Raw genomic sequence first — 72,089 nt, 5'->3', positions numbered from 1 at the left:
TAGGCCGACTGTCGCCCCTCCTTGCCTGAATAAAGGTAACCTACTTCTGTTGAGGTCGTCTCTCCTTTACTGCCTCAGCCCAACTATACCTTATATATACAGAGAAAGAATTATAAAATAATGAAAATATAAAACATGAACATTGGGGAGTTTGAGAGAAATGTGAATAGATGTCCTATTTTTGCTACTTTTATATAAGTATAACAAAATTTGGATAAAATGTTGCAAATAAGTTGAGTGTATGAAAGGTATGTAAAATTTAATAACAAGTCATAGCATTGTTTGAAGTAAATTGAATATTATTTGTTTCTTATTAAATGCTCTATTATATAATTTTCCATGACATTAAGGCTCCTGACATTGCACAGGGCAGTGATCAAGACCATCCCCAAGGATAAGAAATGCAAAAAGGCAAACTGGTTGTCTGAGGAGACCTTACAAATAGCTGAGAAAAGAAGATAAGCCAAGGTAAAGGAGAAAAGGAAAGATATACCCATTTGAATGCAGAGTTCCAAAGAATAGCAAGGAGAGATAAGAAAGCCTTCTTCAGTGATCAGTGCAAAGAAATAGAGGAAAACAATAGCATGAAAAAGACTAGAGATCTCTTCAAGAAAATTAGAGATACCAAGGAAAATTTCATGAAAAGATGGTCACAATAAAGGACAGAAATGGTATGGATCTAACAGAAGCAGAAGATATTAAGAAGAAGTGGCAACAATGCACAGAAGAACTGTACAAAAAAATCTTCATACCCAGATAATCATGATCATGTGATCACTCACCTAGAGCCAGACATCATGGACTGTGAAGTCAAGTGGGCTTTAGGAAGCATCACTGTGAACAAAGCTAGTGAAGGTGATGGAATTCCAGTTGAGCTATTTCAAATCCTAAAGGATGATGCTGTGAAAGGGCTGTACTCAATATGCCAGTAAATTTGGAAAACTCAGCAGTGGCCACAGGACTGGAAAAGGTTAGTTTTCATTCCAATCCCAAAGAAAGGTAATGCCAAAGAATGCTCAAACTACCACAAAATTGCACACATCTCACATGTTAGTAAAGTAATGCTCAAAATTCTCCAAGCCAGGTTTCAACAGTACGTGAACCATGAACTTCCAGATGTTCAAGCTGGATTTAGAAAAGGCAGAGGAACCAGAGATCAAATTACCAACATCTGTTGGATCATCAAGAAAGAGAGTTCCAGAAAAACATTTACTTCTGCTTTATTGACTGAACCAAATTCTTTGACTATGTAGATCACAACAAATTTGGAAAATCCTTATAGAGATGGGAATACCAGACCACCTGACCTGCCTCCTGAGAAATCTCTATACAGGTCAAGAAGCAACAGTTAGAACTAGACATGGAAAAACAGACTCTTTCCAGATTAGGAAAATAGTACATCAAGGCTTTATATTGTTACCCTGCTTATTTAACTTATATGCAGAATACATTGTGTGAAATGCTGGGCTGGATGATGCACAAGATGGAATCACTATAGCTGGAAGAAATATCAATAACCTCAGATATGCAGAAGACACCACCCTTATGGCAGAAAGTGAAGAAGAACTAAAAAACTTCTTGATAAAAGTGAAAGAGGAGAGTGAAAAAGTTGGCTTAAAACTCAACATTCAGAAAACTATGGTCATGGCATCCAGTCCCATCACTTCATGGCAAATTTATGGGGTAACAATGAAAACAGTGACAGACTTTATTTTCTTGGGCTCCAAAATCACTGCAATGGTGAGTGCAGCCATGAAATTAAAAGACACTTGCTCCTTGGAAGAAAAGCTATGACCAACTTAGACAGCATATTAAAAAGCAGTAACATTACTTTACCAACAAAGGTCCATTTAGTCAAAGCTATGATTTTTCCAGTAGTCATGTACGGATATGAGAATTTGACTATAAAGAAAGCTGAGCCCTGAAGAATTGATGCTTCTGAACTCTGGTGGTGGAGAAGACTCTTGAGAGTCCCTTGGACCTCAAGGAGACCCAACCAGTCCATCCTAAAGGAAATCAGTCCTAAATATTCATTGGAAAGACTGATGTTGAAGCTGAAACTCCAATACTTTGGCCACCTTATGTAAAGAAGTGACTCATTGGAAAAGACCCTGATGCTGGGAAAGATTGTAGGTGGGAGGAGAAGGGGATGAAGGAGGATTATATGTTTGGATGCCATCACTGACTCAATGGACATGAGTTTGAGTAAGCTCTGGGAGTTGGTGATGGACAGGGAAGCCTGGCATGCTGCTATCCATGGGGTTAGAATGGATATTCATATGATATCATATTATATGATATCATATCATATCATTTAGGTATCGTCTCTGACAGCTCGTCTTATGTTTTAGTTACCTATAATAATGTCTCAGGTCAGCTGTAGTGTATTGTTAGCTGCTCAGTCATGTTGTACTCTTTGTGACTCCCATGGACAGGTCCCCTTCCCAGGGCATCTTCCCAATCCAGGAACTGAACCCAGTTCTCCTGCAATGCAGGCAGATTCTTGGTGAGATATCACATCAAATATCTTCTTCCTTATTTGTTAAATGAGTTTCTGTGTTTATCTGAGTGTGTATTGCAAGGAGGATTGATACTGAATACCCCACAAACTTAGCATAGAACACTGCAAATAAGGCTAAAGAACTGAGGACCTGAATGTTCAATTTTGTTCAGTTATAGCAGGGTGAAAAGTTTTGAACTATTCATTGAAGCAATATGAAATATGTTTCTGTTAAACTCAACTTTAATCTTACAGAGGATCTTGATTTTATAAATTAATAAAATTTTATATTTATTAATTTATAAATTAATTTATTAATTATAAATTAGTAACAATAAAAATATTAATTACCAATTATAATTTTCTTAGGCATCACTATTATTAATACCACCTGCATAAACAGTCAGATAAGCATATTGTAATATTATATTTGTATATAGAAAAAGTTACTCCAAATGAATCCACCCATTGATAATAGATATGTCAGGGATGGGTTTATTTTTATTAGAAATGATGTCTACTCTTAATACTTACAATACAATACAGCAATGTAATGCATGAAAATCAACAGTTAAAATCCATGCATACATGCTCAATCACGTCAGTCATATCCCACTCTTTGAGATACCAAGAACCATAGCTTTCCAGGCTCCTCTGTCCTCGGGATTTTCCTAGCAAGAACACTGCAGTGGATTGCCATGCCCTCTCCAGAGGATCTTCCCAACCCAAAGATCAGACTCTTGTGTCTCTTGCATCATCTGTTTGGCAGGTGGATTCTTTACAGTTGAGAAACTGGGAAGTTGAATATAAATAGATTATTTTTAGGTTAAGAAATAAATATGAGTTTTTAGATTTAAAATGAAGGCAAATAACTGATGCAGAATTGAGTGATGATGCAGAAAATAATACCACATTGAGAACAGTGGGAAAAAAAAAAAAGATGCTGTAAGAATGTTGCAAATGTACTGCAGCAGAGAAAAATACAGCTATTTGTTATACAAAAATTCCATAGTAATAAAATTAATGATATTCATTAAATTTAAATGTATATATAGTGAATTTGATGTTTTTCTTTCATCAATTAAAAGCAAATCTGTTCGCTTGAAATAAAAATCTAAACAACTTTTTTTAAAAGAACCTGAGCTTGTAACTTTGACCAGCTTATATTCTTGCGCAAAAAGAAATTCGGTTTTAAATGAAGAAATGGTGAAATAAACTTGCTGAAATTTTGTTAGGAATGATGAGGAACAGACTAAATGTTGGACAAAACATTAAATATCTTCAGTTAGCTAACAAACAATTAATTGCAGGATATAAGAGTTTTCTAACATCTAAGATTAGTTGGTCAAAATTCAGGAACTTGCACAGACTTTTTTCTAGCATTAAATCAGCCAGATAATGTGGTTAAATGAGACACTGCCCAGCAAGTACCTTGAGTTGTCTCAAGGATTTCCAAATTTATGAAAAAGTAATATAAATTTGCTTTTTTATTTTGAAATACAAAATTTGTGCCATAGTAGTCTTTACATATGTTACCTGTCAAGGAATTTTAGATAGATAAAACAAAATTTGTTTCTATCTTGACAGATGGTACTCTTTCTGTTAGGCTAAAAATGAGAATTTATTGGGATTTCAAAACAAGATATTAACATTCTTCTTCCAGTTTTATTCTCCACTGTGATATATTTTGAATATATTTGTGCTCAGTTATCTGCATCAGACTCTTAGAAAAGTGTAATGGACATAGTTGCTTAAATCTTTCAGTGTGTATATGCAAATGTTATGAATCATCACCAGTTTATGGAAGTTTAGAGATAAATAGAAGACAATGAATTTAATGATCTTGTATTCTTTGTCAATGCACATTTGTTGTCATTGAAGAGTTTTACAAAGAGTTGCTTGCTCTGTGAATTCTAATTCAAAATTTCCTTGAAACAAAAGGAATGCTTGCCAAATATTCAACAATCAAGACAAAAAAAATCAATGTGATTTGTTTTCTCACCAATATCACTTTGCATACAGCTGAGCTCCAAAAAGAGGAAAGGCCTATTTGAGACCTAGATAAATAATTTGAAAATTTTTGTTCAGGAAGGAAACATTCAGAATATAAATCAATAATAATGATTTATTTTATTAATTTAGATTTGTATGCAGATTTTAATTTTAAATGAAATAACTCTTTAATTGTAATTAGCAACATTATGTTAATTTTTAATCACGATATACTTAGGATTTTGATTCAGTTCATACACTTTATGTCAACATTTTTTTTAATTCAGTGTTTATGATACTAAGCTGACATGAGTTCGTGTCCAAGAGGTGTAGTTTAGAAACTGATATACTTTTGTCTCACAGTCAAATCCATTCTTCTAAAAAAAAAAAAAAAGCATTCTTATCAAAATGAGTATGAAAACTAAAGGAAAATAATTGTTGGTACTTTTATCAGGCATTAAAAGTATGCTTGGAACAACTTGGGTATATGAATCTATTTTTATAACTGTAAATTTTATAAAATATATATACAGATCAAGATTTCCAGAAAAAAATTTAGTATCTGAAAGGAGATGTGATATATGTGTAAAATATACATCAGTAGCTTTCTATGACCTAAACATAAAGAAAAGAATTCAAAATATCACAGATATTTAAAACTGGGTGCATAGCAAAATGACATATAAATGACATGTGTAGCTCCCTCTGTATTTTTAATCAATGGCACTGTTCTAGACCATGCTCAAACTAAGAGAATTATTCTAGCTAGTATACTCTAAAGAAGCTTTCTCGAAACTAAGTGATACCATCATTTTAAATTATTCCTGCCCTGTTGAATGGGGTTGTAACAATATTGCCTCTGTTTAATTTAAAGAGATCATCTTTATTTATTTGTAGTAAGTGAGCTTGTGGGTATGGTACTACAGAATTTCCTATAACTGGTTTGGTTATTTTAAAAAGTATATACCTCTTTTACCTTCACTAACTGTATATGAGATTGGTTATGATTAAAAGTCAACATAAATATCTGTCTTTGAAAAACTAAAAATATAGTTTTAAGAAAACAATATGAAATAGTGTTTGTTCCTGGTTCTTAAAAGAAACTGAGAATTCTGCATTTGCAAAATGAAAAGTGTTCTGGTATATTTTTTATTAATAGTAGGTAGATAAAAATAAGCATAGCAAGGAGAGATAAGAAAGCCTTCCTCAGCGATTGATGCAAAGAAATAGAGGAAAACAACAGAATGGGAAAGACTAGAGATCTCTTTAAGAAAATTAGAGATGCCAAGGGAACATTTCATGCAAAGATGGGCTCGATAAAGGACAGAAATGGTATGGACCTAACATAAGCAGAAGATATTAAGAAGAGGTGGCAAGAATACACAGAAGAACTGTACAATAAAGATCTTCACGACCCAGATAATCACGATGGTGTGATCACTCACCTAGAGCCAGACATCCTGGAATGTGAAGTCAAGTGGGCCTTAGAAAGCATCACTATGAACAAAGCTAGTGGGGGTGATGGAATTCCAGTTGAGCTATTTCAAATCCTGAAAGATAATGCTATGAAAGTGCTGCACTCAATATGCCAGCAAATTTGGAAAACTCAGCAGTGGCCACAGGACTGGAAAAATCAGTTTTCATTCCAATACCAAAGAAAGGCAATGCAAAAAAAATGCTCAAACTACTGCACAATTGCACTCATCTCACATGCTAGTAAAGTAATGCTCAAAATTCTCCAAGCCAGGCTTCTGTAATATGTGAACCGTGAACTTCCAGATGTTCAAGCTGGTTTTAGAAAAGGCAGAGGAACCAGAGATCAAATTGCCAAAATCCACTGGATCATCGAAAAAGCAAGAGAGTTCCAGAAAAACATCTATTTCTGCTTTATTGACTATGCCAAATCCTTTGACTGTGTGGATCATAATAAACTGTGGAAACTTCTGAAAGAGATGGAATACCAGACCACCTGACCTGCTTCTTGAGAAATCTATGTGCAGGTCAGGAAGCAGCAGTTAGAACAGGACATGGACCAACAGAATGGTTCCAAATAGGAAAAGGAGGACGTCAAGGCTGTATATTGTCACCCTGCTTATTTAACTTATATGCAGAGTACATCATGAGAAACGCTGGGCTAGAGGAAGTACAAGCTGGAATCAGGATTGCCAGGAGAAATACCAATAACCTCAGATATGCAGATGACACCACCCTTATGTCAGAAAGTGAAGAGGAGCTAAAAAACCTCTTGATGAAAGTGAAAGAGGAGAGTGAAAAAGTTGGCTTAAAGCTCAACATTCAGAAAACTAAGATCATGGCATCTGGTCCCATCACTTCATGGGAAATAGATGGGGAAACAGGGGAAACAGTTTCAGATTTCAATTTTTTGGGGTTCCACAATCACTGCAAGTGGTGATTGCAGCCATGAAATTAAAAGACACTTACTTCTTGAAAGGAAAGTTATGACCAACCTAGGTAGCATATTAAAAAGCAGAGACATTACTTTGCCAACAAAAGTCCGTTTAGTCAAGGCTATGGTTTTTCCAGTGGTCATGTATGGATGTGAGAGTTAGTCTGTGAAGGAAGCTGAGCACCGAAGAAGTGATGCTTTTGAACTGTGGTGTTGGAGGAGACTCTTGAGAGTCCCTTGGACTGCAAAGAGATCCAGCCAGTCCATCCTAGGGGAGATCAGTCCTGGGTGTTCATTGGAAGGACTGATGCTGAAGCTGAAACTCCAATACTTTGGCCACCTGATGTGAAGAGTTGACTCATTGGAAAAGATCCTGATGCTGGGAGGGATTTGGGGCAGCAGGAGAAGGGGATAACAGAGGATGAGATGGCTGGATGGCATCGCCAACTTGATGGACATGGGTTTGAGTAAACTCCAGGAGTTGGTGATGGACAGGGAGGCCTGGCGTGCTGCAATTCATGGGGTCGCAAAGCGTCAGACACGACTGAGAGACTGAACTGAACTGAACTGAAGTTTTAACTGTTCCTAAGAACAGTATGTGGCAGCTAAAACTATAACATTATTTAAATCTAAAAGATACAGATAGAATACCACTGAGTAAATTTTTGCATAAAAATGTATACAAAGAAAATATTACATGAAGATGTATTTTTCTATTTAATGGTTTAATGTTACCTTGTTTTTCACATTTGCATATAGTACTGTCACAAAAGTGACAGTGAGTTGGCAGACAGGCACAATAAGAAGTCAAGGAAGCATGTTTCCATAACACAGAAGATTCAGTGGAACTGGGACCAGATTGGTACTCTGTGTCAGGAGAAATTTTTCTAACTTAATGTTGTCATGAGGGTACTTTACCTGCTTAGGTAAAACTTAAGTGATATTTTTTTATCTTATTCAAGATATTAATTTACTCATATTTAAGCCTATTTATCTATCTTTGACTCCTCTGAACTATTTTGGAGACCTTTTGCCTGTTTGACCACTGTAAATTATCATTGTTAACAGTCCCAGAATTTCTGCAGTATTTTTTGGACATATTCACCAGGCAGTGGCTTAGAGGGTAAAGCATCTGCCTGCAGTGTGGGAGACCCAGGTTCGATCCCTGGGTGGGGAAGATCCCCTGGAGCAGGAAATGGCAAGCAACTCCAGTACTCTTGCCTGGAAAATCCCATGGATGGAGGAGCGTGTTAGACTACAGTCCATGGGGTTGCAAAGAGTCGGACACGACTGAGTGACTTCACTTCCACTTTCTTTCACCAGGCAGGACTTGATTTTATCAGTTTCTTAGTATTTAGATGGTGGGATGGTAAGAAGGGAGGGGCTTCCCAGATGGCACTAGTGGTAAAGAACCCACCTGCCAATGTAGGAGAGGATGTAAGAGATGCTAAGTGGATCCCTGGGTCAATCCCTAGGTTGGGAAGATCCCCTGGAGGAGAGCATGGCAATACACTTCAGTATTTTTGCCTGGAGAATCCCACAGCCAGAGGAGCCTGGAGGGTTACAATCCAAAGGGTCACAGAGTTGGGTGGACTGACGGAAGCGACTTGGCATATGCATGGTAAGAAGGGAACCAATAACATAGGATTTAAATAGCTTGTATTGGATTCAAATACATGGTGAGAGGATACTCTTTGTACTCTAAGGGGAAACAGTCAATAAGATCACTCATTAGTGGCCTTTTATTTCTGTATACATTTTAACATAAGGTCAGTTTTACACAGTTTTTAAAACAATAACTGGTTCTAAGACTTTTAGCATTCAAAGGTAATTAGAAACTCAATGAGTCATTTTTCAAGTAGAAAATAGCCACATATATTTCAATTCCAAACAATTTAGGCAAAACAAACAAAAAAACTCTATGCTTAATTTTGTACTTTCTATGGAAAGAATCTCAATTTAATAGATTGTCTGCTAAATACTATCTGATTACCGTTTTTTTTTTTTTTTTTTTTTACGAAGGGACTATATCTAACAAGATACAATCCTTTACCTATCAGAAAGTCTATAAGTGTTGGCAAGCATATTAATAGGAAATATTTTGAAAATAAAAAATGCACCCTAAATATGAAACAGAATATATTACTTCATTTTTTTATTTTTTGTTTAAGTTACTGAGAATAAGCTGATGATGTGGATGCAGACAGTTTTGTTTGAAGACTAGGGGAGAAATAGTGCCGCATAACTGACTAACATATCCACTGCTATATATAACAGAGTTGAAATCTGAGGGAGCACCTATTTTTCATTCTCTTTGGAAAACACTTATATTTAATTACTAATTCTTATCATTTCAATAAGATCTTTCCTATTTGGAGTTCAAGGGCTAATGTCTCTGACATCTCTTCCAAAAGAACAAATAGAGGATTCCCTGCTTTTTGAAAATTTGCTTTGTGACACTGCTTTTATGAGAGACCTACAGTAGTACCCATTTTAAATGTGAAGAGAATGTTCAGAGAGAGGAAATCAAATTGTTTTGTTTTGCAGTGAGCCTTTTTAATTTGAGGGTCCAGGGTTCAAGTGTCTGTTCGGGCGCAGTCCTAGGCTTTTGGTATCCAGCTCTGACTCCACCTCTGCATGTATTTCCGTGGAGGAAATGTGTAAGTGACTCTCATGCAAACGCCGAGCTGAATACATGCGACCTCTACTTTAGATAGGAGGGAGCTAACGTTTCAGAAGAATCTTAGGGCACATGGCTTTGTACCAGAACAAACAAGTTTTTGTTTTGCAGTGAGCCTTTACAGAGGCTTCAGCCACTCGGAGGATCAGCCAGAGGTCAGTTCACTTCAGTTCAGTGACTCAGTCGTGTTTGAAATCTGCGACCCCATGGACTGCAGCACATCAGGCTTCCCTGTCCACCACCAACTCCCGAAGCTTTCTCAAACTCATGTCCATTGAGTCCGTGATGCCATCCAACCATCTCATCCTCTGTTGTCCCCTCCTCCTCTTGCCTTCAATCTTTCCCAGCATCAGGGTCTTTCTTTTCCAGTGAGTCAGTTCTTCGCCTCAGGTGGCCGAAGTACTGGAGTTTCATTTCAGCATCAGTTCTTCCAATGAAGAGCAGCGCCAGCCAGAGTAGCGCCACCAAGCTCCTTCCCTGGGAACTACACTTAGCATCGTAGCATCAAGCTTTAATAGCTTTGAACTATGCCTGAGCATCTGTGCTTTGTCTTGATTAATTTTGTGCATCCTTAGCAAGTTGTGTCCTAAAGTAACTTCTTCCTTGCTGTACGTCATTTTGCCTTTGAAAGATTTCATTAAAAGACTTTACTTTCAGATAGTGGCGAAACCTCTGTTGAGGCTTTAGTTTCTACAAGGGTTGTTAGAGGATCTTGAGAAAAGCTGCCCTTTCATGCTGATAATAAAATGAGATTGTTATATGAGTCTCTTGTAGTATTTGGCCTTCTCTAATTAAAATAGGGTAGGCTCTGTCTAGAAAGTTAATATTTGCAAGTCCACAATATGGCATCAGAAAGTTGAATGATTTGAAGTCATTGTTATTAAAGTCAGTGAAAATATCTTAAGCCATATGAGTTTGAAAATCTCTGAGGGCTTTACTAATTTTAGTTTTAGAATTACATCATTTATTCTACCTATCCTGAATATTAGGTGTAGAATAGACAGTGGATCTTTTCAAAAAATGATGAGTATTTATAAAGCTATTTAATGACAACTGCATGAAAATGGATATCTCTGTCACTGCAGAGATAGTTAGAATTACTAGTATTGCCAGAGTCAAAACTCTTCAGCAAGGAAAAGATTCAATCCATGCTGTGATTATGAAACATTGGCCAGGAAAAAGAGGTGTAGTTACATGTAACCATGAGGGAATACTCAAAGGAAACATGAGCTTTAGGTTCATGTCCATGTCTTAAATTTATAATTTTACCAACATTTACAGGAGACATGGACCAAAAACATCATCAGCAATTTTAGTGAAGTTTTATGCACAGTGGTGATTGAGTGGAATAGCCAATTTGTTCTCCTAGTATCAAATAATCATATAAAATTTTGGCAAGTTTCCTTTCAAACTTCTCTAGCACTATTAAGTGACCATCTTGAAAATGCCAACAACAATTATACTTGTGTAATTTGAAAACAGGTATTTCCCAGTGTCTCCTTCTGATGGTAGAGTTAATCACTAGGATTCTCTAACTGCAGTTTTGAAACTTTCCAAAAACTTGGTCTCTTGAGTTATGGGGGCATGTTTATGAGTATGAGTGAGGGTTATTTGCCTGGACATGAAGTTTAGCCTTCCTTTAGTCTTCATATATTTATTTCTATATATTTATTTCACATGCGTTGGCCTAGTAAATATATTTGAATAAAGTAATTTTTTTTATTTTCTTAATTTATGACCTTTCTAGTACTCCTCATATTTTGCAGAGTTCTGTTTCTGTTGACTATCAAACTACCTTTGCCTGAAGAACTTCCTTTAATGAGTATTTTGGTGCCAGTCAATAAGCAGTGGATTCTCCATTTTTTTTCTGGGAAAAATACAAATTATCTCCTCATTTTTGAATGACATTTTCACTGGATGGAATTCTGGAGTTGACAAGTATTTTTTTCTAACACTTTAAAATGTCCTTTCATTATCTCGTAACTTTCTTAGATTTTGGAAACAAGTCAGCTGCAATTATTTACTCTTGTTCTGTCTGTGAAATTGCCTTTAAAATAATTCTGTCAAAACATCCCACCCTAGCCTTCTCCCACAGAGTCCAAAAGTCTGTTCTGTACATCTGGGTCTCTTTTTCTGTTTTGTGTATAGGGTTATCATTACCATCTTTCTAAATTCCATATATATGTGTTAGTATACTGTAATGGTCTTTATCTTTCTGGCTTACTTCACTCTGTATAATGGGCTCCAGTTTCATGCATCTCATTAGAACTGATTCAAATGAATTCTTTTTAACGGCTGAGTAATATTCCATGGTGTGTATGTACCACGGCTTCCTTATCCATTCATCTACTGATGGGCATCTAGGTTGCTTCCATGTCCTGGCTATTACAAAAACCACTACAATATTGTAAAGCAATTAGTCTCCAACTAATAAAAATAAATGAAAAAAAATAGAAAAATAAAAAATTCTGTCTTTAAAAAAAAAATCTGTCTGCCTTTTGTATTTCCTCTCTATTTTTTGGTTGGCAGTTTGAATATGGTATGTTTAGGCATGAGATTGGTTGAATATGGTATGTTTAGGCATGAGATTGGTTGGTTGGTTGGTTCGTTTGAGCTCATTCCACTTGATGTTCTTTGAGTTCCTTGAAACTATGGTTTAACATCTACATTAATTTGGAAAATTCTCAGGTTGTTACTTCTAAAATTTCTTCTATCCTATTTGATCTCTGTTCTCTGTCTGGGATTGTAATTACACATATGTTAGAATATTTCATGTATTTTCACAGCTATTTGATCTTTGTTTCTCTTTATTTCTTTGCTAATCTTTATTTCTCCTTGTGTTTCAAAATGGTAACTTTCTTTGACTTTTGTTCATGTTGATGATTATTATGTTTGCTATGTTAAATCTACTCATGGGTCTATTGAAAGCAATCTCCATTTCTAATTACTCTTCCTGTTTTCTAACAATTCTGTTTCCCTGTATTTTCCATCTCTCTGCACAGATTTTTCATCTTATTATACATAGCATTTATCTTTCTACTATAATATTTAATATAGTTTTCATCACAATTTTGTTATTTTCTTCAAAAAATAGTTCCACATTGTGTTGAGTTCATCTTAGTTCAATTCTGTTGTAGTTTTTCTCTGTTGATGATGTTTGCATATGTGTGTTTTCTTGGGTCTTGATGTCCGTTAGGTTTTTATTGGGTAGGACATTAGACTTTGAAGGTTATACAGTTTTTGTCTGTTTTTAAGTGTGGGAGCAGCATTTTTTCAGGTTTTCACAACCTAAGTAAAAGCTGGAAGCACCTACAGTCTCCTTAGGAAGAAGTTCAACCCAATTTTCTCTAATAGTTGATTTCTAATAAAGTATTTACTAAGTTGAAGAACCCATTTTTTCTTAAAAGTATTATAAAAAAATTATGGACTACTTTTCTTGGCCCCAGCTAATCAACATGTGCAGTTAAGTTAGATGAAGTCCACCATAGAAAAGATTTGCCTCTGATAAAGGATCATGCTTTTAGGTCAAAATGAGATATGTCATGGTATATTGTGTCTGTTAGTTTCACATTATAATTATTTTGTGACTTATCAACAACCAAGATAAAATCTTGATTTTCTATAAATCTTTCCAATAGATATATTTAAAACATAAGGATTTCTCAGGTCAAGACTAATTAGATGTAAGTTTCTTCTTAAGTTTCTTCACTTATTAATGAAAAATTTGTAACTGAATTTAAAGTATTGCAATGATAAATTAAAATTGTGAGGGAGAGAATTAATAGGAAAAAAGCCTGTTTGCTGAGAAGTCCTTAGTTGCATCTGCTCCTGCAAGATGGGTAAGTTTTTTGTCCTTAAATCAAGAGAAAGGCTCTGGTAAGCTGCTGATCCTTAATTATCTCCATAAGGATGAGTTCAGTTCAGTCCAGTTCAATCGCTCAGTCGTGTCCGGCTCTTTGCGACCCCATGAATCACAGTGCACCAGGCCTCCCTGTCCATCACCAGCTCCTGGAGTTTACTCAAACTCATGTCCATCGAGTTGGTGATGCCATCCAACCATCTCATCCTCTGTCGTCCCCTTCTCCTCCTGCCCCCAATCCCTCCCAGCATCAGGGACTTTTCCAATGAGTCAACTCTTTGTATGAGGTGGCCAAAGTATTGGAGTTTCAGCTTCAGCATCAGTCCTTCCAATGAACACCCAGGACTGATCTCCTTTAGGATGGACTGGTTGGATCTCCTTGCAGTCCAAGGGACTCTCAAGAGTCTTCTCCAACACCACAGTTCAAAAGCATCAATTTTTCGGCACTCAGCTTTCTTCACAGTCCAACTCTCACATCCATACATGACCACTGGAAAAACCATAGCCTTGACCAGACGGATGAGTTAGACTTGACTAAATTGATTTTTGTATACATATATGTGTGTGTTTATGTATTTTTATATGTGTGTGTGTGCGTATGCATACATATATTGATATATATGTGTTTTAAGGATCACCTCAGTTTTAAGATTTCTCAATGTTAATCCCTATTTGGATTTTAAAAAATCACACAGAACTTTGAAGTCCTCAGTGTCCTTATTTAGAACTTGGGAAATTTAGGAAGATTCCACAGTAAACATCTGAAGCACAGTTATGTATCCTTGACTATCTTTATACAGTAGTTCTGTTGTCAGTGCTATAAATGAAAAAAACCTCTTTTGGTTTAGGTATTAAATATGTATAACACTTGTTTATAGACTGGTAAGATAGCGTGTTTGAGCACAGAATGTAGAGTTACTTATTTTTTCTGCAATTATAACATTTGTCTATACAAAACTCCTTGCTTATTTCATTTATAGAAAGTTACTCAGATGTATATATTTGCTTGCATTTATTCCTTTGAATGTGATTGTTTTGCCATCATGTATTTTTAATTTATATAAATATGTATACAATGTTTTATATATATATGTCTGTATAATACTATTGCTCCATTTTTTTACTCACTATAATTTAAAGTTCCATTTGAGTTGCTGCATGTATCTAATTATTCTTCTGATTATTGCACAGTAATCTGTGATGTGGAAATATCACATTTTGTATATCCACAGATCCAGTTATAGAAACCCAGGCTATCACTTCTTTTTCACCATCACACAATATTGTTGTGAGAAACATCCATTCCTATATATGTCCCTTTATTTATCTATGTGAGAATTATTAGTGAATGTAAACTGCTGTTAGCATTATTAGCTCATACTATATAGGGATATTTAATTTGGCCAAACACCAACATATGCTCTTCAAAATGGCTGAATCCTTTACTTTCTCATCACCAATAAACAACCTTTTCCACTTACATCTGTACTAGCACCTAGAATATCGAACTTTCAATATTTAGCCAACTTAATAGACATAAAATATCTCTTTAAATTTGCTTTACTCTGCTTACCAGTGATCTGGAGAATCTCTTCATATTCCAATTAGCCTTTTGGATTCTCTCTTCCGTAACTAGAATTTTGTGCATAATATTCAATATTTGCCCATAAAGTTCTCAAGGAAAGTATTATTTTATGCTTACTGGATTGCAAAAGTCTCTTTCATTTTCTACAAATAATTGATGTTTAGATTTAGATACTGCAAATATTTTTCCACAATGTGTGCTAAGTCTGTAAACTTTATACATCTGGTAACTTACTGAAGGTGATATCAGTTTTATATAATTATTATTAATTATTTTTCTGAGTTTATATTTAAAACTTAAAGTTCTTTTTTGCAAACTTTAACAAACTATCCTATTTTTATCCTATTTAACAAACTATCCTAAATTAAAAAAATATTATAGTAACATTTATATTTAGAAGGCGTTTAGGTTGTTACTTCTTATGATTTGATTCACCCACTTTGCATGTGCTGTTAGATTGGAGGTTTAAATTCTTTCCAGCTTTTCCAATACAACTTATTAAATTACCTGTAATTTTGCAATGATTTAATCACTTTTATCACACTGTTTCTTAGCTAAATATTTATTTGTTCTATTGGTCTTTGTGTGGTTTTATTGTTTTGCAATAGAGAAATTCCTCTCCCTCCTCTTATTCTTCTGCTGATCTTTTTGTTTGATTAACAAATTTGTATATGGGCATTTATATTTCCACTACATTTTAGAATGTATTGTGTACATACTGTTAAAAAATAAAATAGAATTTTGATTTTCGTAAGTATTATTAACTTTACACAATCCTTCAAGCAAGGCTTCAATAGTATGTGAATCGAGAACTTCCAGATGTACCAGCTGGATTTAGAAAAGCCAGAGAATCCAGAGATAGAATTGCCAACATCCGCTGGATCATAAACAACACAAGAGAATTCCAGAAAAATACCTACTTCTGCTTCATTGACTATGCTAAAGCCTTTGATTGTGTGGATGCCAACAAACTGTGGGGAGTTTTGAAAGAGAGAGGAGTATCAGACCACCTTACTTGCCTACTGACAAAACCGGTATGCAGGTTAAGAGACAACAGCTAGAATCAGACATGAAACAATGGACTGGTTCAAAATTGGGAAAGTATATTGTCACACTGCCTATTTAACTTATATGCAGAGAACATCATGTGAAATGCTGGGCTGGATGAAGCACAAGTTGGAATCATGATTGCCAGGAGAAATATCAATAATCTCAGATATGCAAATGATACCAACATAATGGCAGAAATCAAGGAAGAACTAAAGAGTCTCTTGATAAAGGTGAAAGAGGAGAGTGAAAATTCTGGCTTAAAACTCAGCATTCAGAAAACTAAAATCATGGCATCTAGTCCCATCACGTTATGGCAAATAGGGGGGAAATAAAGGAAACAGTGACAGACTTTATTTTCTTGAGCTCTAAAATTACTGTGGACAGTAACTGTAGCCATGCAATTAAAAGGAGCCATGCTCCTTGGAAGAAAAGTTATGACAAACCTAGACAACATGTTAAAAAGCAGAGCTGTCACTTTACCAGCAAAGTCTATATATTATATATATTTGACTATATTGCATATAGTCAAAGCTATGGTTAATCCACATCCATACAGACAGATGTGAAAGTTGGACCGTAGATAAGGCTGAGCACCAGAGAATTGATGCTTTTGAACTGTGGTTCTGGAGACGTCCTTGCTGTCCAAGGAATTCTCAAGAGTCATCAAACGAATCAATCCTAAAGAGAATCAATTCTGAATATTCATTGGAAGGACTGATGCTGAAACTTAAGCTCCAATACTTTGGCCAGCTAATGCAGAAAGCCGACTTATTGGAAAAGTCCCTGAGGACAGGAGGAGAAGGGGGCAACAGAAGATGAGATGGTTGGATGGCATCATCGACTCAATGAACATGAGTTTGAGCAAACTCTGGGAGGTAATGAAGGACAGAGAAGACTGGTGTGCTGCAATTTATAGGGTCTCAAAGAGTCAGACACGACTGAGCAACCAAACACCACCAACAACCTTTATGTATTAAACACTTGTTATGTCCTGTTTGTTTTAATTGTCCCATTATTCAGAGCATATGCCATGAGTTTTATTAGTTTTAAGTCTTTCTCTTTAAATAGTTTATATACTTATTGTTTAACACTTAGGTAGTCTATAGTTTTTGTTACCATAAATTCATAATTATATAGAGAAATCCTGTTGAATTTATAAGCTGATTCTGTATCTGATGAACTCATTGAACTCTCTTATTAGTTTTAATAGTTTTTCCATTGATTTCTCTAGATTGTCTGCATATAATGACAGTTAATTATTCCTCTTTATCAGTATTGTTAGTGATCAAAGAGTGGGCTTTCTTTTGCTATTTTTATTGTTGCTTTTTGTTTTGCTTTACTTTTCTTTTGTTTCATTTTCCTAACTCAAAGTGAAAACACATGGAATTTCTCTATTGCCACTTAAACTTTTTGTTACATTAGTAAAGCTTATTTGGGTAGCATATTAGATTGAGGATCACAACAAAATCGAGTAGAAAGTACAGAAATTTCCCTGTCTCCACATACACACATCTCTAACCTGGAACATTCCACGTTGGAGTGTACAGTGTTATAAACAATAAACTTACCCAAAGTCTGTAGTTTTGATCAGGGTTTACTCTTAGTGGTGTACAGCCATGTGTTTTGAGAAATGTATAATGATAAGAGTCTGCCATTATAGTATCATAAAAAAAATATTTTCACTGGGCAGAATTCCCCTATTCTTTGTCAGTTTATCCCTCCATTCCCCTTAGCCTCTGACAGTCATTATTATTAATTTTTTTATTACTGTCCACATAAAATCATCTTTCCAGAATGCCATATTGTTGAAGTCAAAAACTCTATAGCCTTTTCAGGTGGACTTCTTTCACTTAGTAATATGCTTTTAAGTGATATGTGTTTTCATGTATTTGTAGCACATTTCTTTTTAGCATTGATAATATTCCATTGCCTGGATGTACAATAGTTTAATCACTCACCTACTGAATGATATGTTAGTTACTTCAAAGTTTTGGCATTTGGGAATAAAGCTTCTAGAGATATCTATGTGCCTTTTTTGCATGGACATAGATTTTCAGATCCTTTGACTACATGTAGATCTTCTTTGATTTATAATGGGGTTACATTTTTAGTAAACCTTTCATAAGTTGAAAATATGAGTTGAAATACATTTAATATATCTAATCAATGGAACATCACAGCTTAGCTAGCTTATCTTAAAGTGCTTAGAATACTTATATTAGCCTGCAGTTGGGAAAAGTAATCTAACAGAAAGATTTTTTAAAAAGCAAAGTATTGAGTATCTCATGTAATTTATTGAATACTATACTGAAGTGAAAAATAGAATGGTTGTCAGTGTCTTGGTTGTTTGCCCTCCTGATTGTGTGTCTGACTGGGATCTACAGCTCATTACTGTCACCCGGCACCATGAGAGAGTTTTATAGCAAATAAAATAAAAATAAATAAAATAAATATAAATAAATAAATAAATAGCCCAGGAAAAGATCAAAAAGCAAAATTAAAAGTATGGTTTCTACTGAATGTCTTTCATTTTGGCATCATTGTAAAATATAGAAATCGTAAGCTGAACCACTTTAAGGAACACAAGAGCTGAATAGTATACTAGAAAGTTTAATTTTGAAGAAAACTGGCAAACAGTCTAGTAAAGTGGCTATACTCTTTTCTGTTCCCATTAGCAGTGAATGAGAGTTCCTCTTGCTCCACATCCTTGCCAGTATGTGGTGATGTGTTGTTGACAGTGTTCTTGATTTTGGCCAAGTAGTGTATAGTGATATCTAGTATTTTTAATTTGAAGTTTTCTATGATATTCAATATTGAACATCTTTTTATATACTTATTTGTTATTAGTATTTTCTTTGGTGAAATATCTTTTGCCCACATTTTAATTGGGCAGTTTTTCTTATTGATGAGTTTTAAGAATTCTTTTCATATTTTAGACAATAGTCCTTTATCTGATAGGTTTCTTGCAAATATTTTCTCTAAGTCTGACTTGTCTTCTTATTCTCTTGACATTGTCTTTGGTAGGGCATAAGTTCCAATTTTAATAAAGTACAGCTTGTCTGTTATTTCTTCAAAGGATCATGCATATCTAAAAAATTGTCACCATACTCAAAGCTATCTAGGTATCACCTATGTTATCTTTTTGAAATCTTACAATTTTATATTTTACATTTGGTCTGTGATCATTTTGAGTTAATTTTGCTGGATGGTGTAAGCTTTGTCTAAATTAATATTTTTTATGTGGATGTCTATTGTTCTAGCACCATATGTTGAAAGAGCTGTCCTTGTTCCTTTGTCAGTGACTGCTTGATTATATTTATGTAGGTGTACTGATATTTCTGGACTTTGTTCCATTGACCTGTTTGTCTGATCTTTTGCCAGTACCATACTACGTTGATTACTGTAACTTTATAGGAAATCTTAAAAATGGGTAATGTCAGTCCTGTGACTTTGTTCTCCTCCTTTAATACTAAATGAGATAGTCTGGGTCCTTTGCCTTTCCATATAACCTATAAATACACCACCATTGATATGTATTTTATTTACCATAGTTATTTATTTACTCACCTACTTTCGGCTGTGGTGTGTCTTTGTTGCTGCACATGGGCTTTCTCTAGGGAGGGCGGGGGCTGCTCTTCATTGCTTTTTGAGTGCTTCCCTTTGTGGCGGTTCCTTCTGTTGTGGAGCACAAGCCCCAGAGCACCCTGACTTCTGTTGTCATGGCACACAGGCTTAGGTGCTCCACGGCATGTGGGATCCTCCCGGACCGGAGGCTGAAGCTATGTCCCCTGCACTGGCAGGCTAATTCTTAACCGTTGGACTACCAGGAAATTCCATTTTATTTACCATGTTAAGATAATTATTTTATTTGGCATTTGTTGAGTTTTTCCTTTTCTTTAACAAAAAAGACTTGTAAATATTGAACTTCAGTAAATGCTATTGCTGATGGTTGAGGTATATTATTTAATGATAAGTTACATTAGCATATTTCCCTAATTTATCTATTAAACTGTGTAAGTACTATGAAACAAAGCTAGTTCTCACTTTGTGTGGTTCAGAATTGTACAACTTTTAATTTTCACAATTTAGTTAAATAATAGCAGTCCTCCAAAAACATGGTTTAAATTTCATTTACCACGGTATATTTTAGTATATTTTAACTATGAGTTGTTGCATAAAGCTCAAGTTTCTTTGTTAGCACTTTGGCCCACAAATCTCTATATAAATATCAAATGTACATCTTGATTGGTGATCATTTTATTTCTTTCAAAGTCTGATAAGTGGTGTTCATTCACTGTGCATCTATTACTGTTTTCACATATAGAGAACAAAACATGCATTTGTGTTTCTCCCTTGCTCCCAATGGCAAACTTAACTGACATTTTACAAAACTGGATAAAGAAGAAAGAATTGGCTAGAAAAGGTAAAAATGTAACCAGAGATAGATGAGGTAAGGAGGAAGAGGGAGAGGTACAAGAAGGGGAAAAGAAAAGTAATGATTCTGAAAGTGAGATATAAATAGAGTGTAGATAAAGTTGTACAAGAAATAGCTGACCTTGGACATGTTGGCACTACTTCCAGTAGGAAGACTGTATTTGTAGCCAGAGGGATTTAATGAAGGTGAACTTATTGACATAAATAAGAAAACTAATTGTGATAAAAAGGATAAAGATATCCTAGGGAAGTGACCATCTGCAATTATCTTCACATTAAAGAAACTCATGGGGGTATGTCATGACAGTTGAAAGCTCAAAGCATAAAATGATGTAAACTGATCCAAACTTTTGGAAAGCAGTACAAAAATTCTTCAAGGCTTAGAGGAAATACTTTCCTGATATTGTGAGCTGTATGATAAGAAGGCAAGCATTGTTCAAAATTTCCTTGATAATTATTTTATAAAAAAAAAACAAAAAACTAATTTTAAGTGTTTCTAATGTTTCAAATTGCAGTGTGCTAATAGGTATTCAGTTCAGTTCAGTTCAGTTGCTCAGTCGTGTCCGATTCTTTGCGACCCCATGAATTGCAGCACGCCAGGCCTCCCTGTCCATCACCAACTCCCGGAGTTTACTCAAACTCATGTCCATTAAGTCGGCAGTGCCATCCAGCCATCTCATCCTCTGTCATCCCCTTCTGCTCCTGCCCCCAATCCCTTCCAGCATCAGGGTCTTTTCCAGTGAGTCAACTCTTCGCATGAGGTAGCCAAAGTATTGGAGTTTCAGCTTCAGCATCAGTCCTTCCAATGAACACCCAGGACTGTTCTCCTTTAGGATGGGCTGGTTGGATCTCCTTGCAGTCCAAGGGACTCTCAAGAGTCTTCTCCAACACCACAGTTCAAAAGCATCAATTTTCTGCCTCAGCTTTCTTCACAGTCCAACTCTCAAGTCCATCACATGACTACTGGAAAAACCATAGCCTTGACTAGATGGACCTTGTTGGCAAAGTAATGTCTCTGCTTTTTAATATGCTATCTAGGTTGGTCATAACTTTCCTTCCAAGGAGTAAGTGTCTTTTAATTTCATGGCTGCAGTCACCATCTGCAGTGATTTTTGGAGCCCCCCAAAATAAAGTCTGTCAATGTTTCCACTGTTTCCCCATTTATTTGCCATGAAGTGATGGGACCAGATGCCATGATCTTAGTTTTCTGAATGTTGAGCTTTAAGCCAACTTTTTCACTCTCCTCTTTCACTTTCATCAAGAGGCTTTTTAGTTCTTCACTTTCTGCCATAAGAGTGGTGTCATCTGCATATCTGAGGTTATTGATATTTCTCTTGGCAATCTTGATTCCAGCTTGTGCTTCTTCCAGCCCAGCGTTAGGGTTACTATATTGCTTTCATCTCCCTATGCATTTATAATGAACTATATATATATATATATATATATATATAAACTTTTAGTGTTTAAATATGTTAATGATCACAGAGCAAAGTGAAGACTGTCTGGACTTCTGTTTCCTAATTTAGACTTCTCATTAGAAAATTTTAATGAAGAGGGATGAAACAAATATTTAATTTTCCCTAAGTAAGAATCATAAATCACATCTCACTTTCTTTCTAAGTAATTAATTTTATTACAGGAATGAAATTAAAAATATTTCTTTTAGATTTCTGTAGACTGAATTGGTTTCTTATGATCATTCAACACATAATTACTGTGTAGAAATGGCAACCCACTCCAGTATTCTTGTGTGGAAAATTCCAAGTACAGACGAGCCTGGTGGGCTACAGTCCATGAGGTCACAAAGAGTCAGACATGACTGATTATACATGCATATGCATGGACATTTATAAATGATTTTAATAAGAATTATAATATTCTTTGGGAATGAACTATTGTTATTGAGAAAGTTTTTGGTAATTATAACATAAATAAACTTTTTTATGTAGAGAATTTTTTGCATCTTATAATTGTTGAACTTCATTTTATATTAAGTGTTTGAAAGAAATCTGATAAGAAACTCATAATTTAATTAGTAGCTACGTCTCAGTGCTCTTGTACACAGGGTATTTGTTCAGGTAGGACTGACCCTATATAGCAAAATCCACAAGTCATGGGCTGATTTAAAAAATAAACTATGACATAAATATAGAATAGGGCAATTTTAAATTTTACTATTATTAGTTATACTAACTAGAGTTTGTAATTATTCACATATGTGAAAGTTTATTTTTTAGTTGATTAGGTTTCATTATTACAGTTAGTTTTCCTTTGTGATTTCTATTGATACTTGAATATATAAAGGTGAAGTGAGATTTGTGTAATATAAGCAATTCTTCTTAAAATATCATTATAGCATAAAAAAAAAGAAATGCGTCCCTGATCTATCAACTTGATTCAATTTAATTGATTATATAGTAGAAAGCTTCATATTATAATATTATTATAATTTTATAATAATATTAGATATTACTCAGAGAACAAAATTAATTTATATCTTCATGTGTGAAGTTATATTACAAACCATAAGACAGACAAAAGAGACATAGTATAGAAGCATCTTTTCCCCTGAATAAGATATAACACATAAAATAAACAAAGCTATAGTCCATAAAATATCCAGAAATAAATATGAATATTTTTATTGACAACCTATTTTATGTCTAGGAAAAATAAATACCAATTCACTGACACTGAGAAACATCTTGATGAAATTATTGATTATAAATAAAGAGAGAATTCAATTTAAATCCAATGAATAATCACCACTGAAATAAAATCAGGTGACCTATGATTAGATACTGTTTGGGTTCACAATATGCTATCACAACATCTAAGGCCATACTATAATATGGTTTTGTCTATAACATCCTCAGGAAAGTTATATTCTAGGAATTTTACAGTTTTTCAAACTTGCTTTTAAAAATTAAGTCCACAGAAAATATTTTCAAATGTCAGAATTCAGGGAATACAATTCCTATGAAATTTTTTTTAAAGAATATTACAAATGATAAATTTGGCACCAACTTACAAAGCAGTAGTAGTGATAGAATAACTGGCAATGTATATTGAATCAATTTAGTTGAAATAAACTTGTGAAATATATGCTTTCCAAACAGAACTTTATGTTGTAAACTATGAAGATAAGTGTTAGGCTGATGACTATTCAGTCCAGTTCAGTTCAGTCACTCAGTCATGTCCGACTCTTTGCGACCCCGTGGACTGCAGTACGCCAGGCTTCTCTGTCCATCACCAACACCTGGAACCTACTCAAACTCCTGTCAATCACGTTGGTGATGCCATCCAACCATCTCATCCTCTGTTGTCCGCTTCTCCTCCCACCTTCCATCTTTCCAAGCATCAGGGTCTTTTCCAATGAGTCACTTCTTTGCATCAGGTGGCCAAAGTATTGGAGTTTCAGCTTCAGCATCAGTTGTTCCAATGAATATTCAGGACTGATTTCCTTTAGAATGGGCTAGGGGTCTCCTTGCAGTCCAAGGGACTCTCAAGAGTCTTCTCCAACACATCAGTTCAAAAGCATCAATTCTTTGGTGCTCAGCTTTCTTTATAGTCCAACTCTCACATCCATACAAAACTACTAGAAAAACCATAGCTTTGACTAGATGGATCTTTGTTGGCAAAGTAATGTCTCTGCTTTTAAATATGCTGTCTAGGTTGGTCATGGCTTTTCTTCCAAGGAGCAAGCATCTTTTAATTTCATGGCTGCAGTCACCATCTACAGTGATTTTTGAGCCCCCCAAAATAAAGTCTCCCACTGTTTCCATTGTTTCCCCATCTATTTACAATGAAGTGATGGGACCAGATGTCATGATCTTCGTTTTCTGAATGCTGAGCTTTAAGCCAACTTTTTCACTCTCCTCTTTCACTTTCATAAAGAGGCTCTTTAGTTCTTTGCTTTCTGCCATAAGGTTGGTGTCATCTGTGTATCTGAGGTTATTGGTGTTTCTCCCAGCAAACTTGATTCCAGCTTGTGCTTCATCCAGCCCAGCATTTCACATGATATACTCTACATATGAGTTAAATAAGCAGGGTAACAATATACAGCCTTGATGTACTCCTTTCCCAATTTGGAACCAGTCTGATGAGTCAGTCCTAAGGCCAATGAGTATATGGGAGACTGTATAATATTGATTTCCCTGTATTTCAAAACAGAAGGCCAAAATATAGTTGTAAAATATGATCAATCATGTAATATATTCAAGAGTACCTAAGATTTTAAAGGCTTCCCCTGGTGGCTCAGCAGTAAAGAATATGCTGCTAATGTGAGAGATCTGGGTTTGATCCCGGAGTCAGGAAGATCCCTGGAGAAGGAAAAGGCAACCCACTCCAGTGTTCTTGCCTATGAAAATCCCATGGACAGAGAAGCCTGGCAGGACTGCAGTCCATGGGACCCCAAGAGTTGGACACAACTTAGCAACTAAACAGCAACAGTATTTTAAAGGCAACAGTAAGAGAACTAATGCTGAAACTAACAAAAATCAAGAGTTGGCAGTGAAAGCAGTGGGAGTGATCATAAGAGAAGAAAAGAGACTGAATTTTATATTGTTCCTGATATGCAAAATTCTTAAATAGAGAATAAATGGGCATGTGGTTACAAAGATAACCAATACTGTTGTCCATAGTGGCTGAACTAGGTTCCAATCCTAACAGTTCAAAAGTATATATATTTTCATTTCCATTTTCTCCACATCTTTTTCAACACTGGTTTACCCTTGTCCCCTTGATGGTAGCCATTCTTATAGGTATGAGATACCTCATTGTGGTTTTGATTTTCATTTCCCTGATGATTAGTGACATTGAACACCTTCTCATGTACCTGATGATCATTTGAATATCTTTGGAAAAAAGTGTATTTAATTCCTCAGCCTATTTTTAAATTGGATTGTTTGGTATATGTTATTGAATTGTATGAGCTTTTTAAATTTTGGATACTTGCCCCTTAGTGTTGGTGTATAGAAATGCAACTAAATTAATGTATTGATTTTATATCCTTCAAGTTTACTGAATGCATTGATTAGATCCAATTGCTTTTTAGTTGTATCTCTGGGTTTTTAAATATATATTATCAGAAATAGCAAAATTTTTACTTCTTCCTTCTTAACTTGAATGCATTTTATTTTATTTTTGTCTTGCCAGATTGTTCTAGCTAAGACTTTCAGTACTATGTTGAATAAGCATAGTGAGAGTGGGCACTTTTATATCCTTCCTGATATTAAAGGAAAATCTTTCAATTTTTCTCTGTTGAGTATAATGTTAGCTGTGGGTTTGTTGTATATATCTCCCAATACGTTGAGGTTTATTTTTAATGCAATCAATGTATATATATATAATCATTGAGGAATATCTTATTTTTTTCAAACTCCTTTTCTGGATATATTGAGAGGATTAAGATTTTTATCTTTCATTCTGTTAGTGTGGTGTATCACATTGGTTGATTTGCATATGCTTGGGCTCAGTTGGGAAAGAATCTGCCTGCAATGTAGGAGACCCAGATTTGATTCCTGGGTTGGGAAGATCCCTGGAGGAGGGCGTGGCAACCCACTCTAGTATTCTTGCCTGGAGAATCTCATGGACAAAGGAGTCTGGTGAGCTACAGTGCATTGATTCACAAGAGTTGGACATGATTTCTCAACTAAACATATATTTAAACATCCTTATATCCCAGGGGATAATCCCACTTGATCATGGTGTAATATATCAAGTTATTGAATTCAGTTTACTAATATTTTGTTGAGAATTTTTTCATCTATGTTCATCAAAATATTGGTATATAGATTTCTTGTGTTTTCCTTGTCTGTATTTGTTATCAGGGAAATTCTGACATTTAGGATGAGTTTGAAATTCTTGCCTCTTCAGTTTTTTGAAAGTTTGGAAGGAATTGGCATTAATTTTTCTTTAAATATTTGATAGTATTTGCACATGAAGTCATCTGGTCCTAGGGTTTTTTTTTGGGGGGGGTGGGGGGAGGTTTTTGATTATTGATTCTATTTCCTTACTTATTACTGATCTTTTATTTGACTTACTATTTCTTCCTGATTCAGTATCATTCGATTATAGGATTCTAAGAAATTATTAATTTCTTCTAGGTTATCTAATTTGTTGGCATATAATTATTCATATTAGTCTCCTAATATTGTGTATTTCTAGAATATCAATTTTTCCTCTTCTTTAATTTTTGATTTTGAGTCTTTTTTTAATTTCTTAGCCTTGCTAAAAGTTTATCAACTTTATCTTTAAAAAAAAAAAAACAGCTTTTGAAAAAATCAAAAATGTTCTGTTGATTTTTCTATGTTTTTTCTGGTCTTGATTGCATGTGTTCCACTTTTATCTTTCTTATTATCTCTGCTAACTTTGGACGTAATTTGTTCTTTTTTAATTCCTGGAGGGATAAAGTTAGTATGTTGTATGCTTTAAAATGCTTTCATAATGCTGAATAGTGTCTTTCATTTCACCTAGAAGAACTACTTTCAACATTTCTTATAAGGCAAGTCTAGTGGTAGTGAATTCCCTACATTTGTATTTGTCCGGGAAAGCCTTTATTTATCTTCACATCTAAAGAATAACACTGCCAGATAAAGTATTCTTGGATAGCAGTTTTTACGTTTCAATACTTTGAAAGTATCATTCTACTCTCTTCTGGCCCATAGAGTTCCCACTGGGAAAACAGCTGATAGCCTAATTAATGGTGCTCCTTTTATAGGTAAGATTATTTTTTCCTATGGCTGCCTTTCAGATTCTTTCTTTATCATTGTTTTGTGTTTTTTTTTTTTGTTTGTTTGTTTGTTTTACAATTTCATTATAATGTGACTTGGAGAAGATATTATCCCATTGAGACAGTGGGGGACTGTATGAGCTAGTGGATTTGTTTTTGTTTTTGCTTTATTAGAGTATAGCTGATTTACAATGTTGTGTTAGTTTCTCCTGTATAGCAAAGTGTATCAGTTATACACATTCATACATCCACCTGATTGTAGATTCTTTCCCATATAGGTCATTACAGAGTATTGAATGGAGTTCTCTGTGCTATACAGTAGGTCCTTATTAGTTATCCATTTTATAGATAGTAATGTGTATATGTCAGTCCCGATCTTCCAATTTATCCTTCTCCAACTGCCTCCAACTCTCCCCCTGGAAACCATGAGTTTGTTTCCTACATCTTTGACTCTGTTTCTATTTGTAAATAAGTTTATTTGTATTCTGTTTTTAGAGTCCACAAATAAGTGGTAGTGTATGATATTTGTCTTTCCCTGTCTGACTTACTTCACTCAGTATGATAATCTCTAGGTCCATCCATGTTGCCCCAAATGGCATTATTTCTTTATTTTTAATGAATGAGTAATATTATATTGTACTTATGTACCACATATTCTTTATCCATTCTTCTCTCATGGACATTTAGGATCCTTCCATGCCTGGCTATTGTAAATAGTGTTGCAGTAAACATTGGGATGCATGTATCATTTCTAACTATCATTTTCTCTGGATATATGTCCACCAGTGAGATGGTAGGGTAATACATTAGCTCAATTTTAATTTACAAAGAAACTTCCACACTGTTTGCTATAGTGCTGCATCAATTTACATTCCCACCAGCTAGCAGACTTGTATATCCAAATTTTTACCCAGCCTTGGGAGTTCTCAGCTCTTATTTCTTTAAATAACCTGTCATCTTCTTCCCCCTTTTGAAATCCCATTTATCCTGCTATTTGCCTCTTTGATAGTTTCCACTAAGTCTTTCTTTTTATTTCTTTATTTATTTTTTTATTATTGAAGGATAATTACTCTACAGAATTTTGTTGTTTTCTGTCAAACCTCACCATGAATCAGCCAGAGGTATACATATCTCCCCTCCCTTTTGAACCTCCCTCCCATCTCCCCCCCATCCCACCCCTCTAGGTTGATACAGAGCCCCTGTTTGAGTTTCCTGAGCCATACAACAAATTCCCATTGGCTATGTATTTTACACATGGTATTGTAAGTTTCTGTGTTACTCTTTCGATACATCTCACCCTCACCTCCTCTCTCCCCATGTCCTTAAGTCTATTTTCTATGTCTGTTTCTCTATTGCTGCCCTGTAAATAAATTCTTCAGTACCATTTTTCTAGATTCTATATATGTGCATTCGAATACAATATTTATCTTTCTTTTTCTGATTCACTTCACTCTGTACAATAGGTTCTAGGTTCATCCACTTCAACAGGACTGACTCAAATGTGTTCCTTTTTATGGCTGACTAATATTCCATTGTGTATATGTACCACAACTCCTATAGGTTGCTTCCATGTTCTAACTATTGTAAATAGTGCTGAAATGAACAGTGGGATACATGTGTCCTTTTTTAACCCTGGTTTCCTCAGGGTATATGCCTAGAAGTGGGATTGCTGGGTCATATAGTGGTTTTATTCCTAGTTTTTTAAGGAATCTCCATACCATCTTCCATAGTGGCTTTACATTCGCACCAACAGTGCAAGAGTGTTCCCTTTTCTCCACACCCTCTCCAGCATTTATTGTTTCTAGACTTTGTGATAATAGCCATTCTGACTGGTGTGAGGTGATATCTCATTGTGGTTTTGATTTGCATTTCTCTAATAATGAGTGATGTTTATCATCTTTTCATGTGTTTGTTAGCCATCTGTATGTTCTCTTTGGAGAAATGTCTGTTTAGGTCTTTTTCCACTCTTTGATTGGGTTGCTTGCTTTCCTGGTATTGAGTTGTATGAGCTGCTTGTATATTTTGGAAATTAATCCTTTGTCATTTGTTTCATTTGCGATTATTCTCTCCCATTCCAAGGGTTGTCTTTTCATCTTGCTCATAGTTTCCTTTGCTGTGCAAACGATTTTAAGTTTAATCAGGTTCCACTTGTTCAATTTTGTTTTTACTTCCATTACTCTAGGAGATGGGTCATAAAGGATCTTGCTTTCCTTCATTTATGTCATCGAGTATTCTGCCTGTGTTTTCCTCTAAGAGTTTTATAGTTTCTGGTCTTACATTTAGGTCTTTAATCCATGTTGAGTTTATCTTTGTGTATGGTGTTAGGAAGTGTTCTAATTTCATTCTTTTACATGTAACTGTCCAGTTTTCCCAGAACTGTTTATTGAAGAGACTGTCTTTGCCCCATTGTATATTCTTGCCTCCTTTGTCAGAAATAAGATATCCATATGTGCATGGGTTTATTTCTGGGCTTTCTGTCTTGCTCCATTGGTCTATATTTCAGTTTTTGTGCCAGTAATATACTGTCTTGATGACTGTAGCTTTGTAATATAATTGGAAGTCAGGAAGGTTGATTTCTCCAGCTCCATTCTTCTTTCTCAAGACTGCTTTGGCTACTTGGGGTCTTTTGTGTTTTCATATGAATTGAGAAACATTTGTTCCAGTTCTGTGAAAAATGCCATTGGTAATTTGATAGGGATTTCACTGAATCTGTAGCTTGCATTTGGTAATATAGTCATTTTCACAATATTGACTCTTCCTACCCAGGAACAAGGGATATCTCTCCATCTGTTTATGTCAAAATGAAAGAAGCAATAGTAAAAATTAATAAAACTAAAAGCTGGCTCTTTGAGAAGATAAACAAAATTGACAAACCTTTAGCCAGATTCATGATGAAAAAAAAGAGAGAAGAATCAAATCAACAAAATTAGAACTAAAAAAGGAGAGGTTACAACAGACAATGCAGAAATGCAAAGGATTATAAGATACTATTACAAACAACTATATGGCAACAAAATGGATAACCTGTAAGAAATGGACAGGTTCTTAGAAAAGTTCAATCTTCCAAGACTGAACCAGGAAGAAATAGAAATTATGGACAACCCAATTACAAGCACTGGAATTGAAGCTGTGATAAAAAATCTCCCAAAAAACAAAAGTTCAGGACCAGATGGCTTCACAGGAGATTTCTATTAAACATTTGGAGAATAGTTAATGCGTATTCTTCTAAAACTCTTTCAAAAAATTGCAGCAGAAGAAATACTTCCTAACTCATTCTACAAGGCCATCATCACCTTGATACCAAAACCAGACAAAAACCACATAAAAAAAGAAAACTACAGGCCAATATCACTGATGAACATAGATGCAAAAATCCACTAATTCTTTTTGATAGTATCCAATACTTCTCATAGGCTTTCTTCACTTTTTTAAAATCTTAATTCCCTCTTTTCTCTTATTTCTGTATTCCTGTCCTCTAGTCATTTGTGCTTTACTCCATCAGGTCTGCCTTGCTTCATATGCTTTCTTTTGAATTCTTCCTCTCATTTCTTAAATTCTTCACTTTTGGAATTTCTGGTTTAAATTTTAATTTAAATTTAAATTAAATCTCTTTGGTAAATATATTAAATTTATTTGGTAAGTATATCCTTCTGTTCATACGTTTTATTTCTGATTTCATTGAATTATTTTTCTGAGGTTTTCTTTCTTTCTTTTTTTTGTTTTTTGGTAGTTCATTGTATTTCATCATAACAGCAATTTTGAATCTTTTATCAGTCAGATCACTATATTCCATGCCTTTGAGCTTGGCTGCTGCAGAATTATCATTTTCTTTGTGTGATATCCTTGATTTTTCATATTGTTTTTAGTTATACACTTCTGCTTTTGCATTAAGTAGCAGGCACTTCCATAATTTAGATTTTATGTCTTCTCTAGTTTGCAAAGTTCACCAGGCTGGCTATTAGAAACCTCACTTTTTTTTTTTTTTTTTGTAGAAGGTGATGTTACAGGACAAGTTTGTAGTTTCTCCCTGCCTACAGATTACTGTCTTTCTGAGCATGCATTCTGTGCATAAGGAGCCTAGCATCAGCTGAGGGGGGGAGGTGTGATTCTAGCACTCAATGGGTGGCCATAAAGAACTAGTAAGGAATTCCCCAGGGCGGCACTCCCAGGGATCATGGGTAGACTTTCTATTGAACACAATGTCTTCAGAGCTGTTTGAAATTCTCTTCTGTTCCTTACCTTAGGTCTTTCTTCCCCAAGTTTTAGAGTTCCTACCTTAGTACTTCAGGTACTGGTGGATAGAAATAGGTTTCCCCAGCCACCTCCTACCCAGCTGGAGTAGTCAGGCCCTCCCTCAATGCTATCTTTTTGCCTGGTAGGAGAAAATACATAAATCAGCCCCTCCTTGAGCACGGGACAGTATGGGAGAGGTTTTCTTAACTCCTGCTTCAACCGTCTTTCTTCTTACTTCCTGTATCTTTCTTTTTGTCTTTTTTCCTCAGTAGTATATGAGAGCCTTCCTTCAGAAGGGCTGGCCTTCTGCAAATTCTTTCTCATGGATGAGTGCTCACCTGATGCTGTACTCATCTGGTGTTTGCCTGACAACAGTTGGTTCCAGGCTGTCTTGCTGGTTTCACTAGTTTTATAGCCCATGTGGAAATTTGTCAAACTCTTAACTGCTGCACTGGTAGGTGAGATTCACTCTGAGTCCCTTGGAGCAAGATGCAAATTCCAAAAACCCTCACAAAAGGACTCATGTTTGTGTATGGATATCTAATTTGTTGATTAAAAGGGGGGGTGGATAAGAAGAGATGTTTTATTCCTCCATGTTGTTGATGCCACTCCAAACCATTCTTTTAAATACTTAGGCTGAATGGTTATCAGGGACTAGAAAATAAAATTGGTAATTTCAGCACAAAATTGGAAACATAAAAAGAAAAAGGAAATTCTAGAATTGAAAATGCAATCCTAGATATCAAAAATTAAATGTATGGATTTAATAACAGATTGACTTTCCAGGTGATACAGTGGTAAAGAATCTGCCTGCCAATGCAGGAGACACAAGAGAAGAGGGCTCGATCCCTGGGTCAGGAAGATCCGCTGGAGGAGGAAATCGCAACACTCCCCCGTACTCTTGCCTGAGAAATCCCATGGACAGAGAAGTTTGGCAGGCTACAGACCATGGGGTCCACAAAAGACACGACTAAATGACTAAGCACAATAACAGATTAGACAAAATTTAAAACAGAATTATTAAGCTGGAAAACAGGACAGGAAAAAAAAATACCAGCATGGATCATGAGAAATAAAAATATGAATATAAGAAAGAAATAAAGAAAAGGGCTTTAAAAGTCACAAAGGAGGAGGCAAAAACTTCTAAATGAATATAACTTGAATCTCAAGAGAGCCAAGACACTTGAAGTATGAGTCGGGAGGATTTAATTTGTCAGGAGATAAGCTTTGTTATAAAGCTATAGTAATTAAATGAATATGTGGCACTGGCACAAAGATTATCTGATGGATCAGTGGAATGGAAAAGAGTTCCTAAACATTCATGTATAGACATTTGAATGGTGACTAAAATGGCACAATAGATTAGTGGGGAAATAACACACCTTTAAAAAATAAGACTGAGTCCCCTCAATATATATATTTTAAAATATATTATGAATTTAAGCTATATCAACCCTATACAAAAATCAGTTCTGGGTGAACTACGAATTTAAATTAAAAAGACAGACAACTTTTGAAACATAAAAGGACAATATCTTCCTGATACCTAATTGGGAAATTCCTAAATAGGCTATGCACCCCCAGAAAACCTTATCAATAAGGAAGAAACCAATAAAATATTCATAAGAACTTTTGTTTATCAATAGATACTCATTAAAGAATGAAAAGTCAAGACGTCGTTAGTCATATGGTATTTGTAATATACATATATAACCAATGGAGGGTCACTTATTCATTCATTAAGGAACCCTTAGGCAATACCAAGTTGTGGAGAGGGTATGAAGTAAGTGAAACTCTCCAATACTGCTGGTGTAATGTAAAGCCATTTTGGAATACAAATGAACATATGTACTCCTTGTGAAACAAATTAAACTGTACTCCTAAGTGATACCCAAAAGAAATGTCCAGTAGGGCATGCACAGTGTCCATTAAAAGACAAAAACAAAAGAAACAAACAAAAAATTACTGAAGCACATTTGTACCAAAATACATATACATGAGTATACATAACAGCACTGTGATAGTTCTAAATTGAAATAACCAAAACAGAACAGTTTATCTGTAAAATGAAATACCTTAGAATAAGATAGATGCATGAACTGTTGCTTCAGGCAGCAAGATGAATCTTTCAACTCATTGCATTAAAAAAACATGATACAATAGAATACATAATATTTGGTTTTATTTGGAAAAGGTTTGAAAACAGGCAAAACTAATCTGTGGTTTAGAGGTCAGTATAGTGGTCACCATTGGAGTGGAAGGATAGGATAGTGATTGGAAAGGAACATAATTAGGGGATGGCATTCTCGGATGCTGGAAGGATCTATTTCTTGTTCTAAATCATGGTTGCACGTTTGTTCAGTTTGGAATAATTCATGGGATTGGAAACCTATGCTTTGTGCATCGTTCTGTATTTTATTTCAAAAATAGTCAAAATAAATCAAAATATGAATTTAGTGTGAAAATAGAGAATGTGCTTATAATATTTGAGTAAGAAAGGCTTTTCTAAATAGCCATCATAAAGCAAAAAAACAATATATTGGGCTATATAAACATTAAAATTTTATAAAGTTAAAAATGCAAATGTTTATGTCAAAATAAGTGAAAGCTTCTTGAAACATATACAACACATATGACCAATGGTTGATTTCCTTAGCAATGTATAATATAAATTAATGCGCTACTCTGACAAAGACTGTAAAATCTTTCATAAATATTCAGATTTTCATAAAATGTTATATGTTCACAATAATTGAGAAATTTGTCAAAGCAGTTTATTTAATCTCATTTTTCAGATAAGTAAGTAAGATTCAAAGATGTTTAAGGACTTTTCAGGGCTGTAGAGACTGTATGTGACAAAGCTGAGTTTCAAATCCCTATCTTCAAATTATAGAGTGTCTTTCACATCAGTGTTGCTTGAAGTTGAATATGAGTTGAATAGTTGGGGATCTTGTTAAAACTCAGATTCCAATTTACCTGGGCTGGACTGAGGTCTGAGAGTCTACATTTTCTATGAGCTCCCAGATGCTACTGCTGCTGCCTCAGAAATCACATTTAAAGTAGCAAGATTATTCAACATACCACCTGAGTGTTACCCACAATATGCCATGAACTTGGCTAGGATATTTAGAAGTACTAAGATAAATAATGCACTGGTTTTTCCTTAGAGAGCTTAAAGTCTAGTAGGAAAAAATTTAAATAACCATCAAGAGGTGTGAGAGGATATAGTATTCTGCTGATAACGGTAAATATGAGTCCTCCAAAATAATACATTTTTTGGTAATGTCTAAAGTTCAGAAATAATAGAAGTAAAACCCATCATGGATCACTGAATTAGTCATTGATAAAAGTTCATTGTGCACACACCACAAAGATGCTTTGCAAACTGGGAGCACTCAGCCAAAACATTGAGTGAAGCTCTGAGGTATACTGTTATAAAGCCACTGGTATGATGAGAAAGCAGTGACTGTTTATTCATCATAGTAATTGGTTTGGTTTTATTATGTGAAAATTTTATTAAATGATAGGGAATTGGTCAGTGGTTCCATCATATCAACCCTGGGAAACATTTTAAGTTTTGTTTATGATTTTCAGATGCATACACAAGAAATGACCCAGGTTAAGTTAGCCTTACAAAATAAGCTAAATTTAAGCTTTGTTTGCATGACTAAACTGTTTTTGTCTGCTCAAGGACTCAAGGCTGGTTTCTCTTCGCTTTTGATTTTAACTGTAACAAGGTTAAGACCTTAGAATCTTTGCCTTGTGTACTTCCCCAGGATAGCATCATAATAAGCTCATCAGATATAAATATATACATATAAATATGAGCATATTTGTGTTTATGTTGATGTATTTAAAACTCTTGTTTGTAACTATCTTCACTCTGAACATTGCTACGTTAAGGCTTTTTGTTCTTAATAAACAGTGCAATCGGTACATTACAAGATGTAACTGATTTGCATGTTTATCATCTGTTGAGGACTCAACCTCATTTTCAAATGTTTGAACAAGCTCATATTATAATAAGTAAACATTTAAACAATTTAATCTGCTGGTAATGGATTTTCCCAAATAAACACATTTCAGCTATAATCATAGAATATTACGGATATCCTGCCATTTCTATCATCTGAATTTTAGTCTAATTTTGTGAAGCTCATTACTGATAAGTGGATGGTTCACTGATTTGCACTATCGAGAGTTTTCTTAATTTAGGAGATATCTCACATCTTGTGTGTGTAATGACATCTGATTATAAACTGATATAAGCAGCCAAATATTTTAATTAGTAAAAAAGACATTCATTCTCATAAAACCATACAAACTACTTTATTTTATTATTATAATTTTTATTAATAACAGCAGATATAGTAAACTTTTTGCATTCCACATATAAATTGGGAAATATCTATAGAAATAAAATGAAAACTGAAAATATAAACTCAGTGATGAAACTAAATATGTTCAGCATAGGAGAAAAGATGAAACACATTCGTCAGAAGGTATTTTGTGGAGAACATGATTCATTTTATCAGTGTCACAGCTATTAATACCAGCACCTTTTTAAAAGTTTTAACTAAGAGTTAAAAAGAAATTTCTTGCATTAAATAAATTGGACATTTGCAGTTTTTGGAAAGTATTTGAAACATGGCAGATATTTTAGATGAGGAAATGGAGAAAGTTCAAAGTTCAATGCAAACTGATAAAACATATGTTAATTAGTAAATGACATCATCAAATCTTGAAACTTTGCAAACTAGATGAATGTAAACCCAAAACTAACTTGCTAAGAGAGTATTTTAACTATAGTCACCACAGAAATAGTACAGAATTTCCATAGGTTATGATACATTTTATCAACTGAAAGTATGACAAAATGTGGGAAATTCAAAACAAGGCTGTAAATAAACACATGACAATGATTCTGAATAAAATAAGCATAGTTCAGTTCAGTTCAGTTCAGTTGCTCAGTCGTGTCTGACTCTTTGCGACCCCATGAATCGCAGCATGCCAGGCCTCCCTGTCCATCACCAATTCCCAGAGTCTACCCGATAGAATATAGCTAAAATGTGTTCCTACCTGTCATAGTTTACTTACTCCAACCCATACTTTATATTTGGTAAAATGTGTTCATAAATGTAATAGCACATCACCTTGTTTATAGTGGTTTTAAAATGAATACATGTAGAATGAGCAAATGAACGTCATAGTTAACCAACCATATTGAGTGTCTCTGTTCCCTCAGATGCAAAGTCACATGGTTAAGATGTTGTCATTAATGTGCCAGACAGGGTCCCTGTCCTCATGAGCTTTCCAGTCTGTCCAGGTAGACATAGTAATCAAATAATTTCAATGTTAAAGGTAAAAACAAATGAAGTCAAGGTTCTAGAGGACCTTATACTACTGAGGAGTAAGGAGTTAGGGGAGCAACGACTTAATTTCAGGATGACAAGAGTACCTTTTCAGCTGAGAACTGAAGAAAACTCAGCACTAATTAGGTGCAGGGGTAGGCTGTTCTGAGCAGAGAAACTGTAACGTAGGTCCTCTAGTGAGACAGTGCTGTATTCAGGGAAATGCAGGAAATCCAGTAAAAAGGTAAAGGGAGAGAGAGAGATGCCCAACGCAGGAGTAATGGGTAAGAGGCAATCACGCATGCCTCAATCAGTAGGAAAGCTTGGAAGGATTCTGAGCAGGGAAATGATGTGACCAGTCCTCTGTGTTTAAGATTCTCTGACAGAAGTGGGGAGGGGAGACTGGAGATCGACAGAAGCACCCTGGGAGTCAGACAACTTAAATCATAGTTATGGAGAGAAAGGAGGACAACAGTGAAGACGGTAGCAGTAGAGATGAAGATAAATGTACAGTCTGGGGAGACAGAAGATAAAGAAGCAAAGATATATGATAGAATACTACTCAGTCATAAAAAGAAATTGTGCCATTTCCAGAGATACAGATGGACCTAGAAAGTGTCATACAGAGTGAAGCAAGTCAGAAAAACAAATATGGAATATTAACATAAATATGTGGAATCTACCCTGGAGACAGAAATGGCAACCCATTCCAGTATTCTTGCCTGGAGAATTCTGGAGGAGGAGATGGATGGATGGAGCCTGGTGTGTTATGGTCCATGGGGTTGCAAAGAGCCAGACACAACTGAGTGACTAACACTATGTAGAATCTAGAAATATGGTACAGATGACCCTATTTACAAAGCAGAAATAGAGACACAGACATAAATTACAAATAGTATGGACACCAAGAGGGAGCGGGGCAGATTGGGAGATTGACATATATACACGACTATGTATAAAATAGATAACTAATGAGAACATGCTGTATAGCATAGGGAACTCAACTCTGCTTTTTGGTGACATAGATGGGAAGAAAATCTAAAACAGAGGGGCTGTATGTATAGAAATAGTTGACTCACTTTACTGTATAGCAGAAACCAATTGCAACATTTCAAAGCAACTCTACCCTGGTAGCTTAGCTGGTAAAGAATCTACCAGCAATACAGGAGACTCTGGTTTGATTCCTGGATCTGGAAGATCCACTGGAGAAGGGATAGGCTACTCACTTCAGTAGTTTTGGGCTTCCTTGGTGGCTCAGAGGGTAAAGAATCCGCCTGCAATGCAGGAGACCTGAGTTTGATCCCTGGGTTGGGAAGATACCCTGGAGAAGGGAGAGGCTACCCACTCCAGTATTCTAGCCTGGAGAATTCTGTGGAGGAGGAACCTGGCAGGCTACAGTCCATGGGGTGGCAAAGAGTCAGAAAGGACTGAGCGACCTTAAAGAAAATATATATTCCCCGATGGCTCAGACACTAAAGATAATCTGCGTGCCATGTGGGAGACCTGGGTTAAATCCCAGGGTGGGAAGATATCCCTGAAGGGGAGGGCATGACAACACTCTCCAGTATTCTTGCCTGGAGAATTCTGGTGAACAGCAGAGCCTGGCGGGCTACAGTCCATGGGGTCGCAAAGAGTCAGTCAGACACGACGGAGCGACTAAGCACAGCATGAAAGTGAAAGTGAAGTCGCTCCGTCGTGTCCAACTCTCTGCGACCCCATGGACTGTAACTTACCAGGCTCCTCCGTTCATGGGATTTTCCAGACAAGGGTACTGGAGTGGGTTGTCATTTCCTTCTCTAGGGGATCTTCCCGACCCAGGAATCGAACCTGCATCTCCTGCATTGTGGGCAGGCATACTCCAATAAAAATTAAATAAAAATAAAAATAAAAAAGATTACTTTGAATTTTCTAGGTGGGTAATGGGACAACTTATTGAAATTTGAACTATTGTAGAAGAAATAGACTAGGAAAGAAGATCACAAGGTGAGTTTTGAGTACTAATGGTTTGAGATGAACGTGAGACCTGCAAAGGCAGTTTTCAAAAAGGTAATGGACACATTTCTGTCTGGAGTACTGTGCAAACCAGGAAGGAAATATATCAGTGGGAGTATCTGGGGCATTAAACGCATTGGTGTAAAAGAGATCATGAGATTGCCAAGAGAAAGATTCTAGAGTGAGCACAGAAGGAGTCTAGGACAGTGTAATTGACAGTTTCCCACATATACTCACTTGATGATGGGCAAGGACGTAGTAGGTAAAGATACCATAAAGATTTAACTTAGGCAGCAATTAAATTGAGAAACCCAAGAGAGCTCTGAGTATCCTGCATTAATCGGAGTCACTGCACATGACTGGATAGTTTTAACATTGCACAGTGACCTCCAGCTCAACTCCCTGATCCCAGATCCCTATTAAGAGGTACTTCAGCCAAAGAAATGAGCTTTCTGCTGGAAGTCTATAGGGCACACTTATTGTTATTTATACAAAGATACAGTATCTGCTTGTCATTGGTCTCATTCTGCTTTTTCAAGTCTCAGAAAACTTGAGCTGTATATGTGTAAGTGGGACAGACAGATAATTCCTACTCTAAGGACACTTCAAAGTAACTCAGTGGTAAAGAATCTGTCTGCCATTGCAGGAGATGCATGTTTGATCCCTGATCTGGAAGATTCCCTGGAGAAGAGATTGGCAATCCACTCCAGTATGCTTGTCTGGGAAATCTAAGAGACAGAAGAGCCTTGTAGGGTACAGTCCAAAGAATCTCACAGAGTTGAAAGTGACTAAGCACACATACCTGCATTTAAAATACCATAATTATTAAAATGAAAATATACCTGGGAAAAATATAAGTGAGCTTTGTCCATGTTTCAGAGTAAATTAACATATCAAGTACTTTCATAAAGTAATATTACATTGATATTGGAGACAGGGAGATTACAGAACACAATTAGGGGAAAAGGCTAACAGTAAAGCTGCAAAAGAAGAAAATGTTCCTAAAATTAGGAATTTTCTACATTTCTTATAAGCTTTCCATCAAGCCCTATTCCATAATTTTGGCATTATCCAGTCACATAGTCAGTCAGAGGTCTTGTGTGTCAGAGCTTAAAAATTTATGATCAATTTCTCCAATATTTTCTAACCCAGATTATACTATAGAAAAAAGAACTTTCTCATACCTCAGCCTATAACTGCAAGACTATGGGGAAATGTTGAAAAAAAAAAGAGGGGAATCCAGCATTTTGTCACCTCAGAAGTTTATGCAAGTGTACAGGCTTGATGTTCTGGAACTTGTCATTAGGAAACACTGAATTGATTTTAACTAAGGGCTCAAGTGGACTAGTGAAAATTATACTGCAAACTCATGGTAGAACCAAGCACTGCCAAGCACTGTATTCCAATTCAATCATCTATCAAATGGGATGATAATACTGCATTAATTTTCCTTCAGAATATATATATTTTTAAAAAATCAAAAAGAGAAGTTTTGGTACTTTGGTTCAGAAAGAGGATGGTAAACATGAAGGTCTTTGCCCTCATGTTAAATGTATTTAATAATCATCCAGATTAAAACCCTACTGATAACTTTTGCAACTAACTAAATTATTATGTTGTAATATTTAAATTTACCAATTTAAAAGGGAGCATCATTAAATATCCCCAATTACTTACATTCCAACCCATCACAGGGAATATTGAATCTCTAGTTTAAAACTGGCCAAAGAGGAAATTGCAGTAACATCTTTGAAAAAAATGGAGCAGTAAGAAAATTTTATGTGTGTTACATAAATCATTTCCATATGTTCCTTTAACATTCTATCCCCAAACACAAGTAAATTTGAGAACATTTCCTTTGAATAGTTTCTAAACATTTTTCCTTTTTTGTAAAGTGCTTTCATCAGAAGATGGCAGTAAAATCTTATAACCGATAATGTTTACAAGTCTTTTCCAACAGTGTAATCAGATTGTTTGGAATATTTTATAAAAATCTATTTTATTCTTACTTAAGCTGCTAATCTGCTGAAATGTTTGGTATGAATAATGCAACAGCACGCTGACATTTGAAGGCAGTGGGATAAGAGACACTTCATAATTTGAACAACTCCTCAGCAAAAATAAACAGTTTATTTGATCCTTTAAATTAGTGGAAATGAGTGTACAACATTTTTAAGTTGTCTTTTATTTTATTTTCTTAGAGGAGTGCTTTAAAAAATTACTACAATGTAGATTCTTTTAAAGACAATTTCATTTGAAAGGATGTAAATATATTTGTGCGTGAAATTAGGCCCAATAACTGCTCAATTTATTTTCCTTGAAGAACATGGCAAAAAATACTTATTTTACTTTCTGAATTAAAATAGAAAAAAATGAAATTGTGAGGTAATTTCAAATATTCTTTTTTCATTTCTAAACTTGTTATTTTTAACTGATCTATTTTGAGTCTTTTGTAGTAATATGTTATCTGTGAGCTACACTTAGTCATAAAGAAAATTTGGCCTTGACAAGTTTATTATAATAAAGTATATTATGAAGAAATAGATATGAGTCACATGATGAAAATTCCTATCCCCCAAGATATAGGATTTGAACTTTCATGTCTCACAATCTCATAGAGACTCAGATCATGTTTTTAAAGGTGTATGTATCCGTTATTTTGGATTCCTAGGTGGCACTAGTGGTAAAGAACCTGCCTGCCAATACAGGTAGATGTAAGAGATGCAGGTTCGACCCCTGGGTTGGGAAGATTCCTTAGAAGAGGGTATGGCAACCCATTCCAATATTCTTGCCTGGAGAATCCCATGGACAGAGGACCCTGGCGGGCTATGGTCCATAGGGTCACAAAGAGTCAGACAGGACTGAAGTGACTTAGCATGCATGCATGCATCCATTATTTACACATTTTCTATACATATTGGCTGTGTATCAGTTTTTACATATAGTCTCTCAGCGTTTCCATCATCTGTTTGGATCTGCTGATATGGCACCTGGGAATTTGAAAAACCAGTTCTCCAGGCTCCCTTTTAAGTGAACTTTCCTTAGAATCTGACCAAGGAGGCAGTGGCAAATGACGGGGTGGTGGGAGGGGGAAGAGGAGGTTGTTTTATTGTTCCCAGAATCCAGTTTCTTTCTGCTGCTCTAGCACCAATCCAGCTAGTCAGGACTGCAGTGATCATCTCAGAGGTTTGATAAGCACCCATGTAGTGCCTGGCTCCCTGGGGGAGTGTGTACCAGCCTCACAGCGGTTCTACATGGTGTCCAAACCTTAGTCCACATGCATCATGCAAAAGGGTAAGAACCTTTCACCTTTTCTTACTTCTCTGTCCCTGGTGATTTTAGCTGTTTCCTGCTGTGGTTAAATCTGAGATTCTTCCACTTACTCTCTTGCTTCTCTCTGCTTCTAGCATCTGTGTAATCAATTCTCTGTATTAAATTCCCTTTGAAATACCTATCATGGGTTCTGCTTCCTGAATGCTTCCCTATTACCTGATAGGAGAATACAATTAAAAGCCAGCAGAATAGTGTTGTAAGAAGAAAGCATTGTCCTTAGTTTGTGCTTTTTTTATTTCATTGCTATTTGGCCCAGGTTCATTATCTTTAAAACCATCCAATTTATTTTTGTACTGCAAGCAAAATTTCATTAGAAAGAGTAATACTACAAAGAATATGCCCATATGAGTGTTTTTTACTTGTATGACAAGCTCACAGTATAAATTCTAAAACTCATAATCCTCTATAAGAAATGCTCTCTGTGATATTTGAAAAAGCCATTTTAAGAGAAGCAGTTGTTTTTGTGTTCCGTGAATGTCTGAATGCATGCATATGCATAGTCAGGGATTGGCATATCTTGAGACTTAAATAGACTTTGTTCAATTACTTTCTGCAGAATAAGACCCAAGTTGATGTGGTTTAGAGTTCAGGCATTATAAATTATCTTTGCTTTTGGAAAAAAGAAAAAAGCAGCTTCTTGCTTTAGAACCCAGTTAGTCAAACAAGACTTATGTCTATGGGAAATGACAAAAACAGACTGTAACACAAGTAAGTGGGTGGCACATATGGTAGAAGATAATTTCATAGTGTGTTCCAGCAGCCAAAATATCAACAGACTAGGACTCTACAAGGTGCAATATTTGGAAATCAGGTGACAAACAACCTGTGTTATAGAGGCTTGTCAGTGTAAAGAAGCATTAAACCCAAGAGAAATACTTCAGAAGAGGGTTCTAATCCATTTAAGAGGAACCGATAAGAACAAGGCCAAGTCCTAGGGATGAGGACCACAGACAGTTTAACAGGCCATTTACAAAGTCATTGGCTAAATAATTGGCATAAGGGTATATAAAGCATTTGGTCCACAGAACATGTAGAGTCCGCATCTCAAAACAGTGTACAAGTTTATATATGATAGGGTTCTGAGTCATAGAATGTGGGCTTCACAGTGATTACATGCTTAGATTCATCCTAAGTTCTGGAGGTGGGACCTGCAGGAAGGGAATGATTTGCTCCAGCGTTCAGGAAGGGAGGTTAGGAATTAGGTTGAGGTGAAAGGGATTTATATTTTAATAAGTCAAACCAAACTAACCAAAAAGACACAAAAAATCCTGGAATACTATAGTAAATAAAGTCCAAACATGGACATCACCTTTCTTTTATCCAACTCAGAACTTTTAATATTCTTTTGTGATTTATCCCCACTAAATTTTGTTTACATAAGTCATAACTTAAGCATATTTTTATAATTAGATATATTATTATATATATTAGTGTGTTTCTAACTTGTGTTTAAATGCCAAGGCTTCTATCAGTTCCTCTTTTATTTAAATAATACAAATATTTAACATTTAAAGGATGTTAATATTCTCAGAGAACTTCAAAATGTTCTCCATAATGATCCATCTATGAAATGAATGTATTTTTAGTAAATAATTTTTTGGATTTTTGGTTATATTTCAAGTACTACTCTATTTTTTGTTTTCAATTTTTTTCTGTTTTATAAATGGCATCTAAAAGAACAATTTGGGACATAAAGATATTGGAGGAATTAAAACAATTGTAGAAAATGAATGATCAAAATGGTAGAGTTTTATAGTCATAGTTTTATGCTCGATTCTTTTTTTATTTCATACCATGGGAAATTAACTTTGCCATAACAAAATGAATGTGTTCTATTCATTTTAATCATATTGAATGTCATTCTGTATTTAAATAGTTCTTATTGTATAAAAAAGAAAAGTTCATTTAAATTTCAAAAAAATTTAAAGAGATAAGGTTGCATATTTGATTAAAAATTACATTTCATTTTAAATGATTTAATGTTGTTTAAAGTGTGCTGATATTAAGAAATTTCTTAAAAAGCTGGAAATAGAAGTGCCATATGACCCAGCAATCCCACTGCTGGGCATACACACCGAGGAAACCAGATCTGAAAGAGACACGTGCACCCCAAAGTTCATCGCAGCACTGTTACTTCCAGGACATGGAAGTAACCTAGATGCCCATCAGCAAATGAATGGATAAGGAAGCTGTGGTACATATACACCATGGAATATTACTCGGCCATTAAAAATAATTCATTTGAATCAGTTCTAATGAGATGGATGAAACTGGAGCCCATCATACAGAGTGAAGTAAGCCAGAAAGATAAAGACCAATACAGCATACTAACACATATATATGGAATTTAGAAAGATGGTAACAATAACCTTATGCAAAACAGAAAGAGACACAGATGTACAGAACAGACTTTTGGACTCTGTGGGAGAAGGCGAGGGTGGGATGTTTCAAGAGAACAGCATCGAAACATGTATATTATCTAGGGTGAAACAGGTCATCAGCCCAGGTTGGATGCATGAGACAAGTGCTCGGGCCTGGTGCACTGGGAAGACCCAGAGGGATTGGGTGGGGAGGGAGGTGGGAGGGGGGATCGGGATGGGGAACACATGTCAATCCATGGCTGATTCATATCAATGTATGGCAAAAACCACTACAATATTGTAAAGTAATTAGCCTCCAGCTAATAAAAATAAATGGGGAAAAAAAAGAAATATCATTTCCCACATGTTGAAATTATACAGAAATTATTATTTGGTCTTTCTCTGACCTAGTAATCTGACCTCAGTATAGCCTCAAATACAACAACCAGTTAATAAGATGACAATGGAGATTATTGAAAATTTGTCTGTTTTTATATAGGTTTTAAAATTTTCTAATATTCTATTGGCCAGTATACCTTGTTTCTAAAGTGACACCTTCTCCAGGGAAAAATTAAGCATGTGAGTTAAAATAAGACATGTTTAACTGAACAGCTCTACCCTCCTTGCAGGTTTGATTTTGTGTTCTCACAGGAGAAGATGAATGCACATTCTTCTACTCTACCATCTTGTGAGAGAGGGCCATGACTCCATAAATATGTCAAAAAATGCCTGCAGTTCTAGCGACTGGGCTGCTTAATATCAATTTCCTGCTTGTGAGCCATATCCCCTTGGTTTGTACCTCTGTGCACACATAGGGAACAGATAAGTAGGAATATTCCCTCACTTCTTGCATTACTGTCAACCTTTCTTAAAATTCAAGATTTCTTTCATCATATTTTTCTTACTATCATTTTTTGTTTTGTTGTAATAAACCCTCTTTAAAAAAATATTTTCTCTATCAGACACTGCATATGTTAAGGAAACTTGAATGCTAATCTGAATTTTTTTCAATTAATTAAGTTTGTGTATGAAATTTCATGTTCAAAATTATTTTTCCATATAATTTTAAAGGCATTGTTCAATTTTCTTCTAGCATTCTGTATCATTAGAGATAAATTTGGTATGTATCCTTTTGAGGGTGAAGAACATTGGCCTCTCATATCACATACAGGGATCATAATCATGATCCTCTTTAATTCTTTCAGCAAGTGTGTTCAAGGTTTGCAGATATCTATATACTTCTGTGTTGTTTTAAGATTATTAATAAGAGTTTAAAACATTCTACCCTCTTTACTCAATTATCACCATTTGTTTTAGTTTCGGTAATACTAATTGTTTATTTTGGTACTCTGTTGTCTATATGTTTTAAAAATCTACTGATTTTTTTGCTTCTTTTATTTTTAACAAGATAGGTAGCTGGTATGTTTATTTTCTACTGTCTTACAAATAGTTCTACTTATTTAAAATAGGCCTTACTCCTGAATGGAAAATCTGATGTGCTTCTCCTGGTTTTCCCCTATCTAGTCCTGCCACACACACATACACTCACTCTCACACTTTCCATTCCACTCACACTTTCCATTCCTTCTTCCATGCTTTGTGTTCTCCAAACTACTTACTCATATACACAATATACACTGTATCTGTCTCTTTGTGTGCCTATTATCTTTCTTTCCCATCCTCCTCTAGCATGGGCACTCCATGATTCCTGAAATTTTTGTCTGATTCACTTCTGTATCCTTACTACCTATAAGACTATCTGAACAGATATTTGTAGAAAGACTGAACAAATGAAGAGTCAATAGTCATACTCTGTGCAAGAACATGGAAAGGAACTCTATGGAGTATCAATACCCAAAATGTGCCCCTGATCTCTCCCGGCATCTTCTTCTGCAATTGTCAAGGCCAAACAGAGCAACTGATTTTGTCTGGATGCAAGTTCCATTATTGTAGACAAATGTCAAGCAACAGAGCTAACAGACATCCTCTAGAGAAAAACTGCTACAGATTCCTGTCCCACATCCTTAACCTGCCCTCTGTCCTCAGTGATTCAGGATTTATAGCTATTTAATTTCTCTGCAGAAAGAACAGATCCCATCTCTGTTTCAGCTTCCTTCTGATACCGTGCCTTCTGTTTGTTGCTGTTGCTGGAAATACTACCATGTCTATTCTGCTGTTCACTTTTCTCCTGTTCTTGCTGTGTTTTTGTTTTGCTTTTGTCAACCTTCTCTTTATGGGCCTTTTAGGGGTAAAGGAGCCCTACCCGTCAGTTCAGTTCAGTTCAGTCACTCAGTCGTATCTGACTCTTTCCAACCCCATGAATCGCAGCACGCCAGGCCTCCTAGTCATCACCAACTCCCGGAGTTTACCCAAACTCATGTCCATTGAGTCGGTGATGCCATCCAGCCATCTCATCCTCTGTCATCCCCTTCTCCTCCTGCCCCCAATCCCTTCCAGCATCAGGGTCTTTTCCAGTGAGTCAACTCTTTCGCATGAGGTGGCCAAAGTACTGGAGTTTCAGCTTCAGCATCAGTCCTTCCAATGAACGCCCAGGACTGATCTCCTTTAGGATGGACTGGTTGGATCTCCTTGCAGTGCAGGGACTCTCAAGAGTCTTTTCCAACACCACAGTTCAAAAGCATCAATTTTTTGGTGCTCAACTTTTTTCACAGTCCAACTCTCACATCCATACATGACCACTGGAAAAACCAAAGCCTTGACTAGAGAGACCTTTGTTGCCAAAATAATGTCTCTGCTTTCTAATATACTGTCTAGGTTGGTCATGACTTTCCTTCCAAGGAGTAAGCATCTTTTAATTTCATGGCTGCAATCACCATCTGCAGGGATCTTGGAGCCCAGAAAACTAAAGTCTGACACTGTTTCCCCATCTATTTCCCATGAAGTGATGGGACCAGATGCCATGATCTTAGTTTTCTGAATGTTGTGCTTTAAGCCAACTTTTTCACTCTCCTCTTTAACTTTCATCAAGAGGCTTTTTAGTTCCTCTTCACTTTCTGCCATAAGGGTGGTGTCATCTGCATATCTGAGGTTATCGATATTTCTCCTGGCAATCTTCATTCCAGCTTGTGCGTCTTCCAGCCCAGTGTTTCACATGATGTACTCTGAATATAAGTTAAATAAGCAGGGTGACAGTATACAGCCTTGACGTACTCCTTTTCCTATTTGGAACCAGTCTGTTGTTCCATGTCCAGTTCTAACTGTTGCTTCCTGACCTGCATATAGATTTCTTAAGAGGCAGATAAGGCAGTCTGGTATTCCCATCTCTTTCAGAATTTTCCACAGTTTATTGTGATCGACACAGTCAAAGGCTTTGGCAGTCAGTAAAGCATAAATAGATGTTTTTCTGGAACTCTTTTGCTTTTGCGATGATCCAGCAGATGTTGGCAATTTGATCTCTGGTTCCTCTGCCTTTTCTAAAACCAGCTTGAACATCTGGAAGTTCACCGTTCACGCATTGCTGAAACCTGGCTTGGAGAATTTTGAGCATTACTTTACTCACGTGTGAGGTGAGTGCAATTGTGCAGTAGTTTTAGCATTCTTTGGGATTGCCTTTCTTTGGCATTGGAGTGAAAAGTGACCTTTTCCAGATCTGTGGCCACTGCTGAGTTTTCCAAATTTGCTAGCATATTGAGTGCAACACATTCATAGCATCATCTTTCAGGATTTTAAATAGCTCAACTGGAATTCCATCACCTCCAGTAGCTTTGTTCATGGTGATGCTTTCTAAGGCCCACTTGACTTCACATTCCAGGATGTCTGGCTTAGGTGAGTGATCACACCATTGTGATTATCTGGGTCGTGAAGATATTTTTTGTACAGTTCTTCTGTGTATTCTTGCCACCTCTTCTTAATATCTTCTGCTTCTGTTAGGCCCATACCATTTATGGCCTTTATCAAATCCATTTTTGCATCAAATGTTTCCTTGGTATCCCTAATTTTCTTGAAGAGATCCCTAGTCTTTCCCATTCTGTTGTTTTCCTCTATTTCTTTCCATAGGCTCTGCCTAAGTTTGACCTAGTAGCTCAGTGCTTGTTTGTTGGTTGATTGGTTACCCTTTAGCCCTTCAAGTTCGGCTAAGGAAGAAAATTCTGTACACAGTACAAAGTATAAGTTATTTAGTAAACTAGTGCAGCCTGAGGGGGATAAGGGACCCTAATCAAATCACCGAATGCAGAATGTATCTGGCAATGTGCTCTTTTTCATGTATTAGCTGGCTGAAGGATTTTACTAGCGGCATGCAGAGCTGTGTATCAGCCCTCTTAGGTCTAAAGATCCATTGTTTTAGGAGTTTTGTGTTAAGGCAGTATAATGCATCCAGTCTGGGTATAATTCAGGAGAGACACTTTTTCACAAATGCTGTCCCATTTTTCAAGATATGTGAGATATTTTTAAAATCACAGTCAATTATAAAATATTTTTTTGTCATCAAGCTATCTTGGTGAAAGAGAATTGTAGAGAAAGAAAGGGAGATAAAATTATTTTGAGTCCCATATTTTGTTTTCTTCATTTGTCTTCAATTTCTTCATTTAGCATGAAGACATGATGTAGTCAAGTTCTAATTTCCTTCAGACACAATACAGAGCATGGCATAAGAAAAATCATTATTTAAGTCATAAAAAATTTACTTAGGCTGAGCTATTTTGTAAAATAGAGGCTTCTAAAAGAATTCTGTTTCTTTTAAGCACATCCTGATTTCTTTTTTTACCATGCCAAAAAATAGTTGAAAGGTGATAGCTTCTTCTATTGACAGGGGTATTGCTGTTTCATATTTAATATTGTCTTTATTTGGGGGAGGTTTTTTTTTTTTTTTTTAATCTATCACTCAGGAGGAGGCAAGGATGGTTTAGAGAATGATTTCAAGTGAATCTCTGAGCTTCCTGATATATATATATTTTAAGAGAAAATACTTGAGTCACTCTAATGATAAAAGATAACATTCACTTATTGCACTTCTGACATGCTAGTGGTAGTTTTATTATCCTAATGAAATACGTTGGTGTTTATTATACACATTGCACACTTCTGACATGCTAGTGGTAGTTTTATTATCCTAATGAAATACGTTGGTGTTTATTATACACATTGCACAGTTGGGGAAACTAACTTTTAAAGAGGTGTTAAATAATTTTTTGAATGTCACATACCTTTTAAGTTGAAGATCTGGAATTTGACCACTGCTGAGTTTAAATCCAAAGTAATTACTCTCCATCACTGAATCTTCAGTTTCATGATATGACATATTTTCACTGCCACAATATTTGAGAAGTTATGTTATCTCTCAATCTATGAGAGACGGACTGAGCGAGAGAACAATAATGAGGGAGAAATTAGTCTTTTCAAGTATACATCTCCTGATGGAGACCCTAGAAGTGATATTAACAAGTTGTTCAATAATGCAAATTTTTCCCCAATAATTCCATTTTTAATTGCTGCCATTATAAGTTTCAGTTGGGAAGATCTCATGGAGAAGGAGATGGCAACCCACTCCAGTTTTCTTGCCTGGAGAATCCCATGGACAGAGGAGCCTGATAGGCTACAGCCCACTGGATCGCAAGAGTAGGACACGACTTAGCGACTAAACCACCAAACCACCACCACCTCCACCACTGTTAAAAGCTGTGCTGCTTTCCTATGTTTAAAAAAAAAAAAAAAAAAGCTGTTCTTCCTTTAAAGTATTGGCCAATCAGCTATGCTAATTACTCCTTCAAAGCTCTAGCAAAGATTTCTATAATTAAAATTGAGGCCCAGGTGTTTCAAAGTCAAGACTTTTCATAAGGGATCAATAAATATCACATATAATCTTTAGATGCTAGTTAACAATGTTTTCATTTTTAAAAATCAAGGTGATGAGTTTCCACCAATGGCATTTGTGATGAATTTTGGCTAATATTTGAATCTCAAATTTTAGTTGTGGAAAGTTTTGCACTAATACTGAAGCTATGCATTTTATTTTTTTGAAAAATAAAAATAACCTGAAGATTATTGAAGACCTATGAAGTTGTTTTCTTTTTCTCAGTGATCACTGTGACAGGCATCTGACAATGCTCTGATAGGGATCTTTGAGCTCCCTTTTCCTCCACCTTTCCTTCCTTGAATCCTCAATTGGTTGGTTTTCTTAATGCACAGAGAATAAACCATGACGTATTCCTGCAAAACGATATACTGTAGTGGGAAGAATGTTAGGCTAAGAATAAGAATGATGGCCCTCATACCCAATGATGGGTAAATAAAATGATAATTTAAAAATCCATGTCACAGGATCGCTATGAGGATTATGAGATAAAAATATTGAGCCTAACATATACGAGACATTAAATAAATGATAGTTTTCTTGCTTTCTTAATTAAGTAGGCTTAGTTAGCAAATAGTCATTACAAAATGATTCTGTGTTTAACACAACAAACAAAAGAGCCGCACAGGGCAAAAGATTATTCTTGAATCTTGAGCTTGATAGTACATGTGGAATGCTTTATTTAACAGACATAATAGTCACATAAAGACTCTTAGAACTGCAACAATGACTCAAAGATTCACAGTAACTTTGAAATAATCATAGAAAAACAAAATTAATTGTATAATTACACTATAAGCTCATTGGGCTTGGAGTAGTTTTCTAAACTCACTTTTTGTCTCTACTTTCTCAACTTTCTATTCACTTCTAACTCCCTTCTAATCTGACTTCTACCCACAAAGCACCACTGAAACATTAATTCCAAATTTGCTACTAACTCAGTCATGTCACTCAGTCGTGTCCAACTCTTTGCGACCCCATGGACTGTAGCCCGCCAGGTTACTCTGTCCATCGGATTTTCCAGGCAAGAATACTGGAGTGGGTTGCCATTTACTTCTCCAGGGATCTTCCCAACCCAGGAATCAAAACCCGGTCTCCCTCAATGCAGGCAGTGTCTTTACCATTTGAGCTACCAGGGTGAGAGTGGAGCCCATATGATGGGATTAATATCCTTAAAAGAAGAGTCACTAGAGAACTTGCCCCTCTCGCTCACTCCCTTTCCATTTCTCTCCTCTCTCTACAAAACCCTGCACCCTCCCTGCCTGATTACCCAGTACCATATGAGAACACAGCAGGAAGGCACCTGTCTGCAATTCAGGAATAGAGGGTTCACCAAACCCTAGCTTATTTGGAACTTGATCTCAGATTTCAACCTATAGAATTGTGAAAGGACAAATTTCTATTGTTTAAGTCATTCAGTCTATGGCATATGTGTTCAGTTCAGTTGAGTTGCTCAGTTGTGTCCGACTCTTCACGACCCCATGAACCACAGCACGCCAGGCCTCCCTGTCCATCAGCAACTCACGGAGTCCACCCAAACCCATGTCCTTTGAATCGGTGATGCCACCCAACCATCTCATCCTCTGTTGTCCCATTCTCTTCCTGCCCTCAATCTTTCCCAGCATCAGGGGCTTTTCCAATGAGTCAAAACTTCACATCAGGTGGCCAAAGTATTGGAGTTTCAGCTTCAGCATCAGTCCTTCCAATGAACACCCAGGACTGATCTCCTTTAGGATGGACTGGTTGGATCTCCTTGCAGTCCAAGGGACTCTCAAGAGTCTTCTCCAACACCACAGTTCAAAAGCAGCAATTCTTTGGCACTCAGCTTTGTTTCTTTCTTTCTTTTTCTCCAGCTTTCTTTATAGTCCAACTATCATATCCATACATGACCACTGGAAAAACCTTAGCCTTGATTAGATGGACCTTTGTTGGCAAAGAAATGTCTCTGCTTTTTAATATGCATCTAGGTTGGTCACAACTTTCCTTCCAAGGAGTAACCATCTTTTAATTTCATTGTTGCAATCACCATCTGCAGGGATATTGGAGCCCAGAAAAATAAAGTCAGCCACTGTTTCCACTGTTTCACCATCTATTTCCATGAAGTGATGGGACCAGATGCCATGATCTTAGTTTTCTGAATGTTGAGCCTTAAGCCAACTGTTTCACTGTCCTCTTTCACTTTCATCAAAAGGCTCTTTAGTTCTTCTTGACTTTCTGCCATAAGGGTGGTGTCATCTGCATAGCTGAGATTATTGATGTTTCTACTGGCAATCTTGATTCCAGCTTGTGCTTCTTCCAGCCCAGTGTTTCTCATGATGTACTCTGCATGTAAGTTAAATAAGCAGGGTGACAACATACAGCCTTGATGTACCCCTTTTCCTATCTGGAACCACTCTGTTTTTCCATGTCCAGTTCTAACTGTTGCTTCCTGACCTGCACACAGGTTTCTCAAGAGGCAGGTCAGGTGGTCTGGTATTCCCATCTCTTTCAGAATTTTCCACAAGTTATTGTGATCCACACAGTCAAGGGCTTTAGCATGGTCAATAAAGCAGAAATAGATGTCTTTCTGGAACTTTTTTGCTTTTTCGATGATCCAGCAAATGATGGCAATTTGATCTCTGGTTCCTCTGCCTTTTCTAAAACCAGCTTGAACAACTGGAAGTTCACTGTTCATGTATTGCTGAAGCCTGGCTTGGAGAATTTTAAGCATTATTTTACTAGCGTGTGAGATGAGTGCAATTGTGTGGTAGTTTGAGCATTCTTTGGCATTGGAATGAAAACTGACCTTTTCCAGTCCTGTGGCCACTGCTGAGTTTTCCAAATTTGCTGGCATATTGAGTTGAGCACTTTGATAGCATTGTCTATCAGGATTTTAAATAGCTCAACTGGAATTCCATCACCTCCACTAGCTTTGTTCACAGTGACACTTCCTAAGGCCCACTTGATTTCACATTCCAGGATGTCTGGCTCTAGGAGAGTGATCACACCCTCATGATTATCTGGGTCATGAAGAGCTTTTCTGTACAGTTCTGTGTATTCTTGCCATCTCTCAATATCTTCTGCTTCTGTTAGGTCCCTACCATTTCTGTCTTTTATTGAGCCCATCTTTGCATTAAATGTTCCCTTGGTATCTCTAATTTTCTTAAACAGACTGGTAGTCTTTCCCATTCTATTGTTTTCCTATATTTCTTTGCACTGATCACTGAGGAAGGCTTTCTTATCTCTCCTTGCTATTCTTTGGAACTCTGCATTCAATTCCTTTTCTCCTTTCCTTTTCACTTCCCTTCTGTTTACAGCTGAAAAGAATATAATCAATCTGATTTCAGTATTGACCATCCGGTGATGTCCAAGTGTAGAGTCTTCTCTTGTGTTGTTGGAAGAGGATGTTTGCTATGACCAGTGCATTCTCTTGGCAGAACTCTGTTAGCCTTTGCCCTGCTTCTTTCTGTACTCCAAGGCCAAATTGGCCTGTTATTCCAGGTGTGTCTTGACTTCCTACTTTTGCATTCCAGTCCCCTATAATGAAAATGACATCTTTTTTGGGTTTTAGTTCTAGAAGGTCTTTTAGGTCTTTATAGAACTGTTCAACTTCACTTTCTTCAGCATTACAGGTTGGGGCATAGACTTGATTACCGTGATATTGAATGGTTTGCCTTGGAAAGGAACAGAGATCATTTTTGTCGTTTTTGAGATTACATCCAAGTACTGCATCTTGGACTCTTTTGTTGATTATGATGGCTACTCCTTTTCTTCTAAGGGATTCAGTGTTATCACGAGGTAAATGTGTATTGGATATTTTATCTCTTGAGTGTTGGTTATATTTTCTTGGCGCTTAATATAGCAAATACTTTCAGATTGTAACCTGGACATTGTGAGTGTTAAATTGTAGAAATTTTGCATTTTGTTATATTATTCCAGGGTTTTAGCAGGCTATTAACTTGATTAAGTTCAGATGTCCATTGCAATAGGTGAATGCTGAGATCTCAATCCATGTCTTTGTCTTTATACAAGTATAATCAACTGGGCCCATATATCATTGGTTCAATTCTTCACCAGACAATTGTGTTTTAAGAGATTTCCTTCTCTGACTTTCTCCTTTCCTTATTCTCCAGTCACCCATTTTTTTCTGGGCTCCTCTCTGTCTCCTTTGTCCACAAAAGGAAACATTTTGCAGCAGTGTTTAAGCTGCCTATGCCACTGCTCATTTTAAAAATTACCTCATTCCAAATTTCATTTCCACTCCAAAATCTGGCCCCTTGTCTTCAAATGTAGAGACCTTGAGTAGTTTTTTTTTCCTAAAAATATTTCCATAATTTATAATTTATTTGTGGAAGAATCAGTATTCAGAATCTTACTCCTCCACACCAGAAATTTGAAGGTTTAAAATTAATAGCATAAGAATTTAGATTTTTCATTTTTATCTCAAGAGGTTTTCTCTTACCTGATATGGAAAAATCAGACTGACTTCTTAAAACTTGAAATTTATAGACCTTCATTACATTGCACTTGTTTATCCTTACTGCAGTTCCACTGCTAGAAGATGAAATAGATTAAATATTTTAACTCAAATTTTCATTTTGAAATAATTGAGATTAACATATAAATGTAAGAAATAATGCAAAAATTTGCGTGTACTCTTTATCCAATTTCCACAAATGACATCTTTTAAAATTATAGTATAATATTGTAACCAGAAAGGGTCTTCACAAATAGTGCTAATGTTAAAGAACACAGCTGACAACGCAAGACCTATAAGAAACATGCGTTCAATCCCTAGCCTGGGAAGATCGCCTGGAGGAGGGCATGGCAAGCCACTCCAGTTTTCTTCCCTGGAGAATCCCATGGACAGAGGAGCCTGGCCGGCTACAGTCCATAGGGTTGTAGGAGATGGCGACGAGTGAAATGACTTAGCATGCATGCATTCATTGTAACCAGGAAATTGACAGTAACATAATCCTCCAATTTTCTTCATTTTCCCAGTTATCTATCTAGTTATTTTTGAGTGCATTTAGTCTTATGCAATTTTATCATATGAGTAAGTTCATATAGCCACCACTACAGTCAAAATAGAGAACAATGCTTTTGCCACAAAGATCCCTTTTGTTGTCATTTTATGACCCTGGCCTCTTCTCCCCTTGAACCTAGTAAGCACTAGTCTGTTCTCCGTTTCTATAGTTTTTCTCATTTCAAAAATGTTATTATACAGTATGTAATCATATGACATCTGAGAGCATGATGACTTTAGAAATTGGAATTTTTCACTCATCATAATTCTCTTCAGATTCATCTAAATTACTGTGTACACCAATAGTTTATTCTTTTTTGCTATTTTACTATGTAGTATTCCATGCTGTGGATATGCTATTGGTTGTTTAAACATTTATCTCTGGAAGTTGTTTAACTATACATTTCTGGAATGACATGTGGGCTATTTCCATTTTTAGCTATTATAAATAAAGCTGTTATGAGAATTCATGTTCAGATTTTGGGTGAACATAAATTTTTATTTCCCTGGGGTAAATATTCAGGATATGAATTTCAGGGTTATACAGTAATTGCATGTTTTAGAAGAAACTGCCAATCTACTTTTTCCAAGTAGTTAAACCATTTTACATTCTCACTAGCAATATGTTTTCTTTTTCTTCATCTTCACCAGCATTAGACGGTATCTCTATTTTGACATTAGCAGTTTTGTAGTGATTGGCCATGGTAGTTTTAATTTTCATTTCCCTGATTTCTAATGATGTTGAATACTTCATGTGTTTATTTGCCATCTTTATATCCCATAGATAAAATGTTTGTTTCTTTTGCCCATTTTCTCATTGAATTGCTCACTTAACTCATTGAACTCTCACTTTTGAGAGTTCTTAATATATTCTAGACACCAGTTCTTCATCAGATATATGTTTTGCAAATATTCTTTCCCAGATTGTACTTCTTTATATCTCCTTAGGATAGTCTTCTGCAGAACAAAAGTTTTTAATTTTGATGAGATCTAATTGATCTATCTTTTCTATTCTGTCTAAAAACTCTTTGTTTTACCTTAGATCCTAAGATTTTCTTATTGTTAAGTGCTTATTTTTTTCAGTTTTACACTTAATATTTAAATTAATGATTCACTTTGGATTAATTGTTGTACAAGATTTTAGAATTAGGTCACACTTCTTCCCACTGCTGTCTCATGGATGTCCAAGTTCTCTAGAATCATTTATTGAAAAGAGTATCTTCCTCCAGAACATTGCTTTTGCACCTTTGTGAAAAATAAGTTGGATGTATTTTGTGGGTCTGTTTCTCCATATTCTGTTCCATTGATTTATGTGTTTATCTTTTTGCCCATACCACTTTTTCCAACACCACACTTTCTTGATAACTAGAGGTATATAGTAAGACTTAATCTTGGGCAAAGTGATTCTTCCCATGTCATTCTTCTATTTAAAGAGTATTTTAACTATTTAGATCCTATCCATTTCATCAAAATTTTAAAATAAAAATGTTATGTCTATGAAAAGTTAGTATTTGCATTAAAGTTGTAGGTTGAAATGAGGAAAATTAACTATGTTGTCTTCTATCCCATGAACATAGTGTATTCTCTTGATACATATATTTTCATTTATGTAATAAGCATTTTAACTATAGCATATAGATTCTCCACATGTTTTTAAAGTTTTTCTACAACTGTTTGATTTCCTTTGTGGTGTTTGTAAATGGCATGAATCTTTAATTCAGTTAATTCAGTATTGATGTATTCATTGTCGGATACTTTTAAAAATTAAAGCATAAAAAAAAAAATTAAGGCATTAGTTAAATGTGTTGTTGCTGTTAAGTCACTAAGCCATGTCCAACTCTTTTGCGACCCTATGGACTATAACCCACCAAGGCCTGCTGTCCATGGGGGTTTCCCAGGCAAGAATACTGGAGTGGGTTGCGGTTTCCTTCTCCAGGATATCTTCCTTACCCAGGTATTGAACCCATGTCTCCTGCACTGGGAGGTGGATTCTTTACCACTGACCCACCAGGGAAAAGCAATTAAATAGGCAGTAGAAGATACTTTTTAATACAATAGGAATAACTCCATGGTGCTGGGACTTCATATTTCTTCATATTTAATCAGTTTTATATAAGCCAAAACATTAAAAAAATTTTTAATGTTTTAAGTTATTAAATGATCGAATATATGCCTCAATGCATAACTGTTTAAATAATATTTTGAATCCTCGAGGGTTTGGTTTGTTTGTTTTTAGGACAGTGTTGAATACTTTGAAATTTTGAAACTGGGGACAATTTATAGAAATAAGTATCAAAGGAAAAAGGTCTGGTAACTCAAGTAATGGAAAATAAGTTATATTTTTAAAACTTCTGAGAATTTCTAAGAGTTCTGTGCTTGGAAGAAGGTTAAATAAGTTGCCTTGATTAGGTGGTTAATTCAGTCATTTAGGGGATGGATAAGGTATTATTCAGTTATTATTGGAAATCAGAGTTGGAGTCAGAAACTTGTTTCCCTGAATCTTTAAGAGGCAGAAATGTAAGTATTGAGCATTAATATCATACTGACATGGTCCCCTGGGTTGTGCAGTTCTAGTTTGACAAAAGATGCTCCTTTGCTCTAGGAAGTATCCCCTTTTAGCTGCAGTTAGAAGAAAAAACTGGATTTAAAAGAGTAGATGTGTTATCTCTTTCCCCATTTTCCTCCTCAACTATTGTCTGAATGCACAGCTGCAGGATTCATTGAAAACATATATAAGCATAACATAGAAGCTAGGCAAAAGTTTCATCAGTGAAATTATAAGTACACTATGTATCTGTCTTTGTCAATTTTGCCCAAGAACGTCACCTACTAGAAATAAGATATTGCTTTAATAATCGCTGTATTATTTTCTATTATGTCATTTGTCCAATAATGTGACTCCTTAAATGCATTGGCAGAGTCAACTCTGGACTCCATCTGAACAATATTTATTTTTGAAAAGTTATTGGAATGAAAGGTAAATCCTCTTATGCCTTAGTTTCTCTTGTTTTAAATTTGAACTCTGATACAATATGTAACATGTCCACTTAGTAATTAATTAATGACTAGGAATTTATATAATATTTAAAGATAGAGAAATCAAATATTCTTTGCTACACCTACATGTACACCTACACACATACACACATGCATACATATGATTTTAAAATGTGTTTTTGATCTCTCTTTGAGCTCTTATTTTACCACTTGAAATGACTTTGGTTTTCTTTTGGATGTACTGTTGAGTCCTAAACTGCTTTCTTCAGCAATGGATACCTATGAGAAACCAGTGTGCCCCAGAATTATTTTCTTTAACTGGGTCTCCAAATGAACTGCTGTATATCAATGCCTTTAGGCTTTAGATACGCTGCAGGGTTCTTTCTCCTGGTAAATGAAGCATGTTTTTTGGAGCACTGTGCATATCAGTGAATAGGAGTCTAGGGAATAATAAAGTGTTGATCCTCTTAATATCTAGTCTAGAAAGAAGTGAACCAGATGTAAGTTTCAGCAGATAGAAATATACTGAAGACTTTTTTTTTTTTAAAGGATGGTGAGACCTTTATGAGTTAGAATGTCAAACAAAATAATTAACTGAACTAGATGGGGTCAGATGACCTCATTTCAGTGAATACCTCATTGCCCAAAGGGCATTTACTTTCTTTACAAATAGTTTTCTTGGTAGAATTAACACCTGCTTTTTTTTAAGTCATTGGAGAGACAACCAAAGAAGAGGATGATTAAATATTAACATTGATATTGATCTTAATCTTTCCTAAAACTCCTTTTGGTATTAATGTAGGCAGATGTATTTAAAAGCTTCATTTTTTTCTTTAGAACTTGGGTTAGAAAAATAAACAATGCTTTGTACTTAAAACACTCCAGTGCTTCCATGCTGAGTGTTACTAATAGCTTTTTTGTTCTAATATAATTCTCTAGATGCTCCTCTCTTCCTTTGTAATCTGCCTTTCATTAATTGAAGCAGATAGTCTTATGATTTGGATTCAGAGGTATATGAGGTGTGAAAATATATTCATATGTATCTGTTACTGAGATTGATTTTGTAGCAAACACAACAGACTTTATACATCCCAGTGTGTTTATCTCCTGCAGTCACTTCAATTGAACCATACAATTTTAACCTATATTATTTCTCTTATTTGAACTACCTTTTTGAGATATTCCTTTGGAATTGGCTCAGAGTTTGTTGAGTATTCTTTAAAATAGTTGCATTTGGCTTGCTTTATAAAAAAAGAAAATTAGACTGGTTTTATCTTTTACAAGTAGCCAAAGGTTTTCAAAGTGGGAGCTCATCCATAGCGTTCATGAACAATTGTTGTTTTGTTATTTAGTCGTTAAGTCATGTCCAAATCTTTGTGACTCCATGACTGTAGCTTGCCAGGATCCTCTAACCATGGAATTTTTCAGGCAAGAATACTGGTAGGGATTGCCATTTCCTATACAAGGGACTCTTCCTGACCCAGGCATCGAAACTGCATCTCTTGCATCTCCTCCATTGACAGGCAGATTCTTTACCAGTGTGTCACCTGGGAAGACAAATGAACAATTAGGTATTTAGATTGAGGGGGCAGGTAGAGAAGAGGGTGACAGAGGATAAGTTGGTTGGATAGCATCATTGGCTCAGTGGACACGAGTTTGAGCAAGCTCCGGGAGATAGTGAAGGACAGGGAAGCCTGGCATGCTGCAGTTCATGGGGTTGGAAAGAGTTGGACACCACTTAGCAACTAAATAACAATAACATTATATTATACATGTGCTGGTCATTAAATCCAATTTGTCAGAGCAGGAGTGAGAGAGTGAGGAGCAACTAATGCAGCAACTACCTCCACTCACCTGACGCCATCCTAGGAATGCCACCTGAAAATGAAGTTCAACAGTTCATGAGATTGTGTTGTCCTGCCATTTGATTCCTTGCAATGATTTGCATAGATAGGAGAGATGTAGTTTACTGCTGCTTTTCATCACTATAATAGCAGGAAAGAATAACAGATATGGCACTTAAGAGGGCCTTGGGATCACCAACTTATTAAATAAAATGTATTTATGATTTGAAAGCATCCTTGTATGTTCTCAGCCATTTTGAAACTTCTGCACAATCATGCTAGACTCCATTTTATTTCTTCCCACTTTTCTGTGTCGAAAATACATAAGAACTATGCTTTCCTATTTCCATGCCTTAATTTCTATGCATTTTTCTGGTCAATTAATAAAACAAATTTTAAATTCTTTTTACCCATATTTCAAAACTTATATAACAACACAGCAGAATTATCTTAAAGATGAATTTTAAATATTTATTAGTTAATTAAATACTCTGACTCTCTTACAATATATCCTCTTCCTGGAACAATGCATCCCGTTATCTTGTAGGCTGTAAAATTAATTATAATAATAAAATAATAGAAATTGATTATCATAAATATTCATGTTTTCATCCCTTGGGAACTAAAGTGAAAGACAGTATCTGGTTGGTTCCACACAATTTGACAATTAAAAATGTTTTCTTTGTTTATAACCAAAGCTTAAATTCAAAAATAAGGGTATAAATCAGAATGATGTTTTATCACCATTTGTAGTAAGACTTAATTGAGGCTATTCTTATACATATGTCAGACATATGCCAGTAAATGGCTCCAACATCTTTCCAGGACACCAATAATTTTAAACTTGACTTTGCCAAAGAAAACACTAAGGAATCAACCAAGACCTCAAACCTTGCCCTCTTAATCTCTTTATCCAAACTGAGATAATACAAGTTCAAGGTTCCCGTGTTTTTGCAACTTCCGTCCAAATTTGTTTTAATAAACTTCTCTTTTTTATCTATATGGTTTTTGTCTTCTTCTTTACTCTTACATACTACACTGAATTACTAATCTGTAAACCTGAGAGTAAAGAGATGATATAAAAGTATAGTAGGTATTAAAATCCTACCTACTAAATATGTTTGAATCTAATTTAATGGTCTTGATTAGCTATAACAATTTTTTTTTTCTATGAAAGGCCAGATAGTAAAATAGTTGGGTTTGTAGGCCATAAGATGTCAGTCATGACTCCTCTACTCTGCCTTATAATGCAAAGGCAGTCAAAGACAATGGATGGGCATTGCTGTGCTTCAGTATATCTTTAATTATAAAAAGAAGTGATGGGCTAGATTTGGCTGAAAAATTAGTTTTCTCACTCCTAGTTTAGATGTATATAATCAAGTAAAAATATTCTACCTACCTAAAATTACAGAAAAATAACCAATCTAATCACATGGACCACAGCCTTGTCTAACTCAATGAACTATGAGCCATGCCTTGCAGGGCTACCCAAGACAATTGGTCATGGTGGACAGTCTGATAAAATGTGGTCCACTGGAGAAGGGAATGACAAACCACTTCAGTATTATTGCCTTGAGAAACCCATGAACAGTATGAAAAGGCAAAAAGATAGGGCACTGAAAGATGAAATACCCAGGTCGGTAGGTACCCAATATACTACTGGATTTCAGTGGAGAAATAAATCCAGAAAGAACGAATAGATGGAGTCAAAACAAAAACAACACCAAGTTGTGGATGAGACTGGTGATGGAAGCAAGGTCAGATGCCGTAAAGAGCAACAATGCATAAGAACCTGGAGTGATAGGTCCATGAATCAAGGCAAATTGTAAACAGTCGAACAGGAGATGGCAAGAGTGAACATCGATATTTTAGGAATCAGCAAACTAAAATTGACTGGAATGATGAATTTAACTCAGATGACCATTGTATCTAATACTGTTGGCAAGAATGTCTTAGAAGAAATGGAGTAGCCCTCATAGTCAACAAAAGAGTCCAAAATGCAGTACTTGGATGCAATCTCAAAAACGACAGAATGATCTTTGTTCATTTCCAAGGCAAACCATTCAACATCATGATAATCCAAGTCTATGCCCAGACCAGTAATGATGAAAGCTGAAGCTGAATGGTTCTATGAAGACCTATAAGACCTTCTAGAACTAACACCCAGAAAGGATTTCCTTTTCATGATAGGGTACTGGAATGAAAAAGTAGGAAGTCAAGAACTACCTGGAGTAACAGGCAAATTTGGCCTTGGACTACAGAATGAAGCAGGGCAAAGGCTAATAGGGTTTTGCCAAGAAAACGCACTGGTCATAGCAAACAACCTCTTTCAACAATGCAAGAGAAGTCTCTACATATGGACATCACCAGATGGTCAACACCAAAATCAGATTGATTATGTTCTTTGCAGCCAAAGATAGAGAAGCTCTATATAGTCGGCAAAAAACAAGACTGAGCGCTGACTGTGGCTCAGATCATGAACTCCTTATTGCAAAATTCCGACTTAAATGGAAGAAAGTAGGGAAAACCATTTGACCATTCAGGTACTACCTAAATCAAATCCCTTATGATTATACAGTGGAAGTGAGAAATAGATTTAAGGGACTAGGTATGATAGACAGAGTGCCTGAGGAACTATGGATGGAGGTTCATGACATTGCATAGGAGAAAGGAGTCAAGACATTCCCCAAGAAAAAGAAATGCAAAAAAGCAAAATGGCTGTCTGAGGAGGCCTTACAAATAGCTGTGAAAAGAAGCAAGTGAAAGCCAAAGGAGAAAAGGAAAGATATATTCATTTGAATGCAGAGTTTCAAAGAATGGCAAGGAGAGATGAGAAATCCTTTCTCAGTGACCAGTGCAAAGAAGTAGAGGAAAACAACAGAATGGGAAAGACTACAGGTCTCTTCAAGAAAATTGGAGATGCCAAGGTTACATTTCATGCAAAATGGGCACAAAAAAAGGAAAGAAATGGCACGGACCTAACAGAAGCAGAAGATATTAAGAAGAGGTGGCAAGAACACACAGAACTATACAAAAAAGATCTTCATGACCCAGATGATCACGATGGTGTGACCACTCACCTAGAGCCAGACATCCTGGAATGTGAAGTCAAGTGGGCCTTAGGAAGCATCACTACGAACAAAGCTAGTGGAGGTGATGGAATTCCAGTTGAGCTATTTCAAATCCAAAAAGGATGATGCTATGAAAGTGCTACATTTAATATGTCATCAAATTTGGAAAACTCAGCAGTGGCCACAGGACTGGAAAAGGTCACTTTTCATTCCAATCCCAAAGAAAGGCAATGGCAAACAATACTCCAAATACTGCACAATTGCATTCATCTCACATGCTAGTAAAAAATTAATGCTCAAAATTCTCCAAGCCAAGCTTCAAGAAAACGTGAACTGTGAGCTTCCAGATGTTTAAGCTGGTTTTAGAAAAGGCAGAGGAACCAGGGAACAAATTGCCAACATCCGCTGGATCATCAGAGAAGCAAGAGAGTTCCAGAAAAACATCTATTTCTGCCTTATTGACTATTTCAAAGCCTTTGACTGTATATCACAACAAACTGTGGAAAATTCTTCAAGACATGGGAATACCAGAACTCCTTACATGTCTCTTGAGAAATCTGTTTGCAGGTCAGGAAGCAATAGATAGAACTAGACATGGGACAAAAGACTGGTTCCCAATAGGAAAAGGAGTATGTCAAGTGTGTATATTGTCACCCTGCTTATTTAACTTTTATTCAGAGTACATCATGAGAAACTCTGAGCTAGGTGAAGCACAAACTGGAATAAAGATTCCTAGGAGAAATATCAATAACCTCAGATATGCAGGTGACACCACCCTTATGGCAGAAAGTGAAGTAGAACTAAAAAGCTTCTTGATGAAAGTGAAAGAAGAGAGTAAAAATGTTGGCTTAAAGCTCAACATTCAGTAAACTAAGATCATGGCATCCGGTCCCATCACTTCATGGCAAATAGATACTGACACAGTCGAAACAGTGTCAGGCTTTATTTTTGGGGACTCCAAAATCACTGCAGATGGTGACTGCAGCCATGAAATTAAAAGACGCTTACTCCTTGGAAGAAAGTTATGACCAACATAGACATCATATCATTAAAAAGCAGAGACATTACTTTGCCAACAAAGGTCCATTTAGTCAAGACTGTGGTTTTTCCAGTAGTCATGTATGGATGTGAGATTGGACTATAAAGAAAGCTGGGCACCAAATAATTGATGCTTTTGAACTGTGGTGTTGGAGAAGACTCTTGAGAGTCCCTTGGACTGTGAGGAGATCCATTCAGTCCATCCTAAAGGAAATCAGTCCTGAATATTCTTTGGAAAGACTGATGTTGAAGCTGAAACTCCAGTACTTTAGCCATTTGATGAGAAGAGCTGACTCATCTGAAAAGGCCCGGATGCTGGGAAAGATTGAAGGCAGGAGAAGGGGATGACAGAGGATAAGATGGTTGGATGGCATCACTGATCAATGGACATGAGTTTGAGTAAACTCCAGCAGTTGGTGATGAACAGGGAAGCCTGATGTGCTGCAGTCCATGGGGTCACAAAGAGTCAAATGCGACTGAACAACAGAACTGAACTGAACTTAAAATTAAAGTAATAAGTTCATTTCATGAATTTTAGATATGTTCATTGACCTAACATTACACGTCCTATGATTCAATAAAACAACTGTTACAATATAATAGTGCTCTTGTACTATAAAACCATATAAGATTAATTTGATTGTGTCCCCAACATTGTTTTGTCTAACTGATCAACAATAATGTAATCTATTTTAAAGGCATGGCCTACTTGTAGGATATGTCATATTATTTCTTTTTTTTCATATTATTTAAGATTGCTATGTTCTCAAGGCTTCCTTCTGTAATTTTCCTGAAATATTATTACCATTTGTTGCTTGGAACTTCTAAATACTATTCTAAGATTTCCACTCAAACCTCAAAGACATTTTTGATAACAGACCAAAAATAAGCAGTAATATTTGCCTCATTACTGTCTTTATTGTAACAAAATTCCCATACCTTAAAGTTCAGAGATTGTCAGTCAGTTGAGTCCCTCAGTCGTGTCCAACTCTTGGCGACCACATGGACTCACCACACCAGGCTTCACTGTCCATCACCAACTCCCAGAGTTTACTCAAACTCACACCCATCTAGTCAGTGATGCCATCCAACCACCTCATCCTCTGTCGTTCCCTTCTCCTCTTGCCTTCCATCTTTCCCAACATCAGGGTCTTTTCCAATGAGTCAGTTTTTTGCATCAAGTGGCCAAAGTATTGGAGTTTCAACTTCAGCATAAGTATTTCCAATGATTATTCAGGGCTGATTTCCTTTGATGGACTGGTTGGATCTCCTTGCGGTCCAAGGGACTCTCAAGAGTCTTCTCCAACACCACAGTTCAAAAGCATCAATTCTTCAGTACTCAAATTTCTTTACAGTCCAACTCTCACATCCATACATGACCACTGGAAAAACCATAGCTTTTTCTAGATGGACCTTTGTTGGTAAAGTAATGTCTTTGCTTTTTAATATGCTGTCTAGGTTGGTCAGAGGTTTTCTTCCAAGGAGCACGCATCTTTTAATTTCATGGCCTAAGTCACCATTTTCCATGATTTTGGAGCCCAAGAAAATAAACTCTGTCACTGTTTTCATTGTTTCCCCATCTATTTGCCATGAAGTGATGACACCAGATGCCATGATCTTAGTTTTCTGAATGTTGAGCCTTAAGCCAACTTTTTCACTCTCCTCTTTCACTTTCATCAAGCGGCTCTTTAGTTCTACTTTGCTTTCTGCCATAAGGGTGCTGTCATCTGCATATCTCAGTTTATTGATATTTCTCCCAGAAAACTTGATTCCAGCTTGTGCCTCATCCAGCCCAGAATTTCATATGATGTCCTCTGCATGTAAGTTAAATAAGCAGGGTGACAATATACAGCCTTTATGTACTCCTTTCTAGATTTGGAACCAGTCTGTTGTTCCGTGTCCTCTTCTAACTGTTTTTTCTTGACCTACATACAGGTTTCTCAGGAGGTAGGTGAGGTGGTCTGGTATTCCCATCCCTTTAAGAATTTTCAGCAGTTCGTTGTGATCCACACAGTCTAAGGTTTTGGTGTAGTCAATGAAGCAGAATTTGGTGTCTTTCTGGAATACTCTTGCACTTCCAGTGATCCAACAGATGTTGACAATTTGATCCCTGGTTCCTCTGGCTTTTCTCTATCCAGCTTGAACATCTGAAAGTTCACGGTTCCTGTGTTGTTGAAGCCTGGAGAATTTTGAGCATTACTTTGCTAGCGTGTGGGATGAGTGCAATTGGAAAGATTGTAATGACTGTAATGATCAGAGATTGTTATTTTTAAAAAGGAAATAAGCCAGTAAAAATATTAGTTTCTATCTTCAGTAATTACTTTGTTCATTCATTTCTTTATTTAGTATGTCTCTCTGCCATTTATAAAATATAGAAAATTATAACTACCATTTTACTTCTGAAGGCATTTGACTTGAAGACATTTAGAGTGTTTAAAAGAGCCAAAGTGAAAAAGGTCTAACTGCTTTCTTTTTTTTTTTTGACAAGGTAGGCAATGATATATTAAAGAACCTTTCCCAGTAGGGTTTTGCCTCAGTTATAATTCATTTAGTTCTAGCTCCTTTTGGAAAAGATTTTTCTATGTCTTTTTAAAACTTATGTTTATTTCTATTTTTACTTATATATAAATAATAAATTTAATTTTTTAGATTAGAAACTAGACTTTTATTGTCTAAGTATTTTCAAGCAGTCTATAATGGAGCCAAAGATTTCTAAACTAGACTTCTTCTAACATTAATAATAGGACTGTGTTGACATTCTGAGTAAAATGCTGATGACAAACACCATAAGAATGCTATTAATGTTCATGAAATAGCTTTGACTTTTATTTTATAGCTAGTGGTACTGAGTAGCTTTTCTTTCTGGAATGTATGTATTACATTCTAAGCAGCATTTAAAAAAAATCATTATACAGTTTCCCCACCTGTTCAAAAGAATAGAAATATATTGCAGAAATGATACAGTCATAGATCTTAAAAATCAATACAGCAATCAATCTGACAAGTATTTAGGACACAATACTTATCTTTCAAATAACACAAAGTAATTTTGCTCTGGAATCAATGACCTAAGAACAGTATAGTCAATACATGTTCTTAATTCATTGGGGAATGAAAAATTCACAAATCTTCCGTATTCTGAATCCTATGCTTATGCTTCTAATTTATCTCCTCCTTCCCACTCTTCCTTCCTTTCTTTCTTTAGTTATGTCTTCTTTTCCCCATTGGTGAGGGAAGGAGTCACATCCTAAAGTTAAAGGGATAGACAAACCAGGATGCCTGACACTGGACAGATGGGATAGCTTATTAGTCACATGGTCATAGCCAGGGGGAGTAGGACATGGTCCTATGCAGGGTCTCAGATGGTTGTGCTTGAGGAACAGAGTAAAAACTCTGGGGGCAATGAGTGGCATGATTTTCTAGTTAAAAGAGGATGAGGTATACCCTGGTTCTCACAACAGTTTATGAATGGCTGATCTGAGTAATTCCCTGGTTTAATTCTGAAACCCACTATTCTGGGAACAAGCAGGAACTTGTGTCTGAAAGTGAAGTGAAAGTGTTGCTCAGTCATGTCTGACTCTTTGTGACCTCCATAGACCAAAGCCTCCTTTGTCCATGGAAGATTACTAGAGTGGGTAGCCATTCCCTTCTCTGGGGGATCTTCCTGACCCAGGGATCAAACCTAGGTCTCCTGCATTGCAGACAGATTCTTTACCATCTGAGCCACAAACAAGCATTGCAACTCAACTCTAGTCCTCTGTATAAGGCAGATTGTTGGGTTTAGGGATCTTATCCACGGGAGAAGACTAGGGAGGAGAAATTTGGGTTAGGCCATTTAAGGTCCTTTAATTCCATGAGACATTAAAGCACCACATATTTCTGACTTTTAGTCCTTATACTGCAGTTGACTGTCTGATACCTTGACATAAATTCAAACCTTGGTGATGACTGAGACTTTAAAGGGGCCAAAGTACCTCCTTAGAAAGTAAGCTAGGCACTAGACCAGAGCGTGAGTGGCACATGGTGATATTGTCATCAAAGTGAATTTTAGGGCCCCTGTGTGCCCATAAAGGCAGTGAGAGAACTATAAGGCACTGGTACAGCCAGTGCCTGTCTCTCTGAAGTAACCCAGTTCACCTCTAATGTTCATTGTAATTTATGTTGCTTAAGCTATGCTAATTTTTCTTGATTATTTGTTTGCACAGTAAATCTTTTTCTCCCTTGTCCTTTTAAGTTTCTGTGTGTGCTCAGTTGCTCAGTCATATCTGACTCTTTTGTAACCCCATGGACTGTGGCCTGCCAGGCTTCTCTGTCCATGGGATTTTCTAGGCAAGAGTACTGGAGCAAGTTGCCCTTTGCTTCTCCAGGGGATCTTCCCCACCCAAAAACCAAACAAGTGTCTCTTGTGCCTCCTGCATTGACAGGCAGGTTTGTATCACATAGGAAGCCCCCCTTTTCAGTTATTGCATCCTTATTTTTAAGACCTGCTTTTTATCAGCTGCATATTGTTGAAATTTAATCCTATCTGACAGTCTTTGCTCTTGTAAATTGAGCATTTGGAAAATCAGTATTAACAATAGCTAGTGATTTTTAGAGTTTGTAACTTTCTCATATCCTGTGTCTTGATTATTTGTATTTTGTTCCAGAGATTCTTCATAAATCATTTTACACATTTATGTCTAAAGTATGTCTCCTTTCTCCAGGGACAATATACTTTTGCTTTTTGCAAGGAAAGAGTCAGATTGGAAGTGTTAGTATTTGCAGACCCCCTGCATTCTGTCTCCGTGTTTGCACTAACTTAAAGGTAGGCGGACAGGGAGGCCGGGCTGCTTCGGTTCATGGGGTCTCAAAGAGTCGGGCACGACTGAGCGACTGAACTGAACTGACTGAAAGGTAGATTTGAGTTCCTGAAGTGACAAGAATCTATTTCCAATTCACATTTTCTTTCATCGTGAACTGCCAACCTAAAACCAATATTTTTGTTTTGTTTTTATCAGAACCAGTCTCCCATTTTCTCTGCTTCTTGGCACACTTTAATTGCGTTTGTTAATCCCCTAAAGCAGAGGGCTGTTAAAACTTGGCTAATTTTTTTATACTCTCAGCTCTCTTACACAGAGTCATCAGATAGCCCAAGGGAGACAGCATCCCCAAAACTCAAGGTGAAGCTTTTTCCATTCAGTCTTCAGCCCCTGACTTTGTCTGTGCAATACATAAATGTAATTTTTAAAATACATGTATGTAGTTTTTAATAGTTATTCTCAGTTATTACCTGAAGATGAGATTCTGATTTTCTCATGTGTTTAACTTGCTCTTGGTCTCACCCCTTAGTGCTTAATGTCTGTTTTTGTTTCTATTTTTTAATTTTTTTCCCCCTTCTTGGTTCTTGCTGAATGCCATCTCCATCATGGTGTCCATTACCTCAGTAATCATTTTAAAAATCGGAAGCATGCATATTTCATAATTTTAGGAAACTTCTTTACTATCTTCTTTACTTCTTTACTTTACTTCTTTAACTTCTTCTTTACTATTTTTACTTCTATGGGGATACTGATTCTCTCAAATTTGATATTTTTTAACTCTCACAATGTGTGACTTTCTTCTGTTAGTTTTTAACATCTTCACCTTCTTCTATTTTCCTTATCCTTCTCAGAGTGCCTTCTAAAGTTCACTTTTTAAGTCAGATAAAGTTCATTGAGTATCTATTAAGTATTAGGCCGTGATCAAGATGCCAGAGTAACAGGGCTGAATTAAATATTACCCATATTTTGTTGAAAGAAACAGAAATGTCTGCAACTCAGTATAAAACAAATGAGAGAGAGAGATAAGACACTTCATCTATCGAGTGCTCTTGAAACAGAGCAGAGGAAGCAGTTCATTCTAACCCAGGGAGTTGGTACATGCTTCATGAAACAGATGGCAACAAAGTTCGGTAATTACCAAAAATATTATCTTTTCAGTCCATGGACCTGCTGCTATGGTTTATTGGACCCCTTTTTTTCTGTCATTGTGAGAATTTTAAGGCTCCTTTCAATCCCAACTAAATCTTTAAACATCTCCAAGTTTTAAAACATTCCACTTCTAGCCCATCACTAGTAAATTTACAACCTACAGGTCAGAACCAAAAGCTTTTCAAAATGTAATTGACAAATACCAGGAAACATCTCACTGTATCACAGAAAAGTTTAAAACTTCAAAATGATCCTGGCAAACATGGGGCCTGTGGCCTTCAATCAGGATCACTCCAGCTATTTCAGACTCTGTAGGAAGGTAAGAGCAAATTTCAGAAAGCCTAAATAGTCCTAAAAGCTTCTTACAATAGACACAGCTAGCAATACGGCATCGCCACAGTCTCTGTATGAGACAAATTCATATCATATGTCAAAACCCTAGAACTAATTTTGCAGGATGCTACATCTCGTGCAATTTCAAGTTGCTGTCTATCCCCTTTATATAACTGTATTCTCCAGTAGCTTTCATTCTTTCCTTATTAGGATTTTTTTTTGCAATTAGTGAGGAAAACATACATTGGTTGGTTATGCTTGTTGATCAAATTCATAGATAATATTACTGTTATTTTTATGTCACTTGTGTACAGACAAATTTATAATTTTTCTTAGTGTTAATCCTTAGGTACAGATGCTGATAAAATTATAACTTGCTTTGGTGTCAGGCCTATAGAGTCATGCCTTAATAGAGACAGTTGTACTCAGGGAAGTAGTAATTCATAGAAAAAAATGATAACTAAGCAATATATTCAGGAATTTAATACTGCTGCAGCTCTAGCATCAGAATTTAATTTTTTTAAATACAAGCTTTGAGATCTAACAGTTGACCTTGCTAGTGATGTTGTCATGGTACTAAATAGCTAGTCTATCAGTTCCTATTTTAGAGTTTTTATACTCTTAGGAACTTGAGTAGATTCTTTCAGGGTCACCACCTTATAAAAATGAATACTCTAAAAGTATATGTTTAATTTGCCAAAATACAGGTCAAATATTAACTATATTTTGTCTTGATTTTCTTTCTACTGTCCTTAAGGTCAATAGAATTTTTACTGTTCTACTAGATGTTTCAAAGAATAACTTCTTATGCGTTCATATATATATATATTTCTTCAAATTTGGAGGAAATATTCTAATCTATTTTTGAAAATGTTTATTATGTATCACTTCTGGGGGCAAACTATATATACAAACATATATATGACTACTTTTTTCTAATAGTGTATTTAGCATTTTACTTGATGAAGTAGAATTGTTTTTTTCAATATTTTCTTATCCTGTGAAGGTGAAAGTGTTAGTTGCTCAGTTGTGTCTGACATTTTGCAATCCCATGGCTGTAGCTCACTAGGATACTCTGTCCATGAAATTCTCCAGGCAAGAATACTGGGGTGGGTAGCCATTCCCTTCTCCAGGGGATCTTCCCAAGCCAGGGATCAAACCTGGGTCTTCTGTATTGAAAGCAGATTCTTTACCATCTGAGCCACTAGGGAAGCCCATCTTAGTCTGTAGGAAGAGAAATTATAATTCTAAAATGAAAATAACAACATATTCCTATGCATATAGTCTTGGATATATTCTACCTGATATTTAAAGATAAGTATTAAATTTTACTCAATGTTAGTAAGATTATTAATGGTAGAATTTATTTTTTAAAACTCTTTCAGTGTAGCTACATATAGACCATAGTTGCCTTTCTGGTAGTATAAAGATGAAAATCATACTTTAAATAATGTGTATGCAATAAATAATATTCTTCCATTTTATCTTTTTACTTCAGTTAGGACTGAAATATTATTCTCTGTGTATGGATT

This window comes from Cervus canadensis, chromosome 7 (genome assembly GCF_019320065.1).
Source record: "Cervus canadensis isolate Bull #8, Minnesota chromosome 7, ASM1932006v1, whole genome shotgun sequence".
In the NCBI taxonomy this organism is placed as follows: domain Eukaryota; kingdom Metazoa; phylum Chordata; class Mammalia; order Artiodactyla; family Cervidae; genus Cervus; species Cervus canadensis.
The sequence above is the reverse complement of the archived record's forward strand: the minus strand, read 5'-3'. Positions refer to the sequence as shown.